Source organism: Panicum virgatum, chromosome 5N (genome assembly GCF_016808335.1).
Source record: "Panicum virgatum strain AP13 chromosome 5N, P.virgatum_v5, whole genome shotgun sequence".
In the NCBI taxonomy this organism is placed as follows: Eukaryota; Viridiplantae; Streptophyta; class Magnoliopsida; order Poales; family Poaceae; genus Panicum; species Panicum virgatum.
The window spans coordinates 56,601,051-56,654,310 of record NC_053149.1 but is presented as its reverse complement, the minus strand read 5'-3'; the positions used below and the strand labels follow the sequence as shown (position 1 = coordinate 56,654,310).

General features: G+C 47.1%; 5 protein-coding genes and 2 long non-coding RNA genes across 8 annotated transcripts; 3 read left to right on the top strand and 4 right to left on the bottom strand.

The window, feature by feature from the left end:
- Nucleotides 1-1,586: 1,586 nt before the first annotated feature.
- On the top strand, nucleotides 1,587-3,233 carry LOC120675925. The gene is made up of 3 exons (XR_005675539.1): nucleotides 1,587-2,053; nucleotides 2,160-2,274; nucleotides 3,052-3,233. It is a non-coding gene; the product is annotated as an uncharacterized LOC120675925 (long non-coding RNA).
- Nucleotides 3,234-8,112: 4,879 nt separating this feature from the next.
- LOC120675928 lies at nucleotides 8,113-9,578 on the top strand. Its single transcript, XR_005675541.1, has 3 exons — nucleotides 8,113-8,398; nucleotides 8,505-8,619; nucleotides 9,397-9,578. It is a non-coding gene; the product is annotated as an uncharacterized LOC120675928 (long non-coding RNA).
- Nucleotides 9,579-14,343: 4,765 nt separating this feature from the next.
- On the top strand, nucleotides 14,344-14,673 carry LOC120674970 (probable glutamate carboxypeptidase LAMP1). The gene has a single exon (XM_039956063.1). The coding sequence runs from the start codon at nucleotides 14,344-14,346 to the stop codon at nucleotides 14,671-14,673; it is 330 nt and encodes a 109-aa protein (XP_039811997.1).
- A 12,835-nt stretch (nucleotides 14,674-27,508) lies between these two features.
- Nucleotides 27,509-30,900, bottom strand: LOC120676902 (glyceraldehyde-3-phosphate dehydrogenase 3, cytosolic). Its single transcript, XM_039958233.1, has 12 exons — nucleotides 30,619-30,900; nucleotides 30,466-30,489; nucleotides 30,277-30,377; nucleotides 29,416-29,531; nucleotides 29,244-29,343; nucleotides 29,003-29,149; nucleotides 28,862-28,922; nucleotides 28,686-28,783; nucleotides 28,323-28,465; nucleotides 28,087-28,170; nucleotides 27,881-27,970; nucleotides 27,509-27,780 (listed from the first exon to the last, which is right to left on the bottom strand). The coding sequence occupies exons 1-12, from the start codon at nucleotides 30,620-30,622 to the stop codon at nucleotides 27,735-27,737; spliced, it is 1,014 nt and encodes a 337-aa protein (XP_039814167.1). The 5' UTR covers nucleotides 30,623-30,900; the 3' UTR covers nucleotides 27,509-27,734.
- A 3,401-nt stretch (nucleotides 30,901-34,301) lies between these two features.
- Nucleotides 34,302-38,340, bottom strand: LOC120673954 (chaperone protein ClpB1-like). The gene is made up of 7 exons (XM_039955001.1): nucleotides 36,789-38,340; nucleotides 36,492-36,673; nucleotides 36,112-36,393; nucleotides 35,677-36,017; nucleotides 35,309-35,588; nucleotides 35,009-35,206; nucleotides 34,302-34,891 (listed from the first exon to the last, which is right to left on the bottom strand). The coding sequence occupies exons 1-4, from the start codon at nucleotides 37,939-37,941 to the stop codon at nucleotides 35,793-35,795; spliced, it is 1,842 nt and encodes a 613-aa protein (XP_039810935.1). The 5' UTR covers nucleotides 37,942-38,340; the 3' UTR covers nucleotides 34,302-34,891; nucleotides 35,009-35,206; nucleotides 35,309-35,588; nucleotides 35,677-35,792.
- On the bottom strand, nucleotides 34,586-35,732 carry LOC120674969 (chaperone protein ClpB1-like). Its single transcript, XM_039956062.1, has 4 exons — nucleotides 35,677-35,732; nucleotides 35,309-35,588; nucleotides 35,009-35,206; nucleotides 34,586-34,891 (listed from the first exon to the last, which is right to left on the bottom strand). Exons 1-4 carry the CDS (start codon nucleotides 35,730-35,732, stop codon nucleotides 34,586-34,588), a joined length of 840 nt encoding a protein of 279 aa, XP_039811996.1.
- A 420-nt stretch (nucleotides 38,341-38,760) lies between the features above and the next one.
- Nucleotides 38,761-46,664, bottom strand: LOC120673953 (dolichyl-diphosphooligosaccharide--protein glycosyltransferase subunit STT3A-like). 2 transcript variants are annotated; one of them, XM_039954999.1, is made up of 23 exons: nucleotides 46,453-46,664; nucleotides 46,290-46,352; nucleotides 45,900-45,955; nucleotides 45,758-45,829; nucleotides 45,543-45,648; nucleotides 45,408-45,458; nucleotides 44,005-44,100; nucleotides 43,845-43,904; nucleotides 43,640-43,765; nucleotides 43,484-43,570; nucleotides 43,260-43,363; nucleotides 42,984-43,079; nucleotides 41,773-41,893; nucleotides 41,602-41,682; nucleotides 41,391-41,519; nucleotides 40,694-40,897; nucleotides 40,470-40,613; nucleotides 40,208-40,394; nucleotides 40,018-40,115; nucleotides 39,821-39,900; nucleotides 39,648-39,735; nucleotides 39,469-39,555; nucleotides 38,761-39,380 (listed from the first exon to the last, which is right to left on the bottom strand). In XM_039954999.1, the coding sequence occupies exons 1-23, from the start codon at nucleotides 46,582-46,584 to the stop codon at nucleotides 39,327-39,329; spliced, it is 2,322 nt and encodes a 773-aa protein (XP_039810933.1). In that variant the 5' UTR covers nucleotides 46,585-46,664; the 3' UTR covers nucleotides 38,761-39,326. The 2 variants fall into 2 exon arrangements, with proteins under 2 accessions (XP_039810933.1, XP_039810934.1); XM_039955000.1 differs by having other exon boundaries at nucleotides 43,652-43,765; nucleotides 46,453-46,663.
- Nucleotides 46,665-53,260: the final 6,596 nt, after the last annotated feature.

Below are 53,260 nucleotides of genomic sequence, written 5' to 3'. Positions count from 1 at the left end.
AACGGCGCAGAGCTCGCGAGCAAATTCCTTGTCACACTCCAAAATATTTAATTTTGGATTGTGAGTATCTTTTAGAATGTGTTCAGCCATCTTTAGGGTTTTTCGAGAATTTTTCAAATTTTTCTTGAAATTATTCTCATTTTCCTGTGAGCTAATTTCATTTTTTTTAAATGGCTCTAAAATATTTTTTCAAGAGTTTCAAATATTTTATTTGGACTCTTGTATCCCGTACTATCTTCAGCAATTGTTGGGAAATTTTCGGATCTTCAGAATATATTTTTCGGGGTTTAATTTAAAATAGTTATCTAGACTGTTCTAGATTTATTTTAAGCCTGAAAATATGTTCTGAAAAAAACAAATTCATTTTCTTTTCACCTCCGGCTGGATTCAACCTGTTTTTGTCTCAATCCACCCTAAATTCCAGAATTGTGCCGCGCGCAAGCTTGAGCTTGGCCACTGCCACAATCTCATCATCCATCGTGTTTCCATCACAAAAAGTACACCCGAAGCTTCTCATTGATGTATTGAAACCAATACCCTTGTTTTCACCTTTTGCCTTTTCCTTTCCGAAGCTTAATAACTCTTCGAAGCTAGCTAACCGACAATCACATCGATCATCTTCCTTCACCAAGTTGGTGTTATCAAGAAGTAGTCCCGTGAAGTTCTAAAGTTTGTTACCTTTTCTTTCTATTATTTTTCAGTTCTCGATTTCTCGTCGTAGTCGGGTCGATTCTTTTTATCACAATTTGCTCTTTCTACCCTATCATATCCGACACCCTAAAATGTCCCATCGAGTTTTCCATTCTCTAGTCTTTGTCCTTGATCAACCACACCCAAAATGGAGTCGTATCTCGATTTTCGCGTTGTTCGTCGAGGCTTCACTATCTGCACCGTTAGCTCGGACGACCAACACCGTTGCTCTAAAATCCTAGACTCAACCTAAATGCCATCAACAGCCCATCCTTTTTGCCTATATCTTTACCCTTCTTTCCGTCACTCGAATTCTATTTATCAGCCTGATGTAATCTCCGCTTTTCTGTATGTGCGCGCCATGATTCGTTGAACGAGTTCAGTATGACCATGCATGCTTGACCTCATCTTACCACACACGCAAGCCAGCTGTTCGCTCCATGCCTATTTCGGACTTCGTCTCGAGATCAGATGGCCCTCGTTGCAGTCCTCAGCATACGCGTCACACAAGCCCGACCATCTGCGTCCTAAAAAAAAGTGCAGCCTGCTCAACCCTTCTTTTCCTTCTTTCTCTCTCGGATCTGCTCTCCCCAGTACTGCTCATCCAGCCTGTCATACTCGCCAGCGCGCCGAGTGCCGCCTACAGACTGAACCTTCTTAGGCCCATGAATGAACCCGCTTCAGCCTAGCCCGAAGCCGTTCGGCCCAACCTGACTCCGGCTTCGGCCCAACCTGACTCAACGTCGCAGCCCGTGTCCAGTGCCAGCCTGCCAGGAACTTGCACCGTCGCCCCTAGAGTCCGTGGTGAGCATGCCCAGGCTAGGGCTACGCGCCTATAAAGGGCGAGCGCTCGTGTCCCGCGACCCCCGCATCGCCCCTCTCGCTAGGCACCAGGAACGCCGCCGCCTCCACCTGCATCGCCCTGCTGCCTCGCGGGCCTTCGTGCGCCCTACGCGCCACCACCAGGCGTCCCAGGCCCAGCGCCGCTGCTTGCCTGTTCGCGAAGCCGAGACTCTGGGCGATCTCCGTTGGTGCTGCAGGTGGATCAACGCCCAGCCCTACGTGCCGTCGCCCCTTTGCTCGCGCGCCTCTGGCAGCAGGAGCCGCGAGGCCCCTCCTGCACGTGCGCGTGCGCCCTCGCTACAGCAGCTCGCCGGAGCGAGCACCGCCGCCGGCCGTCAGTTGCCGATTCGTCGCAGCCGTAACACGGATTGCAAATCCAAGGCCACCACGTCGATCACTGCGTCGAGCTGAAGCCGTTTCGCCAGCCCTCGTCGCCCCTCCATCGCCGGACACCGCCGTCCGCCCGAGAGCCGCCGTCCGCGGAGCAGCACCTGCACTGGTTGCCGCCGGCCAATTTCAGGTCATCCCGAGGACTCCTGTCGACGGCGAGTTCCATAAACGAGACTGTCTCTTTCTCCTCTCTTTATTCCCATCTCACCATGGTCTCTCGTGCATTTGAAATCCAGCAAAGCAAAGCGCCAGGAGTCTCCAGGAGGCTTGTCCGCCATGGACGTTTGGTTCTCGAGCTTTTGCAAAAGCACCCTCAAGCAACTCGATCCGACCCTGCCCTCTCATCAAATCGTGAGTACTATTTTTGGTGTCTTGCATTTTTGTCCCTGCTAGTCCTTCTCGCTTATGGTTAATCATGTATAAGCCCCTGCAACCTTGTTTAGCCTATAGATCGACCGTTTCGGTTTTGTTTTGTTCGTCCTCGTTGCGCTAATCTTGTTTTAGTGTAAGAGATAGTTTAGTAGCTCAGTTGTATTGTAGTTCCTGTTTTAAAATTAAATATAAATTTAATTTTATTAATATCCTTTCAACTAGATTTCCTAATTAAAAGATAATTAGATCTATACTCTGGTTTTCACCACTAATGTTAACTTGATTAATATCAAATCAAATGTATTTGTAATTTAATCTGTTAGTTCAATAAGAATCATATAAAGTTGTGCGTTTAGATGCTTTCACATGTCTCCTTCAAATAAACTGTTTAATTAGTAAGTGGTACATAGATAATTGAATAAAATTGGACTAAGTTCTACCTCGCTTTGCAAATGAAAACATAATATGAGTTACTTAGAACCAAATATATTTTCTTTTAAATATTTTTGCATATGATTTTTCTAATTAAAATAAATAAAGTTAATAGTTCTTTTTGTACAATAATAATACAAATCTTTCGATAGCTGTTTCTTTTCAACCGTAGCTTCGTTTTCCGCGTTTCTTGTGTTGTTGTAACCGTAGCAACGAGCCCTATCCTTTTGTGTGTTCTTTTAAGCCTTTATTTTGTTTTGGTGTATTATTCTTAGTTGTACCTATTGTTTGCTTTGTATGTTGCCCGATGATTGCTTCGAGTAGAAAGATCGTTGTTTGAAGCTTAAAGAATCAAGAAGCTTGTATGAGCAAGAGCAGAAGAGCCGTAAGAGTAGCTTTTTATTGGAGAAAGGCAAGTGACCCTAACCATCTTTCTATCTATGCTTATTTACAAGAGTATTATGATGATTTAATTGGAACATGGAGAACCACCCAAGAAAACAGTACAACCACAATACTATATGGCTCTGGTCTTGTCTGATTAATTAGAGACTCTAGCTTGTGACAATTTTACGGAAAGGGCAAGAGGGGATGCATCGACGGGGTATAGCTCGGTCCTCTTGGGGCAATTGGTATTGTTTAATGGTCCTTTGGTAAGGTACCACCTCATTAGGACAGTGTTATGACCGCTTTGGCTTGAAACCTTAGCGGATTGTCATGGGTTAGGGAATCTTTGTAAAGGCCTCGTAGCGTCCCTATGCAATCACACCTCGGAAGTGTGGTATTGTGCCTGATCAGCACATATGCGTGGTTGGGTTCAAAGTTCTTCGGAACTTTTACGCGAATTGTGGTGAAAGTGTACAACCTCTGCAGAGTTAAAACTAACCGGTTAGCCGTGCTCACGGTCAGGAGCGGCTTGGACCCTCACATGATTAATAAACTTAAAGATGGATTTAAATCATTTTCTGGTTATTTCTTGTGGCCTTGCTGAGTACCAACCATAAGTGTACTCACCCTTGCTTACTGCTGCTCAGAAGGAAAGATGTATGAAGTCTGTTGAAGATGTTGCCGAGTTCTAGGCGTATGCAACCCCCAGTCGTTTGCCTGTGAAGTATGAAGCCTTCGTTTCCAGGATAAGCTGTAAACTCTGATAGTCTTTTATTTGTTTTAGTTCTCTTTTTCGTGATACTGTACTGATTATTCACTTATGATGTCTCTATATGTATGAAACTTGATCCTGGCATACATATAGCTATGGATTCGGTTTGTCCTTAAAACCGGGTGTGACAGAAGTGGTATCAGAGCTGTATCGACTGTAGGACGTAAGCCTAGATAGCAATGGTCGTTTTCTAAGGTTTTATTGATATAAATTCTATTCCTGCTTATTCCTTGAATCTATTCTGGCTTATTCCTTACCCCCTCCATTGAAAATCCTTCTACTTGACCATTTTGTTTTCTAAGTCTTTCTTGATAACTTACTTTTTCTTGCTTGATCCCTTCTCATCTACACCTTATTGTTGTGCAAATGTTAGATCCTCAATCCTTGTCTATTTATTTATTTTCCTGATCGCTTCTCAATTTTGATCATACCGCCCACTTGATGTATGATTTTCCAATTTCATCCAGCGCACCTTCTTTTGATATGCTGGTGAAATTGCTCCTTGAATTTCTTTTTAACTTACCTTTTTGGACCTATCTTCCCTTTGCTTTATTCACAATGTGCTCAGTGTCTCTCCTTTCTTTCCAAATAAATGCCGTTTTGGATTCATCCCTTGATTTTTTATTCCAAAGTATCTTTCTGACTCAAAAAAAATATTTAGATAGATCCATACCATGTATCCTAATGCCAGTCCAAGTAAGAATGGAGCTACTAGTTCATCATGAGGAGTCAATGTCGAAGCAGTTGGAAACTGTACCACCTGCTAACATTTCTGCTCATGTTGGACGAAGAATTTAGAGCACCACCAAAGAATCAAGCCTATGCAAGGTTGTGATACTCTCACTACCACTGCAATCACGACAGTGGAGTCAATGCTGGACAAGTTGAAGGAGGCACGTGTCATCAACAACGAAGCTGGAAGATATAACCATGATTAGGATGACCCCTTCTAAATCTATTAACAACGTGTAGCATCGCTCCTTGACTATGTGTTGTCTAATGAAATTTTGTGCTTGCGTGATAATGTTTGTCTTTATGTCCTTGTCTAATTCGCTTCTTTGTAATGAGTGTTGGTGTATTGTGAGTTTTCTACCTGCAATGACATCAGTTGCCTAGTTGGGTTTCTCTTTTGTACCTCCCACCTCCTTGTTATCCGCCGTCTTTCTACCCAATCCTCCAGGGGACGTCAGAAGGAGAAACTGAAGGCAACACCAACGTCAACAAGTAGAAGATACCATCACCACCACCTTCTAGGTGGAACCAAGTCAAAGAAAAGAAGACCCTACTTTGTTTCCTTTGCCGTCTTGGAACTTCCTATTCTTCAGTCTACCTTGCTCCGATGACGACCTCAATAACCAAGAAAGAAGTTGACATCAACAGTAGAAACCTACAAATATCTACAGTTGTCGACACATGAAACAAGCTCAAGCCAAGAATTCTCTATTTTCCTTTTGTTACCCTATGACATTCGTCTCTCTACCTTGAGTGCTTCAAAAAAAACATTATTTGCCATATCCTAACTTCCTTGATGTTTACTCTTATTCATTCTTCATTTACCAAATCCTTGATGCTATTTTTCTCTAATCCCTTTATCTTCGCCTATTATTCCATTCTTTTGATTGCTTTTGCATCTCCCATTTTCGTTCTCCACTTGTCCTCTCGTGACCGAGTACCTTACATCTATCGGTTCCAAAATCCACCTCCCCCTTTATTTCAAGTATGGTCACCTTGGAAATCCCTTTGTCTTCTATTCTAAAGTGTTTTTCATCTCTTCTCTGGTTACAAACGTTAGACTGCCCAAACTTGTGCCCCACATGAAGAATAAGAGTAATGGTCTACTACAAGAAGTTAACCTAGAGCAACTGAAGAGCATATCAGACTCAAAGATGTTACAACCAAGAAGTGGAGGTTGTGCCAGCATTACAGACAAGCTAAGAGATGCCTATATCAAGAATGCTAAAGCTTTAGGATATGACCCTTACGTAGGAGGTTTCCCTTTTCAGCTGTATAACGAAAGACCCGCTTTGTTTGAGTGTTTGTTTTAGTGTGCTTGTGATGCTTGTTGTTTTATCCTTGTTTGTTAGACACCTTATCTTCCTTGTTGGTGTATTGCGGGTGTATTGCGGGACTTGTGCCTGCAATGACATCATTCATCCCTTGGTATATCTTCGATGCCTTTCGCTTGACCCAATCAAAAATAGGTAGATTTAAATCCAAATTCTTCCTTTTTCTCGATACCCATCTTGTCATTTCACTTTACTCTTTATCAGAAGCTGTTTGCCTTATCTCTTCTTTCTATCACCAGACTTTGTGAAGCTCTCATCAACACCCTCTATTCGATCCAACTGAAAGCATGTGAAGAAGACCCAAATCCAAAACCTCCTTGTTTCTTAACACCCATCCTATTATCTTAATCTCTATTTGATGAAGTCCCTTTGCCCTATGTCTTCTTTTTGTCACCAGCCCTTGCGAATCTCGGGACGAGATTCTGTATAAGGGGGGGTAGTTCTGTCACACTCCAAAATATTTAATTTTGGATTGTGAGTATCTTTTAGAATGTGTTCAGCCATCTTTAGGGTTTTTCGAGAATTTTCCAAATTTTTCTTGAAATTATTCTCATTTTCCTGTGAGCTAATTTCATTTTTTTAAATGGCTCTAAAATATTTTTTCAAGAGTTTCAAATATTTTATTTGGACTCTTGTATCCCGTACTATCTTCAGCAATTGTTGGGAAATTTTCGGATCTTCAGAATATATTTTTCGGGGTTTAATTTAAAATAGTTATCTAGACTGTTCTAGATTTATTTTAAGCCTGAAAATATGTTCTGAAAAAAACAAATTCATTTTCTTTTCACCTCCGGCTGGATTCAACCTGTTTTTGTCTCAATCCACCCTAAATTCCAGAATTGTGCCGCGCGCAAGCTTGAGCTTGGCCACTGCCACGATCTCATCATCCATCGTGTTTCCATCACAAAAAGTACACCCGAAGCTTCTCATTGATGTATTGAAACCAATACCCTTGTTTTCACCTTTTGCCTTTTCCTTTCCGAAGCTTAATAACTCTTCGAAGCTAGCTAACCGACAATCACATCGATCATCTTCCTTCACCAAGTTGGTGTTATCAAGAAGTAGTCCCGTGAAGTTCTAAAGTTTGTTACCTTTTCTTTCTATTATTTTTCAGTTCTCGATTTCTCGTCGTAGTCGGGTCGATTCTTTTTATCACAATTTGCTCTTTCTACCCTATCATATCCGACACCCTAAAATGTCCCATCGAGTTTTCCATTCTCTAGTCTTTGTCCTTGATCAACCACACCCAAAATGGAGTCGTATCTCGATTTTCGCGTTGTTCGTCGAGGCTTCACTATCTGCACCGTTAGCTCGGACGACCAACACCATTGCTCTAAAATCCTAGACTCAACCTAAATGCCATCAACAGCCCATCCTTTTTGCCTATATCTTTACCCTTCTTTCCGTCACTCGAATTCTATTTATCAGCCTGATGTAATCTCCGCTTTTCTGTATGTGCGCGCCATGATTCGTTGAACGAGTTCAGTATGACCATGCATGCTTGACCTCATCTTACCACACACGCGAGCCAGCTGTTCGCTCCATGCCTATTTCGGACTTCGTCTCGAGATCAGATGGCCCTCGTTGCAGTCCTCAGCATACGCGTCACACAAGCCCGACCATCTGCGTCCTAAAAAAAAAGTGCAGCCTGCTCAACCCTTCTTTTCCTTCTTTCTCTCTCGGATCTGCTCTCCCCAGTACTGCTCATCCAGCCTGTCATACTCGCCAGCGCGCCGAGTGCCGCCTACAGACTGAACCTTCTTAGGCCCATGAATGAACCCGCTTCAGCCTAGCCCGAAGCCGTTCGGCCCAACCTGACTCAACGTCGCAGCCCGTGTCCAGTGCCAGCCCGCCAGGAACTTGCACCGTCGCCCCTAGAGTCCGTGGTGAGCATGCCCAGGCTAGGGCTACGCGCCTATAAAGGGCGAGCGCTCGTGTCCCGCGACCCCCTGCATCGCCCCTCTCGCTAGGCACCAGGAACGCCGCCGCCTCCACCTGCATCGCCCTGCTGCCTCGCGGGCCTTCGTGCGCCCTACGCGCCACCACCAGGCGTCCCAGGCCCAGCGCCGCTGCTTGCCTGTTCGCGAAGCCGAGACTCTGGGCGATCTCCGTTGGTGCTGCAGGTGGATCAACGCCCAGCCCTAAGTGCCGTCGCCCCTTTGCTCGCGCGCCTCTGGCAGCAGGAGCCGCGAGGCCCCTCCTGCACGTGCGCGTGCGCCCTCGCTACAGCAGCTCGCCGGAGCGAGCACCGCCGCCGGCCGTCAGTTGCCGATTCGTCGCAGCCGTAACACGGATTGCAAATCCAAGGCCACCACGTCGATCACTGCGTCGAGCTGAAGCCGTTTCGCCGGCCCTCGTCGCCCCTCCATCGCCGGACACCGCCGTCCGCCCGAGAGCCGCCGTCCGCGGAGCAGCACCTGCACTGGTTGCCGCCGGCCAATTTCAGGTCATCCCGAGGACTCCTGTCGACGGCGAGTTCCATAAACGAGACTGTCTCTTTCTCCTCTCTTTATTCCCATCTCACCATGGTCTCTCGTGCATTTGAAATCCAGCAAAGCAAAGCGCCAGGAGTCTCCAGGAGGCTTGTCCGCCATGGACGTTTGGTTCTCGAGCTTTTGCAAAAGCACCCTCAAGCAACTCGATCCGACCCTGCCCTCTCATCAAATCGTGAGTACTATTTTTGGTGTCTTGCATTTTTGTCCCTGCTAGTCCTTCTCGCTTATGGTTAATCATGTATAAGCCCCTGCAACCTTGTTTAGCCTATAGATCGACCGTTTCGGTTTTGTTTTGTTCGTCCTCGTTGCGCTAATCTTGTTTTAGTGTAAGAGATAGTTTAGTAGCTCCGTTGTATTGTAGTTCCTGTTTTAAAATTAAATATAAATTTAATTTTATTAATATCCTTTCAACTAGATTTCCTAATTAAAAGATAATTAGATCTATACTCTGGTTTTCACCACTAATGTTAACTTGATTAATATCAAATCAAATGTATTTGTAATTTAATCTGTTAGTTCAATAAGAATCATATAAAGTTGTGCGTTTAGATGCTTTCACATGTCTCCTTCAAATAAACTGTTTAATTAGTAAGTGGTACATAGATAATTGAATAAAATTGGACTAAGTTCTACCTCGCTTTGCAAATGAAAACATAATATGAGTTACTTAGAACCAAATATATTTTCTTTTAAATATTTTTGCATATGATTTTTCTAATTAAAATAAATAAAGTTAATAGTTCTTTTTGTACAATAATAATACAAATCTTTCGATAGCTGTTTCTTTTCAACCGTAGCTTCGTTTTCCGCGTTTCTTGTGTTGTTGTAACCGTAGCAACGAGCCCTATCCTTTTGTGTGTTCTTTTAAGCCTTTATTTTGTTTTGGTGTATTATTCTTAGTTGTACCTATTGTTTGCTTTGTATGTTGCCCGATGATTGCTTCGAGTAGAAAGATCGTTGTTTGAAGCTTAAAGAATCAAGAAGCTTGTATGAGCAAGAGCAGAAGAGCCGTAAGAGTAGCTTTTTATTGGAGAAAGGCAAGTGACCCTAACCATCTTTCTATCTATGCTTATTTACAAGAGTATTATGATGATTTAATTGGAACATGGAGAACCACCCAAGAAAACAGTACAACCACAATACTATATGGCTCTGGTCTTGTCTGATTAATTAGAGACTCTAGCTTGTGACAATTTTACGGAAAGGGCAAGAGGGGATGCATCGACGGGGTATAGCTCGGTCCTCTTGGGGCAATTGGTATTGTTTAATGGTCCTTTGGTAAGGTACCACCTCATTAGGACAGTGTTATGACCGCTTTGGCTTGAAACCTTAGCGGATTGTCATGGGTTAGGGAATCTTTGTAAAGGCCTCGTAGCGTCCCTATGCAATCACACCTCGGAAGTGTGGTATTGTGCCTGATCAGCACATATGCGTGGTTGGGTTCAAAGTTCTTCGGAACTTTTACGCGAATTGTGGTGAAAGTGTACAACCTCTGCAGAGTTAAAACTAACCGGTTAGCCGTGCTCACGGTCAGGAGCGGCTTGGACCCTCACATGATTAATAAACTTAAAGATGGATTTAAATCATTTTCTGGTTATTTCTTGTGGCCTTGCTGAGTACCAACCATAAGTGTACTCACCCTTGCTTACTGCTGCTCAGAAGGAAAGATGTATGAAGTCTGTTGAAGATGTTGCCGAGTTCTAGGCGTATGCAACCCCCAGTCGTTTGCCTGTGAAGTATGAAGCCTTCGTTTCCAGGATAAGCTGTAAACTCTGATAGTCTTTTATTTGTTTTAGTTCTCTTTTTCGTGATACTGTACTGATTATTCACTTATGATGTCTCTATATGTATGAAACTTGATCATGGCATATATATAGCTATGCATTCGGTTTGTCCTTAAAACCGGGTGTGACATTCCTCGGCGCCGTACTGCAGTTGGGCGGCGGCCGGGCGCAGGGCGCAGGCGGGCGAAGCGAGTCGTGTTCCAACTTCCAAGCGGTTCACACGGAATCAGTGTGCTCCAAATTCCGGCAAGACAACGATCTCCGGCCGATCTCCATGTCAACCTGTATTCTATATTTCTATCACACCTTGGAGCCGTTGAACTGCGCCAACGCTCACACCGCGGCCGCAGCCCGCCGGCACAGAGTAGACGACACTTGCTGCCTCTGTGGCGACTCTTGGCGGCGCTGCTTCCTTGGACGGTGCCATCGCCGCTGCGGCGCACGAGAGCTCAGGCCGGTCAGCCCATTGTGGAAGGGAACCGCTGGAGCCGCGTCGCGAGGTGAACGCGAGATCTTGGTGAAGGCGGAGAGGGCCTCGCTATTCGCTGCTATCCGCGCCGATCTCGGCCACACAAGCCAGATCGAACGTCTGAAATAGGTCCAGGGTGTGGACGCGGACCGTGGACGGTATTTCATTTACCGTCCACCCTCACCCTGGACGGTAAATGAAATACCGACTACCCCTAGAGCACAACTGGCGCGGGCACCACTGGCGGCGGCGTGACGCCGCTGAGGCCTCCACCGCCAGCTCTCCCATGAACGAGATGGCTCGCAACGTGTTCCACCATGCCAGGGAGAAGTTCCAATCGACTGCTGCCTTAATCGACATGGTGGTCGCCATCGCGGCGGCGAGGTTTGACGCCGAAACACGGGCGGCGACGACGAGGGCTGCAGCGCTTGCCGGTGGAGGCGTGGGGCAACGCCCAGATGGACGGGCTCGATGGCACGGCAGCATGCGCGCGGTACGCGACGACTGGCCGCCCGGCGCGCTCGCGATGACGCACCGACGCGCGAGGACTTCGAGGAGAGCTGTCGCGCGCGCCGATGACTGCCAAGACCAGTTGAGGCTGCAATCCTTAGCTTTTGTTCCTCCTCACGTGTCACGAGTCATGATCAAGAACAAACTCTGTCAGTTAAAATTAACATCCCAGAGCAAGTCTTATCTAGAGTTCGAGAACTGAATATCTCATTCGCGCGTCCTTCAATTCTTACCTTTGCACTCTCATTTCGTACTTCGTTTCAAATAAGAAAAAAGCTGTTGCAACGCAAGTACTGAAAAATTGCCTGTTCTCCCTCTCATTACGAAGTAGGCACGGCCGGCGGTCTCATCACCATTGCACTGCCTGCAAACTCCCGTGCGTCAATACTCAATAGCGAAGCTGTATGCTCGCTGAAACGAGGAACAAGCTAAGTATGAAATCCTTGTCTTGTGGACCAAATTTACAGAGAATAGTATGAGCCAAATGAAAGGATTCCAGTCCGACATCAAGAGGATCCTGGGAAGGCGAATCAGATAGACGCCTTGCAAGTTCATGATGGGCTGCCCAACCTTTTCTAGCACACCTATGGACAGTGTGTCGGTAAAGGTAGCACATGCACATGAAGACAAGTGGACAACTGAAACTAACTGAACACAGCTGCATGAACTCATCTCCAGGTTCCTGATGATTGTGAGTGCTGCAGATTACCGGATGCAGAGGAAGAATAAAATGGATCGAAGTATGGAGAATAAAATGTGGAAATACGAGCGGCATGTCATGTTACCTACTGTTCTGTCTTTTCCGGGCACGATTTTGCACGATCAGTAAAGTGAAGTATGAACAGTTCATAGAAGTATACAACTGAGTACGGACCTATCGATTGCTTCATTCATCACGGCCCTATGGCACACCGAGTCATTGTAATGCACGCCGTTGCTGGAGCCTGTGAAGAAGAAGAACAGAGACCCATGTATGATTGTTTGATCCACCACGAACCATATCCATCTACCTTACTAGATCAGGCGGCCCAAGAGAACAACAAAAACACTTCATGTAGGAAACAGCTGCCATGCTTTGGAAGAGAAGACGACAGTGCGCCCGCCTGCTTGAGCACATCCCGCGTAGCCTCTGACTCAGCTTTTATTACCGCGACGTCTTACTGCAGGAGCAGAGCACAAGAGTGGAGATCACGCGGTAGGGAAGGACCTGAGCGAAAGATGGGTGTTTGGATGTTTGCCCTTCTGACAGGAACTGAACCCTGAGAGTGATGGCGGCGGCGGCGGCGGCCATCGCCAGAAGAAGCGGAGCCGTCGAATCAGATGTTGTTTTGCAGAATTAAGGGAGACTTTTATAAATATGTGATCTGGACTTACAATAGACCCCGAGGATTTTTAAAAATATATGATTCGGGATATTGTAAATGTCTAATCTGAAATTTTACATTTGGACTCCTAATTTGGATCACGCTTTATTCACGATCCAAACTAGGGGGCTGTAAGGAACATGGCACCTTTTATGCCATTTCAAGTGATTTTGGTGATCGAATGACAACACAACACTTGGACTAATATGATTGTTAAGATGATCATTCTCAGGCTTTTAGGTTCAAGTGATGACAAAGAGAAAGAGAAGATAAGCGTAGATAGGCGGAGCCGCCCCTCGCGGGTCTCAGGGCAGCGCCCTGAAAGCTCTTCGGATCAGGAGCACCGGAAGAACCGACGCCAAGGGCATCGGTGCATCCGACGCTTGTCGGAAGAACCGGCGCTATGAAGTTTGGTGCAGAAGGGAATCGAAGCCAAGTCAGCCTATAGGCACCGGTTGAACCGACGGGTCAAAAAGGGCATCGGTGCATTGGGCGTCCTACGTTCCAGAGACGATGCAAGTCGCGCAAGAGACAAGTCTTCAGCACCGGTTGAACCGGTGAGGCATCGGTGCATACCATCGGTGTAATGACGTCAGCGCCCAGGAGAAGATCCTTAAGCACCGGATGAACCGGTGATGCATCGGTACAAAGCATCGGTTCAACCGGTGATCACTGCATCAGCTGTCAGAAGCTCAACGGCTACTTTGGGTTGTGAGTGACCGGATGAACCGACGCTACCCCTACCAGAGGCATCGGTTCAATCGGTGATACGCAGAATTCTGCTGACCGTTGGAGCAACGGCTACAAGACTTGGCGGCCTATATATACGCCTCACCCCGGCCATTTGAAGATTGCTGGAGTCCCAAGACACCTCATACACATCCAAGAACATCTCAAAGCCATACAAGAGCTCATAGATTATATCCTTAGCTTATAGCACTAGCTTTGTAAAGTGTGAGTGCTAGATTAGCTCTTAGTGAGTGTGATTGCACGGCCTTGAGCCTTTGTGCTGTGGTTCTCTAGTGAACCAAAACAAGAGCTTGGTGCACCGGCACCTTGGAGCGTGAAGCTCGCCGGCAACGTCATCGACCCTCCGACTTGGTGTGGAGCGGCGACGACACTTTGTGCGGGGGACGTGGAGACCCCCATCCTTTGTGGAGAAGCTCCTTAGTGGAACCCGGGGCCAAGGTGACCGTGATTGAGTTCACGGAAGAAACTTGGTGGCCGAGTAGCAATACTCTTAGTGAGTGCTACAACAACGTGGATGTAGGTGTGCCTTTGTGGCTAACCGAACCACGGGATAAACACCCGCGTCAAGAGTTTGCTATCTCCTATCCCTCTCTTTAAGCTTCCGTATTTCATACTAGCAATTTGTGTGCCTTTACTTTCATAGAATAGTTTCTTGGTAGGAAAGGCTATATGTTGCTAAACTCTTTTGGGATAGGGGTTTCACACTAGAACAACCTAGTTGCACATCTAGATAGCATGTTTTAGTTTAAGTTTTGTGCAAACTAGTTGGAGCCATAGGTCTAAGTTTTTATTAGTGCCTAATTCACCCCCTCCCCCTCTTAGGCTAGAGCACTCGATCACTTTCAGGGGCGTTTTGAAAAAAAAAGGGAGCCAGAGCAGCCGAATCATGCCTTCGCTGCTGATGGTGACCTCAACTAACCCCATCTCCATGCATCCTGGTGATCCTGAATCAAGATTCACTACTTAGACACAGCGACAGATCCATGCGAACGCCAATTTCAATGTTAGCTCCTCCATAGATGCGGTGCGGTGACATCTACTATGAGGACATGGTGTCGAAAGCGGGCTCCGCGGGAGCCGCCACCGTGATCATGTACACTGACGCCAAGGGGGCGAAGCAGAAGTGGTTCCCCGACGTGCGGGGGTTGCCGTCGACTGGCATACAGGTGTGGACTCTGTACTATGATAACGGCGACCCGACCACGCCGCTATGGCCGTCATGCGCAGTGGGGCATGACTGCGAGTGGCTGAGTGCGGTGGACCAGAGCGGGAGCGAGGCGCTGCTAGTGTCCGCCAGGGATGGTAAGACAATCCTCAAGGCGATGGGCGGCGATGAGGGTGTCGCCTAAGTGGCAGGGCGACGAGGGCGCAACCACTAAACTGTAGTACCATCCTTTGAATTGGATATCAAATTTGTTGAAACTTTTACTATGATGCGGTGAAGTTGATGACAACAGAGACAACGTGGCCTGCTTCGCGCAGGCATTAAGGTGGTGATTGACAGAAGATGAGATCCCTCGTTACTACTAGATATGGGTGTGTATATTTACGAGGGACCGAAAAGACAATCAGAAGGAGGGTGAATGGGAGCAAATTAAAAAAATTCACGAGCGAAACCGATTTGGTAGAGTCCCAAGAGTACACCCAAACCCTCTCTTCTAGAGTGTGCAAAGTGTAGCTATAGCTGAGCTAGACACCAAGCAAAAACTCTAGGAGCAAGCCGCGAAGAGATCGGATCAAGAGCGGAGAACAAGCAGCAAAGATAGCACGGTATATGAACACCGGTTAAACCGACGTGCGAAGAAAATCTTCACCGGTTCAACCGACGTCACAGAGCCGGCAGCAGATAAGAATCACTCACCGGTTAAACCGACGCTACGGTTTAACCAGTGTCGGTTCAACCGGCGATAGTACATTGAATGATCCGACAAAACCAAACTCAAGCGTCGGTGCAGTTGTCCAGAGAGGCTCCAAGACGGACCAACTGAACACCGGTTAAACCGACGAAATCAAATTCAAAACACCGGTGCTATTGTCCAGAGAGATCCCAAAACGAACTACTCGTTACACCGGTTGATCCGATGTAGATGAACTTCTATAAGCCGGTGCAACGAGCAAAACAGCACGCAGGCACAGCAGGTGAAGCTTCACCGGTTGAACCGATGCACGAGGAACTAATACACCGCTGCAACCAAGCAGAAAGGCCAAAGACCCTAACACGCGAAAAACCAACTCTCCGGTTGATCCGACGCAACATACCACAAGCGTCGGTTTAACCGGTGACAGGAAAAACTTTGCCCGTGCCAGGAAACGATTTTTCCAGACCGCGACCTTTGGAAATCTTGATGATTGGGGGATCAAATCAAGTCCAAAGGAGCTCAAATTTTGGGGAGATGAAGATGATGACTTCAAGAACACATCCCCAAAAGATTTCAACGAAAGTCCTCACGGATTAAGAGGGATCGGAAGAAATCGGAGCAAGAGCGGGGTTTTCTCTAGAACGCAAAAATCTCCAATTGAAGGGGCTCGTGATTCCGGGGATTTTAGCACTAGGCTAGATGGATTAGAAGCACCCTAAGGAGTCACAAAATCATCTAGAAACAGCCCTCAATCTCATGCACAAGGAACAAAACGTGAAGAACCAAAACTCATCTCATGGAGGCCACAAAGTATGAAATTGATGCAAATTCAAAAGCCCGGAGGGCACAAGGAGGTTAGGGCCTCCTTTCCCGATCAATTTCAATACAAAGTCTCAAAAATCCATGGCTAAAACTTCAATCCCTAGAGAGGAGAAGGGAGGAGGAAGGAAGAGAGGGAGGGGCGCCTGGGAGAGAGGGGTGCTGCGGTCTGGGCGCCAGGCAAAAAACAGGGGGGGGCTAGAGAAGAGAGGGGGTGAGGGGGTATTTATGGTGCCCACGCAGGGGTCCAAAATACCCTTAGACTTAAACTAGAGACTAAAACGCCCGTAGGGGCTAAGCCGGAAATATCTACATGATCTTATCCGACGGTCAGGGTTCTTTATTCGAATCGAAGTCTTCTCCGCGATGCCGCCACGTAGATGAAGATTCGGTCCGCGGTTTTGGAGGGTCCGCGAAACCCGGGTAGGTGGCCGGTTTTGAGAAAACCGCCAAAACTCCACGCGCGGGAAGATTCCCGCCTCTACGCCGTGGCCCTGGACGCCGTTCCCGCCTCGGCCTCCTGACGGCCGTAGACGCCGCCCGACGCCCATCACCTCCTCGCCCGCAGCGAGGCCCTAGACGCAGTCGACGCCCGTTCCTCCGCCAGTCCCGAGACCGACGCCTGTGCCTCCACGACTTGGCGTCTTCAACCGCCGTCCACCAGCTTGGTTTTGTGGCGCAAACCAAGAAACCCGCCTTCCGTCGGCACTTGCGCCCTCGATCCAGGAGTGGACGCCACAGCTGCCGCCCGGCCCGAGCTCCGGTCCCTGCTGCTCTTCACCGCCGTCCACCGCACGGTCCATCGGCCATAGCACCTCCACGGCAGCTCTCTGTCAACACTCGACGCCCGTTTACCTGCAACCAAAGACCAAGCACACGATCACACCGCACGGTTGACAATTCACTCATCACAACCAGGAGTGAGTACTCCACATTCCTCAATCTCTCCCTTGATGAGTGCATTGTCAACACACCACAATCGAACCAAAAAATGAACTAAGAGAGAAACAAATACCGAGAAGAACAAAGAATCAAGAATAAGTCACTTGACCAGGCAAAGATCTATTCCCTAAGACAAGGGCAACGGCTCGACGCAATCGATCAAACACAAGCATGACTCCTCAAGGATAGAGGCAGGGCTTGACACAGTCATGTAGAAGTGACAAGGAAACCAGGAGCCAAACAAAGTAGAAACTCCCCCTGAAATGCATTTCCCCCTCACCAGTGCAACTCTCACCTCATGTATGCACTCTCAAAGCCCTGTGCACAACAAGTTTTTGGTTCACTCAAAAATCAAACAATTCTCCCTTTGTTCGATCACTAAACTTCTCCCCCATGTTGGCACATACACACATCAAGGCTAAACAGACCTAAAACTCCCCCTGAAACTAAGACTCCCCTGAAAATATGATATGCAATGAATGCAATGCAGGAGGTGTAATTGAAAGCATTCAGGGATACAAGGATATGAGCAACATCTAGTCACAAGCATGTGTGCATCCATAAACAAGACCTGCATCTAACTCAATAGGGTATATCAAATCATGTCTAGAGCTTAGCAAGTTCAGTTTAACAGAAATAAAAACATCACCCATGATCTAGCACTAACAAGTAGGAAATGGAAATCAGTGCTAATCAAACTCATACAGGTGAGCCAAAACAACCAAAACATGTCACAAACACCCATTTTGCAATCAAATTATATCAACCAATTATTAATGTCAGGGGTTGAAAGCTTGTCATGCTTTACTTAGCAACGAGGCCAAGCCTATGCCAAAGGCAATCAGAAGCTTAAGACACTCGTTTTAGTCATGCACAGCCTTGCCCGAGTTCTCACAAGTGCAAAGTGAGCCGTCCCGAAAGCTCGATCAGTGCGACAAGCAATCCCACCTGGATCTTTCCATTCTATTTCAAGCACAATTCAAGCAATTTTATCAATTTTTAGATCATGTCAAATATGAATTGCTGAACCAGGATGAATTGCAACAAGTTAAGTATCAAGAAGCTACACTAGCATGAATAAGATAGCAAAGCATATCAACACGCCCTAACATGCTAATAGCCAAGACAGGGTGATCATGTTTTCGAATTTTCAAATCAAAATAGCTTAACTCAGAGGATATCATATACACAGTGGAGGAAACTATTCATGATCACGTTTATAAACTCACACTAGCAAGCCCTAGGAGGTCATAGCAATGTATACAAGAATGCTAGTGCAAGTGAGGCAATGCAAAAATGCTGAAATATACAATGCAAGTGCAAAATGCAGCTACCAAAACTAGAAAAATGAAGAGAAAAAGAATCAAGAACTACAAAGCTAACCAAAGAAAAATTAGCAACTAAAAGGGTAACAAACCCCAAGCTCCCCTCGCAAGCGAGCAAAAGTCTCAAGGTCAAGTGGTTTGGTAAGGATATCTGCTGTTTGCCTCTCGGATGGTACATGGATCATGTCTATGTGGCCTCTCTCATGGTTATCTCGCAAAAAGTGGAACCTGATGTCTATGTGTTTGGTTCTGGAGTGGAGCACTGGGTTCTTTGCAATGCAAATGGAAGACATGTTGTCTACAAAGATGGGAACCCTACCAAAACTCAACCCATAATCCTACAAGGTTTGTTTCATCCAAAGAATTTGAGAGCAGCAGGTAGCAGCGGCAACGTATTCGGCTTCTGTGGAAGAGAGCACTACACTAGCTTGCTTGCGAGAGGACCACGAAACCAGCGATGTACCGAGAAAGTGACAAGTGCCAGAATCGGCATCCGAGAATCCAACTAAAGCAAGAGATGAATCCGCAGAATACCAAAGACCGAACTCAGGAGTGAACTTGAAGTACCTGAAAATGTGTTTCACCACTTACTTGTGGGAGGTGCGCGGTGAAGCCTGATACCGCGCACAGAGGCCGACCCCGAACTGAATGTCCGGCCAGGTCGCCGTCAGGTACAGGAGGGAGCCTATCATGCTCATGTACTCCTTCTGGTCAACCGCCTCGCCATCCAAGTCCGCATCAAGCACCATCGATGTGCTGATCGGAGTCGGCTGAGGAGACAAGTCACTCATGTCGAACTTCCGCAGCAAGTCCTTGGTGTACTTGGTTTGATGGACGAACGTGCCCTGGGAAGTTTGCTTGATCTGCAGCCCGAGGAAGAACTGCAGCTCACCCATCATGCTCATCTCAAACTCCCTGGACATCTGCTCATAAAACTTGGAAACAAGAGTGTGAGAAGAGCCACCAAAGATGATATCATCCACGTAAATCTAAACCAACAAAAAGTCAGAGTCAGAGCGCATGAGGAACAATGTTTTATCAACACATCCCATTTTAAAATCTTGAGCAAGGAAGAAGTTTTTAAGCCTATCGTACCAAGCTCTAGGTGCCTGTTTCAAACCGTAAAGAGCTTTCTGAAGTTTGTAAACTCGGTTTGGAAACTTGAGATTTTCAAAACTAGGGGGTTGTTTCACATAAACTTCCTCTTCAATAAAACCATTTAAGAATGTAGATTTCACATCCATTTAGAAAACTTTAAAACCCTTGGAAGCAGCAAAAGCAAGAAAAATTCGAATCGCTTCTAAGGGTGCTACCGGGGCAAAAGTTTCCTCATAATCTATCCCTTCCTTTTGGCAAAACTCCTGGGGTACAAGTCGAGCCTTGTTCCGCACTACCAACCCATCTTCACCTTGCTTGTTCTTGAAAACCCACTTGGTTCCAATAGGGTTACAAGCAGGCGGAGGCTCAACCAAAACCCAAACCTGGTTCCTTTCAAAATTTTCGAGTTCCTCATGCATGGCATTGACCCAATTTGAGTCAGAAAGTGCATGTCCAACATCTTTGGGCTCGAAAGAGGCAACAAACGCTGAATGAGCAAAGACAGCGATACTTGTTACCTTGGACCGTGTGACTCGCTCGTTGAGGTCACCTAGCATCTGTTGAGGTGGATGACGATGCTGAATGTGTCGCGGTGCTTCACTTGTTGAAGTTGCCTCCTCCTCAACCAAAATTGGTGTCTCCTCAGATGCAGCTGGTGAAGGCTGAGTCACCTGCTCAATCGGCCCTCGGGAAGTAGATGTAGTCGGGTCGGGGCCGTCATCATCGTCCGAGCTTGTGGCGGAGGCAGCTGGGTCCACAACACGCGTGGTAGCCTCAGCATCACCCTCCGCAGCTTCTTCCTCCTCATCTTCAAAGATGGAGGTGCCGAGCTCATCATCTCCTGCAACTTTAAAGACATGCATTGCACGGTGCAGTCTCATCGAAAGTGACTTCACAAGTCTCTCTGATGATGTTAGTATCAATAATCAACACACGGTAGGCTCTGGAATGAGAAGCATAACCAATAAAAACACCGTCAGACGATCGAGACTCAAACTTATCAAGATTTCCTTCCTTCAGCACAAAACACCGGCAACCGAAAACTCTAAGATGGTCAACATGGGGCTGACATCCAAATCGCAACTCATAAGAAGTCTTGTGCATGAAAGCACGCAAGAAAATACGATTGGACACATAACAAGCGGTGTTAACTGCCTCAGCCTAGTACTTTCTAGGAGTCCTATGCTCATCGAACATCGTCCTAGCCATCTCAACCGGCGTCCGATTCTTCCGCTCTACAACCCCATTCTGCTGTGGAGTGTAGGGAGAAGAATACTGGTGTTCAAGACCTTGATCAGTGCAAAAGGTGTCAAAATGAGCATTTTTTAATTCTGTGACATTGTCACTGTGAATCGCTCTCATGGCATGGGGTAGCTCGTTTTTCAACCTCAAGATCAAGTCTCGAACAAACTCGAAAGCCTCATCCTTGGTTCTCATGAAAAAGACCCAAAAATAGCGAGAAAAGTCATCCACGATCACAAGAACATACCACTTCCCACCAACCGACATCACCCGAGAAGGACCAACTGTGTCCATATGTAGCAACTCTCCAGGGTGAGTGGTCATCACTTGATTAATCGGCGGATGAGAGGTGGCAACCATCTTCCCATGGCGACACGGGTGGCAAACAAGATCCTTTTCAAACTTCAATTTGGGCAATCCTCAGATCATGCCAAGTGAGCTAAGTCTCGACAACAAGTCAAAGCTCAAATGTCCAAGTCTCCTATGCCACTTCCACAAATCAGAAGAAGGACCAGCCAACAAACAACAAGGAGGACCAAGAGAAGTTCTAGAGAAGTCAACCAAGAAAACCTGATCGCGAGGTAAAAATCCGGCAACCCAAATCATCCCTGGAAACTAAAACACGAGAACAACCCTCCTTGAAGCAAACTTCAAACCCCTCATCAAGAAGTTGTGAAACAGAGAGCAAATTGAACCCAAGGTTCGAAAACAAAGCAACTTCTCTCAGGGTAAAGTGATCGGAAACACGAACAATGCCAATTCCACGTACCTTTCATCTTCCATTGTCCCCGAACACAATGTACTCCTTTGAGCGCATCGGGGTGAGGCTGGAGAACCACTTGTCATTCCCGGTCATATGGTGCGAACAACCGGAGTTCATGATCCACCTATTCTCCAAGCCTCCGGCCTGCACATCAGTAGCGAGACAAAGGGTGAGCAAATGTCCCAACACTGGGGTTAGCAAAGTGTGAAGCAAACCAGTGTCGAGCCATTTGCTCTACAGAAGGGTTAGCAAAATTAGGCAAAGCGTATCCCCTGTCCCGTCTACCGCGAGGCTGACGACCACCACCGCGAGGAAAGCGCGGTGTCTCGTAACCTCCTCCAAAGCCTCGGTCTCGTGGTCCATAGCCATACTGAGGACGACCAGGAGCACGACCGGCAAAGCGACCACCCGCTGGAGCACGGTAATCACCACCGTCTCCCTGTCCTCCACCTACACGGCGTGCCCTAGCATCTTGCCTACCACCATGCCGAGGAGGACCATGTACTCGAACAGAGTACATGTCCGAGTTATGTCTCTCCTGCTCACGCCTCACAGCCCGCTTCCTCCTGAAGCAAAACTCCTCCAAGTGACCATCTCTGTGACAGTACTCGCAGTGGTACCTCACATCTCTCTTGGGAGGTGGAGGCCCCGCCTTTGGACGGGAAGGAGCAGCCCTCTTCTTCTGGGCAACCTGGGCTGTGGAAGAAGGGAACGTATCGAGGGGATTCCTCAGCTCATCGGGCTTTGGAACCCAAACCTGCTTCTGTGGAGGGGCTTTTTGTGGTTCTTTCAGCACACCATCCACGGGGTCAACGAGCGAAGGCTGCGTGCTCGTACTAGCAGTGTTTAGATAACTTGGAACTCCAGCAGCCTTGCCGATCTTACCATACAGCATGTCAAAGTCTGACTTCGTGTAGGTGTAACCGACCCCAAACCCATCACCACGCTTAAACTGCTTGATCATCATGCCCAACTGAGGTTCACTACTAGAAACCCAACTAAGAATCGCCCTAAGATATGTGTTCTCATTCTCCAAGTTGGCTTTCTCTACCGTAAGATTATCCAAATCAGAAATCAGACCAGGGCAAACATGACAATCAATAGGTGGGCTAGACTCTCCGACCTTAGTCTTCCCCAAAGACTTAATCAAGGCGTTCTTCTCATCTAGCTCCGACCTAAGCGTGGGACAAAGCTTACAAGCACCAAGCAGAACAGGCCTAGACCTAAGCTCCTCTAGCTCACACACAACAGTAGCAAACTTAGACTGCAAAGAAGCTAGATCAGACTTAAAGATGGATCACTCATCACATTCAAGCACATCACTAACGATAAGAGCGTCCTTGGCTAGTTCAAGCTCATGCTTGGCCCTAGCTAGCTCGTGAGACACGTCAGCCAGCGAGATCTTGGCAACATCCAAGTTCGCTACATTCTCATCATGCTTGGCACGGAGAGCAACAAGATCATTCATGTGAGATATGCAGCCTGCGCACTCATCCTCACCAGATTTCTCTCTAGCACAAGCCAGCTCAGCCCTAAGCCACTTACGCTCTCTAGCTACTTCCTTAAGCAGCTTTTTCTGATTGTCGAGAGCGGCGTACAACTCCCTAACCTCAGTATCAAGCAGGTCGATAGTGGAGTTTTCCTCTGAATCACTCTCGGATCCAGGAGAAGAGTCGTCGTGCGTCGGTGTAGCATGTCCACCTGGAGACGCACGAGCACCATTGGCCTCACCCGCCATGGTGCAGAAACTCTTGCACCGACCGGCCGCCAAGCAAATGCCGATGAAACCGGTGGCTTCCTTGTCCCGCTTCTTCTTCTTCTTGTCGTCATCGTCGGAGGTCGATGAAGAAGAGCGGTCGATGTCGGAGCTCTTATCAAGGTCGCTGAGCTGCGCCAAGAAAGCCTTCTCCCGCTTCTTGGCCTTGTACTGGAAGCGCTTCTTGATCGACTCCTTGTCGAAGCGCCCTCCCTTGTCCCGGTCACGGTTGCGGTGCTTGTGGCGCCGACGCTCCTTGTTGGAGCCTCCCTCGTCGCGGTCGCGGTGGCGGTAGTAGTCGAAGTTGTTGTTTTGGCCACCGCCGGACTTCTTGGGGCAGTCGGCGATGAAGTGGTTCGGATCGCCGCAGTGGTAGCACCCGGGGTTCTTTCGCCTCTGCCTGTTGTGGCAGACACGCTGGAACTTGCTGATGAGGAGGCACAAGACGTCGTCGCCCAGCGTCTCCAACTGCTCATCTGTAATAAAAGGCAAAGAGGCAAGAGAAAAGCCAAGAGCAGAGTTAGCGTTAGAGCTCGATCCACCTGGGCCAGTCACAAGAGCGATGCTCTTGGAAGGAGGGGCACCATTGAGCTTGGCTCGTGTCTGGTTATCCACCTCAATGGCCTTGAGCTTGCTGAAGAGCTCATTCATGGTCAGAGTCTCATAGCCTGCAGACTCGATGATCATGTTCACCTTGAGATCCCACACAGAGCGGTCAAGTGCGTAGAGCAACTTGAGAGCCTTCTCATGCTCTGTGTAGTCAAGGGCATCAGCAGATCTATTAGCACTGACTTTGTTCAAAATCGATTGAAAATGACTGAACATATCGCCAATGCTCTCACCCGGCCCTTGTGTGAAGTTCTCATATTTACGCCGGTGAGTCTCGAAAAGTCTAGCCTTAACCTGAGGTGTGCCCTCGTGGTAGTTCTCAAGGCACGTCCAAATCTTGTGGGCTTCCTGAAAACCCTGGACGCGTGAGAACTCCGCACGAGAAACGCCAGCGAACAAGGCATTGACAGCCTTGGTGTTAGCCTCGTGCTCGGTCACTTGAAGAGTAGTGACCCAAATGGCAAGCACCTCGTAAGCCTGGTTCTTGGTTATATTCCAAACCTCGTCTCCCAAGCTCTGCAAGAAAGCCCGCATGCGAACCTTCCAGTAAGCATAGTCCTCGCTGGTAAACACAGAGATCTTACTAAGACTTGCCATGGTCGCCAAATGATTTTCGAACCGGTTAGGGTAATGAAAACCTTAACCAAGATCTGATACCAATTGAGGGACCGAAAAGGCGACCCGAGGGGGTGAATGGGAGCAAATTAAAAAAATTCACGAGCGAAACCGATTTGGTCAAGTCCCAAGAGTACACACAAACCCTCTCTTCTAGAGTGTGCAAAGTATAGCTATAGCTGAGCTAGACACCAAGCAAAAACTCTAGGAGCAAGCCGCGAAGAGATCGGATCAAGAGTGGAGAGCAAGCAGCAAAGATAGCACGGTATATGAACACCGGTTAAACCGACGTGCGAAGAAAATCTTCACCGGTTCAACCGACGTCACAGAGCCGGCAGCAGATAAGAATCACTCACCGGTTAAACCGACACTACAGTTTAACTAGCGTCAGTTCAACCGGCGATAGTACACAGGATGATCCGACAAAATCAAACTCAAGCGTCGGTGCAGTTGTCCAGAGAGGCTCCAAGACGGACCCACTGAACACCGGTTAAACCGACGAAATCAAATTCAAAACACTGGTGCTATTGTCCAGAGAGATCCCAAAATGAACTACTCATTACACCGGTTGATCCGACGTAGATGAACTTCTATACACCGGTGCAACGAGCAAAATAGCACGCAGGCACAGCAGGTGAAGCTTCACCGGTTGAACCGATGCACAAGGAACTAATACACCGCTGCAACCAAGCAGAAAGGCCAAAGACCCTAATACGCGAAAAACCAACTCACCGGTTGATCTGACGCAACATATCACAAGCGTCGGTTTAACCGGTGACAGGAAAAACTTTGCCCGTGCCCAGAAATGATTTTTCCAGCCCGCGACCTTTGGAAATCTTGATGATTGGGGGATCAAATCAAGTCCAAAGGAGCTCAAATTTTGGGGAGATGAAGATGATGACTTCAAGAACACATCCCCAAAATATTTCAACAAAAGTCCTCACAAATTAAGAGGGATCGGAAGAAATCGGAGCAAGAGCGGGGTTTTCTCTAGAACGCGAAAATCTCCAATTGAAGGGGCTCGTGATTCCGGGGATTTTAGCACTAGGCTAGATGGATTAGAAGCACCCCAAGGAGTCACAAAATCATCTAGAAACAGTCCTCAATCTCATGCACAAGGAACAAAAAGTGAAGAACCAAAACTCATCTCATGGAGGCCACAAAGTATGAAATTGATGCAAATTCAAAAGCCCGGAGAGCACAAGGAGGTTAGGGCCTCCTTTCCCGATAAATTTTAATACAAAGTCTCAAAAATCCATGGCTAATACCTCAATCCCTAGAGAGGAGAAGGGAGAAGGAAGGAAGAGAGGGAGGGGCGCCTGGGAGAGAGGGGTGCTGCGGTCTGGGCGCCAGGCAAAAAAAAAAGGGGGGCGAGAGAAGAGAGGGGGTGAGGGGGTATTTATGGTGCCCACGCAGGGGTCCAAAATACCCTTAGACTTAAACTAGAGACTAAAACGCCCGTAGGGGCTAAGCCGGAAATATCTACATGATCTTATCCGACGGTCAGGGTTCTTTATTCGAATCGAAGTCTTCTCCGCGATGCCGCCACGTAGATGAAGATTCGGTCCGCGGTTTTGGAGGGTCCGCGAAACCCGGGTAGGTGGCCGGTTTTGAGAAAACCGCCAAAACTCCACGCGCAGGAAGATTCCCGCCTCCACGCCGTGGCCCTGGACACCGTTCCCGCCTCGGCCTCCTGACGGCCCTAAACGCCGCCCGACGCCCGTCACCTCCTCGCCCGCAGCGAGGCCCTAGACGCCGTCGACGCCCGTTCCTCCGCCAGTCCCGAGACCGACGCCCGTTCCTCCGCCAGTCCCGAGACCGACGCCCGTGCCTCCACGACTTGGCGTCTTCAACCGCCGTCCGCCAGCTTGGTTTTGTGGCGCAAACCAAGAAACCCGCCTTCCGTCGGCACTTGCGCCCTCGATCCAGGAGTGGACGCCACAGCTGCCGCCCGGCCCGACCTCCGGTCCCGGCTGCCCTTCACCGCCGTCCATCGACCACAGCACCTCCACGGCAGCTCTCCGTCGACACTCGACACCCGTGTACCTGCAACCAAAGACCAAGCACACGATCACACCGCACGGTTGACAATTCACTCATCACAACCAGGAGTGAGTACTCCACATTCCTCAATTTAGAAACTGAGCATCCTTCACTTTGTTTTGTGTTTCAGGTGCTAAGCCGGGCATGGATGAGCCGAATGAAAGAGTAATCCACCCCAGCAACAAGAGATCATGTGGATGAAGATATCTCCTTCCAAGTTCACCACGGTTGCTCCGAGTTACCTTGGGCCACGTTGATTTTTCAGCAGCCAATGACAGTTCAATAATCTCTGAAGCAACAGACAACTTATTGAATGCACGAATAGGAATTCCGACACAGATCAATCAAAGATAGACTTACAAGATACTTCTACTTCGGATTTGGGTGCTGTTACACCTACAGCATTGGAATTAAAATCTAATCCAAACCATAGATTTGCTATAATTTTTTATATTAATAGTTCTATAGGAGCCGCAATTCAAGATGTACCTTGGAAAACAGATAGTCTAAATTACACATCATTATAAAAAAATACTAATCTAGATACTAGACGACGAAGAAAACTAGGAGGAATGGATTGGTTTGAAACATGATCGAGCGACCCATGGATTGGAGGGGTATATAAAGAGAGGTCGGTTCGACGGTCATGACTGCTGCCTTTTTTAGACAGGTAGGCCCACGCGGGGCTGCCGGGTGCCCAGATCTGCGGGGCCTTGTTTTTTGCTACTGCAGAAAATGTCGGACCACATGTTGTTGATAGGTGGGGCTCGGGGAGGAGAGGGCGATGGTTTCGAGAAGCTTTCCTGTGGGTCGAAATGTTTAGACCTTGGAAATTGGGAGAAAAAGTGTATGGTGGAGGGAGGTGCGCTTCTTTCTTGTGTATCGAAAGAGAAGAAACGAGCGGCCGGGCTGGTTTTCAGTGGTCGTGGGATGGCAAAAGATTCAGTTGACGTTGGGGAGCTTGATTGGTGCCTTGCTGTGGCGATCCCATGACGTGATTGGGAAGAAATTCCATTTTTCAGATTTTGAATTCTGAGTAGCAGTGGTGATGCCTTGCAACCAAACAGCTAAGAGAAAGAAGCAGAGGAAATTTGCAGTAATTCAGAGAGAAAATGCATGACGAAAAATGATATTACAATTGATTTAAAGTATAAGGGTACATAGACCAGACAAAATATGAGCTATTACATGCTCAACCAACCACTACGATACACCCAATATTGTTTCAGACATGATTCCATACAAAAAAATTTATTCTCGGAAGAGGGCTCTATACTCTTCTCTTGGGAAGAAACAGCAACTCCCCTATATCACGGCACGAGACCTTCAGCTCGCTCATCTAGTTGGTGTTGTGCATGTGGCGTACCAAGTCGATCACACGGGAGCTGAAAGAATATACAAAGGATAAATGAGTTAGGATTTAGATATTACAATGCACAACAGCGCAATTCATTGTGAGGTCAAACTCTAGTAGAGGCTACTAACCTATATCCCCACTCGTTGTCATACCAAGACACAAGCTTAACAAAGTTGCCGTTCAAAGCAATGCCAGCCTTAGCATCGAAGATGCTGGACCTGCGATTGAGAAAACCATCACAGAACAGTCTAAGGAGAAACTTATAAGAATATCGTGACATATATAAACTATCAAAAAGTTCTCCACCAATAGTATATCTCTATATGCATAATACCTGTTGTCACCCTGGAAGTCAGTGGAAACAAGGTCCTCCTCAACATAACCCAAAATGCCCTTGAGGTTACCCTCAGCCTCAGCCCTACAAAGAATTTTTTAAATATCAACTTACAAAGCACTAACCACATCAATTTACAAAGCCTCAGCCCTTGAGGTTAATTAGAATAATTCAAATATTAATGTATGAATTTGTAAAAAAAAACAAGCTACAACACTAACTATGCAAAAACTCACTTGATCGCCGCCTTGATCTCATCATAGGTAGCAGACTTCTCGAGTCTAACGGTCAGATCAACAACAGAAACATCAACAGTGGGTACACGGAAAGCCATTCCGGTCAGCTTTCCATTGAGGGCAGGAAGCACCTTGCCAACAGCCTGTATGAAATCAAGTTGCACCAAACTTCTATGACAAAAAAACCCAGAACAAGAAAGTAATTTGAAGAAAATTTAGATTGCAAGTTTCTATTGAGAAATTTTGTGACTATATACTAATTTATATTTACATAATTATTATGTGAAGCATGCCAATAGTGACATTCAAGTCTGTGCACGAGCAAAAAAAAAAGAAGAAGAAGAACAAAGTTCATTTTCTAACCTTAGCAGCTCCAGTGCTGCTGGGAATGATGTTGAAGCTAGCAGCCCTTCCACCCCTCCAGTCCTTAGCTGATGGCCCATCAACAGTTTTCTGGGTGGCTGAAAGGATTCACACTCATCATGTAAAGATAAAAACACTGAACAAAATTTTACACTAAACCTTATTGCAAAGCTTACCAGTGATGGCATGAACGGTGGTCATCAGACCCTCAACAATGCCAAACTTGTCATTGATGACCTGCAGCAAAAATAATGCCCAACGTAAGATAATAGGATGCCAATGAAAAATGCCAAACTAAACATCGTAATGAAGAGAACCTTAGCAAGAGGAGCAAGGCAGTTGGTGGTGCAGCTAGCGTTGGAGACAATGTTAATGTCAGACTTGTAATCCTTCTCGTTGACACCAACAACAAACATGGGGGCATCCTTACTAGGAGCAGAAATAACAACCTTCTTGGCACCACCCTGCAAACGCAAGCATAGAAACCATTAGGTGCTTTCAAAACTTAGGTTATAGAGTGCATCTTAGGATCACAAAAGACTAAGTAGAAGAATGTACCTTCAAGTGAGCCGCAGCCTTCTCCTGGTCAGTGAAAACACCAGTAGACTCAACAACATACTCAGCACTAGCTGCACCCCATGGGATCTCCTCAGGGTTCCTAAATACCAATCATTAGCCCACGACGGTTGAATTGGGTATGAAATTACTATGAAAAAGAATGGTAACAAACCTGCAGCCAAACACAGCAACCTCCTTCTCACCAAAGAGAAGGGTCTTTGAGTCCTTGACCTTGACCTCGTGATGCTTCCACTGTCCGTGGACACTGTCATATTTGAACATGTAGGTCTGCAAAAATAAAATTAAAAAAAACCATACTCAGGAACCATACAACAAAAAAAAACTATTTGGAGTATCTACATTATCAACTTATTGAATGCACGAATAGGAATTCCAACACAATCCAATCAAAGAGAGACTTATAAGATACTCCTACTCTAGATTTGGGTGCTATAGGTGGTATTACACCTACAACACTGGAACTAAAATATAATCCAAACCATAGATTTGCTATAAACTTTTATACTAATAGTTTTATAGGAGCTACAAATTCAAGTTCTACCTTGGAAAATAGATAGTCCAAATAACGCATCATCATAAAAAATACTAATCCAGATTCCAAACACACGGCAGGCAGAGAAAGGAACAAATAAGTGCATCCACAGATCAACGACCACATAACAACTTCAAATATCCTGAACAGTATAACAACCATCGTTGTCTGGTCAATGTGCTTGATGGAATAGGTAGTTAACCAGTTGATATAATAAATGACATCTACTTCAAATATAAACATTCCTTTCAAGAAAACATAATCCCCTATATTGCAATTGTTGCACATCCAATAAGGACCAAATTGCCAAATTGTTCATAATATATGATCCCGTATGATTTCGTTGTTCTGCATCCAAAAAGTACTAAATCGAATAAACTGTACGGATCTAGCACCATCGAATAGGCACATTTCAACATATACACCACTACACACCCGTAAGCAACAGATCAAGCAATGAGCGAGAAGATGAGGATATACCATGTAGTCGGTGGTGATGAATGGGTCGTTGACAGCAACGAGCTCGACATCATCGCTCTGAAGCGCAACCCTGGCCACAAGCCTACCAATCCTGCCGAACCCTGCGCCACCAACACAAAGCTCAATCAAACCCACACAATCCACACAACTAAGTAAGATCAGAACTCATATTAGAGGCCGCAAACTCACCGTTGATCCCGATCTTGAGCTTCGCTGCACATCAAACAAAACCAAACCAGTGAAAGCATAAGTGGAAGCCAGATTTACATTTACATTATATTTAAAAACACCAAATCCCAAAGGAAACAATCAATATCAATGCTAGCAGAATAACTACATTACCCATGGGGATGAGAGTTTGCGACGATGGAGGAACCAGGAGGAATGGATTGGTTTGAAACAAAATCGAGGGGGGGGGGGGGGGGTCACAAGTGCATGCGGCCAATAGATCAGAAAGGTATATAAAGAGAGGTAAAGGGTTTGGCGGCCATAGTTGCTGCTTTTTTTAGACAGGCGAGCCCACTTGGGGCTGCAGATGAAGATCGGTAGGGCCATGTTTTTGGCTACCGGGGAAAATGCCGGACCACAGGTCGCATACAGGTGGGGGCTCGGGGGAGGAGAGGGCGATGGTCCCTTGGAAATTGAGAGAAAAGGCATATGGTGCAGGGGGGCAGTGCTTCTTTCTTGCGTCGGAAGAAGAAGAAATGAGCGGTTGGGCTGGTTTTCGGCTGCTGTGGATGGCAAAAGATTCGGTTGAATTTGGGGTGCTTGATTGTGTGCCTTGCTGTGACGATCCCATGACGTGGTTGGAAAGAAATTCCATTTTTCTTGCAGAAAAATAACAACAAAGTCAACGCTATGTACACTCAGATTTATACTCCGTTTGCGATTCAAGATGTATTTAGTTTCATTGGGGCAAGATTTTGAGCGATTATTATTTCACTAGCTGCAAATCATAATCATATGTAAGATTATTTAGGTATGGATATAATAATATTAACTATCATAATTAATATAGTAATTAGGTGTCAAAATATTTTTCTAATGATTTCAGGACGGATGGACCAGGACCACTTTCTATACATGGGTATTAACTTGTGTTTATACCGATCTATTGTCATTTGCATGTCAAGTATTTGTTTTGACTAATTAATCCTTATTCTTTTTCACTAACATGTGACATGGCTAAAGGGCATGTAAGCGTCGTCAATCTCATTGTACTAGCCCATTTCTCAGAAATATTTATAGAGATGAATCTGTACGCCTACGCTCATAAGAGTAAGTTGTGATGTTATTCCTTGTTTTCTTTTACGAAAAGCAACCAGCAGGAGTTTTTGTTGTGCATCCATTACTATTACTAATTGGAGGTTCCTTTGGAGCCTTCATGTGAAGCCACATAGGATCCTAGGTGGACACTCTGAGAAAATAGAGAAATCCTATAAATTCTCACAAAAATCAGAAACATCCCGCCATCAATCCAACAACTCTAATTATAATAACCATCGGATTATCTTTCCTAATAAATTATCCACCTCTGTCATTATAAAAATAGACTAAAGTAACCCCCTAAATATGTATCTAAATTACTCACATCTGCCATTATAAAAAATCTAAAGTAATCCCCTAATCTTTGTGTAAATTACCCACCTATGCCATTATAAAAATAATACAAATACCCCCTAAATTTGCATATAAATTATCCAATTATGTCATTATTATTAAAAGTTAAATTACTCATAAATCTGAATCTAAATTATATAATTACAATAATATATTAAAGTGCACCAATATAAAATTATAAAATTATTATTCTATCATTATTAATATATTATTTATATTATTATTTACATAAAAAAACTACCAACGATATATGTCACCATATATTCATGTATGATGGAAGAGATAAGAACACCAATTCACAAACAAATAGTTCAACTAAACATATATTGTATACCTATGGAGGTGCACAAAATGAAATTATTGTAACTAAGGACGAGTTTTTCTTACACTCGCGTGTAGCTACTCCCATCATCAGTATACCACCATGTGTATGTACACATACTCATTTATCACTTTGAGTATGTTATTATACTAATTCTATGATACTTCAAATAGATATATGCGAAAAATTTCAAAAGCATCCCTGTTTTTTAAATATATTATGATTATACATTACTACTATATATTAAAAATAATTATATCCATATACTCAATGTATAGTCACATACCCAATGTATATACCATCATATATTGTCTAGTATGATCACATACGTCACATACATATTCTTCGTTGGATCAGATACATCATACATCATGAGATATACACGTGGGAGTAGTTACAAGCGAGTGTAGAAAGGATTTTTCCTTGTAACTAAATAATAAAAATATATATTTTAGAGTATGTATTAGAATATTTAATAGATGAAAAGGACGTGAGATGGATAATTATAATTGTTGATCTTATTTCTATATTTATTCTAATTAGCCCGTGCGGGAGCACGGGTTGACATACTAGTGTATATAATGGAGTCTTGAACCTAATAGCAGAAGAACAAACATGACAATTTCGTGATGGTGGAGGCAACGATGAGCTTTTGCAATTTGCTAGTTATTAGTTAATCCATGGAATTTATGTAGAAACCTAAGCTCCTCCCGGTGGCTGGAGGTTTAAGCGAGCGGTTTGTTCTGTAATCAGTATATTTTACCAAAACTTTCTTTTGAACATATTTGGAATAATAAATACTCTAAATATACCATCTCTATCTCTAACAAAATAAACAAATATACTATCTTCGTCCGGATCTACCTATCATTTTGGACAGCCAAAAAAACTAACCTGCAGTTTATTCTACCTTGCTTATGGAAGCGTCGACTTCTCCTCCATAAAGAGATTAACATATACTGATATCTATACCCGTCATTCCACTGCCTGCAAACTTGTGAATCTCAATTCATGTCCACCAATTCTAAAAGAAAAAAAAACACACCCACCGATGATTTTTTTTTATGAAACTTGCTTGCGGCCGGGCTGCTGGGCCATGACAGTGCGTAGGCTGGGCTGTACATGCCAGCCTCCAAGCCCGCCTGCTTCGATGGGCCGGTACAGAGTATACGGACAGTAAAGGTTCTTACTTCGTCGTGCTCGTGCCTTGAAGTACATATGCATATGGGCATGGAGTTCTTGTGTCGTAGGTGGAGTCGGGGAGAGCGTCGAGGTGCCGCCGTTCATGGTGATCCACTACATCAATGCGTACGAGGAGAGAGGCGAGGACGACGGCCCGGCCGGCTGCCGCGGTCATCGTCGACTGCTGCGATCACTAAGGCGATCCCGCCATCATCGAGACGCTTGTCCTCCACAGGCTGAGATCGTTCAGGTACCAGGACGTGCTGCCTGACGCCAGGTACTATACGATGTACATGCACATGGTTGCCGCATTTGGCAGCCGATGCGTCAACACCTCCTGTCTTCTCGAGAGTAACAGTTTCCTGACGACCACGCGCCGCCTGTCGAAAGAAAAATAGACTTCTCGTCTCTGCCGCTGCTGCCTCTATCCACCGCCCCGGTCACGTTAGGACGGTAGCTGTAGGTGCACGGAGCTGCAGGCCTCTGACGTAAAATCGTGAACCGAGCAACGGCTGTCCGTTTAGGAGTTGGAAAACCAGTTCGGCCCAGCTCTGACTGATCAGGTACTGTGCGGCAGCAGCCACCAAATCCGGCCACAAGAGGGGATGCACTTGCTCGTAACACCTAAGTAGTTAAGGAGCATAAACTGTGCCGCCCGCGTCACAGGAGGATTCACATCCTCCTGGGCTTGCTGAATCTCCCAAGTTCCCTACTGACTTTTAATAGTATAGACGCCATCTGAAACCACGGATCCAGCGAGAATCTGATCCAGCGAGGCGAGAATCTGATCCAGCGAGGCGGGATGCTAGAGAAAGATCTGCAGAAGTTGCAATTTGAACTGCATGCTTTCCCGATACCAATCGATAGGCACACTGAACCTGGGAGCAAAACAAAGGTAACCAACACAATCACGGAATCTTGCCTTAATGCCCAAAAATCGGTTTCATCTTCAATACCAGTTTACTTCCATATGCAGGGGTGTTGGCACTTGACAAACCCAAAGCTGCAGTTCACCTCACACAATTCTGCACAAAATTGTCTATCACTACGTCAAGGAGCTCTATGTGTCTATCTATTCTTCTTCAATGTCATCAGCATCGTCGTCATCCTGCATAATCCTCATCTTCTTCACCACTTGTGCTGCACAAAATTGTCTATCACTACGTCAAGAAACTCTGTGTCTATCTATTCTTCTTCCATGTCATCAGCATCATCGTCATCCTGCATAATCCTCATCTTCTTCACCACTTGTGCTGCCCCGCCGTTCATAGCTCCAGTAGGAACCTGGATCAGGATGTCAGACTTCTGCCCTGTCTGCACGTTCACTAGTCCTCCGTTCATGTTGACCTTGTAAGTCAGCTCATCCTTGTTGGGAGAAGCGTCTATGAACACCGTGGAGTTCTCATCTATCTCTTCCTTGATCAACATCTTGGACAGCTCGGTCACTACCCTCTTCCCAATCCATCTCCTGATCGGCCTGGCACCATAGACCTGTTAAACCACAAAGGGCACGACACACGAGTCAGAAACTCAGAATACAGGGCATGTGAACCTAGAAGACAAGGTAGTCTGTCGATAGATTGTTGCTCGAATGATGCTTTCACATACCGGATCGTAAGAGAGCAACAAGATCACGTCCAAGGCAGCATCAGTCACAGCTAAGGCAACGCCCCTTTCAGCAAGACGGGCCGCCACATCTTTCATCTGCAGCCGAGCAACCTTCCTCAATTGCTCATGCGATAAGGGGTTAAAGATCACTATATCATCCAGACGATTCAGAAGCTCGGGTCGGAAATGCTTCCTCACCTGCAGATGAATAAATCAGCTCATTTGAGCACTAGACTGCATAATACAAGATAACAACAGCTCAATCAAAGCATCCATACAAGTTGCCATGGCACCACGTACCTCCAGCATAACCAGATCGTGAGCGGCCTTCATCGAGTTGTTGCCCACCATCCCGGTTAGGAGGTGCTCAGCACCAAGGTTTGAGGTCATGATGATTACAGTGTTCCTGAAGTCTACGGTCCTGCCTTGACCATCAGTCAGCCTTCCATCATCTAGAACCTGGAGCAGAGTGTTGAATACTGCTACATGTGCTTTCTCAACTTCATCAAAGAGAATGACACTGTAGGGTCGCCTTCTAACTTGTTCTGTCAGTTGACCTCCTTCCTCATGGCCAACATATCTACAAATCAAGACACGGTTCAATCATCAGAATCCTAACCAGCAATTGGCACCCAAGATCAGAATAGGAATACACATATGATGCTTACCCAGGTGGTGCTCCAATTAGCCGGGCAACTGAATGCTGCTCCATGTATTCAGACATGTCAATGCGAACAAGCAAGTTCTCATCATCAAATAGCTGTTCAGCAAGAGCCTTGGCAAGTTAAGTCTTGCCCACACCGGTCGGACCGAGGAAGAGGAACGAGCCTGTAGGCTGCTGTGACCGCCCAAGACCAGCCCTAGACCTCAGAACAGCCTCTGCGACTGCGTTAACGGCTTCTTGCTGTCCAACGACTCTCTGATGAAGCCTATCAGCTAGTCCAACTAACCTCTCCTTCTCATTCTGCCCAAGCCTAGTCACTGGAATGCCTGTCCAGCGGCTCACCACCTACAACAACGAAAGCATTTCAATACAGGCTTACAGTGATGCACATACTGGAACTGGAAGGAAATGCTACAAGTTTCACCTCTAACAAGCGTACCTCAGCAATCTGTTCCGGGCCGACAGTCTCAGTTAGCATCAGGTTTTCTCCAGTCTCACCTTCCAGCTTGGCAATGGCAGCATCTACCTCCTGGAGAGAACCGTATTTGATGTCTGCCACACGGGCCAAGTCCATCCGACGTTCAGCCTCCTGGAGGCTGAACAACATGTCTTCGCGACGCTGCTTCAGCTTCCTGATCTCATCTATCCTCTCTTTCTCCTTGTGGTACTTCATCTGCAGCGGCTGCAACTTGTCCCTCAAATCGTCCAATTCTTTCCTCACCTGAAACGAGGTTTGCACATCGTCAGACATTCAGAACTGAACAGAGAAAAACATGTGTGCTACAGCAAAAGAGAAATCAAGATCGCCAAGTCATCCACCTCAACTACCCGAGCTTTGCTGGCATTGTCCTTCTCCTTCTCGAGCGCGTGGAGCTCGACCTCGAGTTGAATCCTTTTCCTCTCAAGGTTGTCAATCACCTCCGGTTGGCTGTCGAGCTGCACCCTCACATTTGCACAGGCCCCATCAACCAAATCGATAGCTTTGTCAGGCAGATGGCGACCTATACATGCAAAACAAGAAAATAATCAAACCCAGTTCGGTAACAAAACCACAAAATTGCAACATATCGACATTTTATTCGAGAAATACCAGGAGAATCAAAACTGATTACTTACCCATGATGTACCTCGACGAGAGCTGGGCGGCAACCACGAGCGCACGGTCCTGGATCCTGACACCATGGTGACCCTCGTACTTCTCCTTGAGGCCTCTCAGGATACTGACAGTGTCGACAACGCTGGGCTCGGCAACCACCTGCTGGAACCGCCTCTCGAATGCTGCGTCCTTCTCGACGTACTTCCTGTACTCCTCGAGTGTCGTCGCGCCAATGCACCTGAGCTGCCCCCTCGCGAGCATTGGCTTGAACAGGTTAGCCGCGTCCATGGACCCTTCCGTCCTCCCGGCACCGAGCACGAGGTGTATCTCGTCGATGAACAGGATCACCTTCCCCTCGGCCTCCTCCACCTCCTTGAGCACGGCCTTGAGCCGCTCCTCGAACTCGCCGCGGTACTTGGCGCCGGCCACGAGGGCGCCCATGTCGAGCGCGACGAGGCGCACGTCGAGGAGGTTGCCGGGGACATCGCCGCGCACGATCCGCTGAGCAAGCCCCTCCACGACGGCGGTCTTGCCCACGCCGGGCTCGCCGATGAGGACGGGGTTGTTCTTCGTGCGCCGCGACAGGATCCGCACCACGCGCCGGATCTCCTCGTCGCGGCCAATGACCAGGTCGAGCTTGCCCGCCACCTCGACCAGGTCGCGGCCGTACGTCTTGAGCGCCTGGAAGCTGGAATCCCCTGAGGCGGACTCCACCCGGCGGTTGTCGCCGCGGAGCTTCTCGACCACCGCCTTCACCCGCGACGCGGCAACGCCGGCCTCCTTGAGCGCGTCGGAGACCTGTGGGTCCTCGAGGAGACCGACGAGCAGCTGGTCGACGGCGAGATGGGAGTCCCCGCGCCCCTTCTGTGCAGACTGCGCGCGGCGGATGACCTTGACCAGCGCCGGGGACGCCGGGACGGTATCCGGCAGCGGCGACTGCGTGGGCAGCCTCTTGAGTGCGGCGGCCACGACGCGCTCGAAGGAGTCGGCGGCGGCGGCGTCGTTTCCCCCGGACGCGTGCGCGATGGCTTGGCGGAGGACGCCCGACCGGTCCGCGGCCAGCGCCGCGGCCAGGTGTAGCGGCGTGATCTGGGCGTGGCCGGCCTCCGGCGCCACCTCGTGCGCCGAGGTCAGCGCCTCGTTGGTCTTGTGCGTGAATTTGTCGGGATTCATCGCTACCTTCTTCTACAGTAGATTCTACAGGCTAGAACAAGCCGTGGTGACGGGGGATTCGGGAGGTGTTCGTCGAATTCCTCGCCGTGATTCGAGTTGGCGTTTGTGTTTTTCTGTTGCGTAGTACTATCTGGGATTTGGAGAGAGAAGGGATGGATTGTAGGAGGCAGGAAGGGGGAGTTCGCAGAGGGCCCAGAATGGTGTGGAAGCGGGAGGAAGACTTCGAGTTGGAGACTAGAAAGCGCTAGAACTTTCTAGAAGCTCAACGGTTTGCTGGGGAAACGGCCACGCATAGCCGCATAGGAGTCTCCAGATATACGTGGACGGTCAGGATGGAACGAAGGATGCCTTGGATGATGACACGTGTCTCCGCGCGTTGAAATAACCGAGTCCCCGTGATTTTTTAGTGCTGCACGCGTTTGATTTTTTTCCCGAATTGCAGGGAGATTCTATAACTATGCTGCGCCAAACTACATATTGTGACAGTCTTTTGGCTTAAGCTTCATTCTACAAGTGGTAATCACAAATGATTTATTCAAAAAAAAAGTATTCACAAATGAAGATGTAAAGTACCAGATCTGTGCACTCGAATGTGATTTGGCAAAATAATCCAGTGAACATAACGGTGTACTTGCAACTTACTCAGAAACTAAAGAGTATAGTATCTATGCAAATATAATTCTTAGATCCAAACCGGTACGAGAAATAAACTGATGATCCTACCAAGAACAAGAACTGAGACAGTATATAATGTGTTTGCATTGCATGGATATTTGTAAACTGTTAATAGTAAAGCAACATGCTGTTGCATTGCATGGATATTTGTAAACTGTTAATAGTAAAGCAACTTACTACAGCATGTCACTAATGTCAACTTGATATAAACTGGAATCCAATAAATCCTAATGGGCAGGCACCCAGTCAGAGCCCTACAAACGTCATCATTTCAACGATAATAAAAGCCTCACTCCAGAACACAAACAAAATTTTCAGACCTCCACTGTCTGGAGAAACGTATTGGGAGTAGGGGTGGTAAAGGGCCTTAATAATTTGGCTAGATAAACTAAGGGTCGGGCCCTAAAAGGATAGGACCATAATCTTATTCAATTTTGAGCTAAAAAAATAAAGAGCCAAATAGAATTGTGAAGGGAGCATTATGGCCATGGCCCATTACCACCCCTAATTGGGAGGGTGGAATGGCAAGAAACTATGAGAGTATCCCAATACTGTGCTCCATGACAATAATCAAGAACCAATGCTGATTTTTCTAGTCTAATTCCTTTTTTTCGTGAGTTCGTGGTTTTCTCGGGTTTGGACACCTTGAGCAAGCTGCGACTGTATCTTGACGACTCCAGCTGTCCAGCACCCCGCCTTTCTGATCTCTATTACCATGGACGCTTCTTTCCACTGGTTTTGTGCCTAGAACTTGTTTTTGAACTCTGCAGTAAAGAAACGAAGTGGAAAGATGTTTAAAATGCAGAAGTTTCAATATGGTTGTATCTAAGCAAATTTTGCTTTCTGGCTTACAGATTTTAGTTTCAGTTTCCCTCTGACTCTGTTCTTTTGAGGTTTCAGTTTGTAAATCCGAACCATCCAATGGTGGGTAGTGAAAACCTGCGTCCAGCAGCATGTGAACACATTGAATGCACTATTCAAGCAGTAAGGAAATTTTCACATCCAAATTGGAGAAAAGAAAAGCACTCCACCTCCTCGAAATGGGTCAGCTTAAAGTGCTTCTTCCCTATTTCATATCTTCTCACTCTATCAAAGCCCTTGCCATCAGTTTCAACAAATCTATGTGCAAAGGAAAACAAAGATAAACATTTATCAAAAATTGTGTCAATTTAGCACAGTATAATAACTTCTATGTGTCACAGACCTGTAATAACAAAGCTTGTACATGAGGGAATTCAGCATCGTTGGGGTGCCATGAGCATCAACACGATAGTTGCCATCCCTCTGAAATATGACGCAATTACACAAGAAAATTCAAAAAATATGAAGCTTCTACTTGATGAGCACAGGACAATTGAAAGATATTTGCAAGGAATTGCAAAAGGCAAGTCCGCATCTTACAAGGTAATCTGCTTCCTTTATGTGAGGGAATACACCACCACCTATTCGGACCATCCAGAGGAACTTATTGATATCATCACTTGAGTAGCCAATAAGCCCTGAAAAGAATTGCCAGGTGTTAGGGACTAGAGAGTATGCCAGCACTTGTTTAAGGCAATTGTTTGTTTCTAGAAGCCAAAAATGTATCAACCTCCAAAGACAACAAACACATATTTGACATCTAAGGAATTTAGGATCTCCCATGCTGCTTTTTCTGGAGATGCCATTGCTGTCCCAACTGTTGCTATGTGTGTGTTATTCCATGTATTGTTGTCTACAATAACAGTTCTGTTGGCCATTGCAGTTGTCTGGTAACCATAGTCCCACCAAGATGCAACCTGCATAATCAGCTCCATCTTCCTGTCAGATCAAACACAGGTAGTGTAGTAATAATAAGAAGCAATAAGGTGTACCTTATCATCTACATCTGTGTTATGGCGCAGCCATCCATAAGCTTCACGGAAATCATCAAAAACATGCAACCCATCATGTGAACGAGATGTCAGCACAATTGAGGGTGCCGAGTATGCTTCTGCAGCAGCCCACACACAATGGACCTGCAAACCAATGCATCATTACTAGCAATCTTCATCTAATCTAGGGAGAATGTCGTTTTGGGAAGGAACAGTTTCCTTACCACATAAAACCCAGAAAGTATGATGAGCAACATTATACCCACGGCAGATGGTCCACAAGGCAGCACTAAAAGTTTTTCTTCTGTTCTAGGATTAACAGGAGGACTTCCCTCTGAGCCTTTGTTTTTCTTCCGATTTTTCTTGGATGGCTTTTCCTTTGAAACAGGTTCTGAGTTGGCAGGAGTATCAAAACTACCATCATGTGCCTTGAATTTGACAGAATCTCATGTGTAAGTGAATAATTCAACATAATGGATAGAAAAGGGAGTAAAGTGCATCAGCAGTCCCAAACTTGTTTGTGCATGCCACCTAGGTCCCCGAACAGTTAATTTGTAGTTTCATATCCCTAAACTTGCTAGGTGTGTCACTTGAGGTCCAAATTTAGCTAATTACTGTTTACTGCCCACGTGGCATCCTAGCTAAACCCACATGGCAACGACCCATCTCTCCTTGCCTCTCATTTACTTTTCTCTCATCTGAATCGAGCAACGACTGTGCGGGGAGGATCAACACTTTCTTGACGCCAAATAAAAAAATTAACACTAATCAGGCTGGTTTGGACCTTGAATGACACGCTAGGCAAGTTTGGGGACCCAAAATGGCAATTAATAGTTTAGGGACCTAGATGACACCCCTGGACAAGTTCAAGGACCGTTGGTGCACTTTACTCGAAAACAAAAACATGGAAAAAAAACATACTGTAGAAGAGCCATCATCTGATATTGGACGCTGAAATTTCATCGATCTTGTAAGGACACCAAAAGCTTCAGATAGAGCAATCCCAGACAAAATGCATGCAGCGGGAGCAAGGACGAGCATAAGTCGGACCTGCCATTGCAGTAATATCAGGATTTTAATACATAAACCAGCAGAGTACTGCTGACTGCAAAAGTTCATACTAAAAGCTTACCATTACTCCAGAGAAATACACTGAAGTTACCAAGTACAAGACCAAAAATGAGCTTGCATCAGATAATGGTAAGAAGCATGACTGCAAAATTGAGTTGACACCAATCAGTCAGAAGTCAAAACCATGGTAATACTAAACTACTAGTTCAACTAAAAGAAATGGAATACTTACTATGATCCCAGCAGGAATTAAGAAGGCTAGCACATTGATATCCATAAAATAAGAAGGCCAGGTTGGTGGTTGGTGTTCGCTCACACTAGCAATAATAGGGATGTACTTGCTTGCATAGGTTCTGTCAGAAGAAAAAATAAATAATAAAGGGCAAACGGTCGAGGTGTCAACTTATACAGAAAAGGAGAACCATGCATTGATTGTATAATGAAAGTTGATGACAAGTTCAACAGCAGCGAAGGAAAATACACACACGCACACACACAGAGGTCCACAAGGAGATCAAAGAGGAAATTAAACAGAGGCCAATTTTCAAAAAAAAATAAACAGAGGCAAACATAATTTTCAGGATAATATGGTGCTGAATGTTGGCCTACAAAAAGGTGACATGTCCAGCAACTGAGTGTAGCAGAGATGCGGATGTTGCGGTGGTTTTGCGGGCACACAAGGAGGGATAGAGTCCGGAACGAAGTTATTCGGGAAATGGTAGGGGTGGCACCAATTGAGGAGAAACTTACCCAACATCGGTTGAGATGGTTTGGACATGTCCAACGGAGGCCTCCGGAGGCGTCGGTGCGTAGTGGGGTGCTAAAGCGTGTCGATAAGGTAAAGAGGGGTAGAGGTAGACCTAAACTGACTTAGGACGAGTCGGTTAAGAGAGACCTTAAAGATTGGGATATCTCTGAGGAGGTAGCTTTGGATCGTGCCTGAACCGTGACCTTTGTGTCTTTTGGGTTTCATCTCTAGCCTACCCCAACTCGCTTGGGACAAAAGGCTATGTTGTTGTTGTTGTTGTAATCAACATAGTGCACTCCCGTTTCCAGGTGTTTAAGCTGAAGCTTACTGAAATTTGTCAACAAATATACTCTTATAGTATCAGATTTAACTATATTTCTCGTAATTTGCAAATAAATTAAGCTAAGCCACGTGTTGATTTGGCTACTTCATTATGACAGGAGATTATGTTCAGAGATCATCAGGCAGAAAACTCAAGTTGTCTCAAACATGTACAACTGTAAATACATTGCGCTTTATGTACCAAAGGGGAAATCTTAAACTTAAAGGTAGCATTAGTTAACCTCCTTAGTAACTTAAATAATCAAGTTTTAGAAAGTTATGTGCTCGTAAAGACCAATCCTGAGATCTTACATAGCAACAGAACAAAGAGAGCTCAACAATTCAACTACAAATCACATTGTGATGAGACTTACGGGTCAAGTAGACTCAAACTGCGACCACTCCAACCTTTTGTTGGGCTAGATGCCACCAATGCAATGAGAATTGCTGCAACAGCAAAACAAACGGCCCTGCAGGATTCTTGCTGTTAGCTGTGCAAGTGGATAGTTAGCAATTCAGCGACCTACATCATGAACAGCTGCTTCATTTTTTACTTCTGAGGAACAGCTCATTCTTTGCTCAAAATTATGAACCATTAAAATGTACAAATTTATTATGAATTTCAACTAGTTCCAATGTCAGAAACTTACAAACCAACTGTTACAACAAATGTCATGGCCACTTTGAACAGCCGAGGAGTTAAAAGCCCTTTTATGTAATAAACCAGAGCAACCACATGGAGGATTATAAACACCTGCATTCAAAATAAACAGAAAGGAGAGGGGGATGGGCATTAGCTTGCAGCCAAGATTTTAGTGAGATGGGAAAATTAGGAAAGAAAGGAGCATGTCCAGTACAAACGTAGTGGACATACCAGAAATGATGCAAAGTGCTCTGATGTCATTACTGCATTAAAACCAACAACAGGTACCAATGCTGCTAGAAGTGTGCCAAGCACAACCTGCATGGTGTTTATAGTTATGAAAAATCTTCTACTCATTTGTATATAAAGATTGGTATGACACTAGACCTGCAGACTTACGAGGGGAGCATAAGCAATATAAAGTCGTGAAGAGTAACGACCAGTTACAATACACAAAAGAACATGCATTGGGATAAGATTGATGATGAAAGTGTAGCCTCCCCAAGAACAGACCTGAAAGGGGAAAAAATACAGTAGCATAATTTGGATACATGATCTATAATAGTTACTATAATTAGAAAAAATTGCTTACCATGTAGAAGTATGAGAGAGCATTAAGTGTCGCATAAAAGAGTGATCCGGTGTTTAGTGTCTGCAAGATCATATCAAATCATGTTTAAAGTAACAAAGAGATACTTTCAGAAAGAAAAAGAGAACAAAAGAACAGAAGTGAGAACTTTAAGACAGCTCACCTTTACATATAGATAAAACGTGAATATTAAAGCAAATATAGCTACAGCTTCATTATCGTAGCTGCCAGCAACAGATCTTGAGATGTATGATGGGACCTGCATATTGGTGAGGAGTGATAATTAGGTTATTTATTAAGTGATATTTAAAGGCCAATGGTATACTGTTAAACATCTGGTGCAAATCTATTGGGAAGGCTTGTCTTTTTATATTCATATGAAAAAGGTTGATCCTAAACATTGTAATTAAATGAGGGAAACAAAAATTCCACACAAAGAAAAGGACACCAAATCATGACATGATTCTCAACAACAGGTTTTCAGCCATCATCAGTGAATGAAGTTCAGAAGTGAGCTTTCCTTCATGGTCCCATTTCACCATTTTGGTTCTTCTGATTTAAACAGTGAGCTTTCATGTCTTTCACATGCCAGGAATAGATCTACTTGTCAGTGATAGGCAAGGCTACTTTGATGAATGGGAAAAATCAAAGACCAAAGCAGCTCCTTTGAAAGTTTCGGACATACTAGCTCAGAAGTGGTTCGATAGAGCTCTTTTTTCTTCAGTGAAGTTCCAAATATAGCCACAAAACATTTATCTCGTATAATATTGAGAATAAGCAAACAAGGACTCGAAATTAAAATGGGTTGTTCAGATCAGAATGGTTGGGAAAAACATAAGCACTTCCATTGTCACACTCAAAGATTCAAACAACATCCACAACAACAACAACAACAACATAGTCTTTTTTCCCAAGCAAGTTGGGGTAGGCTAGAGATGAAACCCGAAAGAAATAAGTTCAAAGTTCAGGCACATTGATAGCTAGTCTCCAAGCGCTCCTATCCAAAGCTATCTTTTTAGAGATATTCCAATCCTTAAGGTCTCTCTTAACCGACTCATCCCACGTCAGTTTAGGTCTACCTCTACCCCTCTTTACATTATCGACCCGCTCAAGAACCCCATTACGCACCGGCGCCTCAGAAGGCCTTCGTTGGACATGTCCAAACCATCTCAGCCGATGCTGGATAAGTTTCTCCTCAATTGGTGCCACCCCGACCCTATCCCGAATAACTTCGTTCCGAACTCTATCCCTCCTTGTGTGCCCGCAAAACCACCGCAACATCTGCATCTCTGCTACACTCAGTTGCTGGACATGTCGCCTTTTTGTAGGCCAACATTCAGCACCGTATAACATCGCCGGACGAATTGCTGTCCTATAGAATTTGCCTTTTAGCTTTTGTGGCACCCTCTCAAACAACATCCACAAAGCTAAAATATCTTTATCTAATTGCCTCTTTCTTGATGCACCCACAAAAGAATGGAAGAGCAGAATAAATATAAAAATCAAGTAAACATATAAAGGATCTTGTATTTATCAGACCAAATACATCGCCAATTTAACTGTTACCATAGCTAGGATAGCTGCTGCCATCAAACCAGCCCCTGAGCCCTTTGCTTCCTGGAGAGAAAATAGTGTGATTACTAAAGTACTTCTTCAGTAATCCAGTGTAAGAGCATGGGAATTAAATACTAAGAAAACAACCTTGGTTAAAAGGTAAGTTGCCCAGGAAGCATTGGCTGAGAAGATTGGAGCGGTGAACACACAGACGGTCTCCACCGACAATGGGATGTTAAGGGAGTTTAGCAACCTATAACAACCAAACAATTGATTCATGCTAACTGGAGTCTAAATGTATCCAACAATGCATTCCTCTAATAGTATTCAGTAGCAGTGCAAGTGTTCAATATTTTACATACCACCACATTGTGCCAGCAGTTAGTGTCAAACCAGGATAGACAGTGCCGCCAATAACACGCCCCAGAGGATACCTAAATGCAAATAACAGTGAGCATACAAATACTAAAAAAATATAGATTCAAGTGTTATTGGAAATTGTACCATGTTCGGTCATCAAACCAGTTCCAGAATTCATAGATTCCATTCTTTGACAAAAACTGAAACAAGGGGAGAAATACAATGAATAAAACTATAAGTGGCACAGCCGCACAGGTGCTTTTGAAACACTGAGACACACTTGTGCACAAATCCAAACAGCAAATGTACATCAGGATAAAAATATCAGCCATCTATTATTCCCTACGTTTTGATCATTCAGTAGATCCACATGTCACCTTAGACCGAAGCGGTATTTCTATCAACTATCCTACAACCGAAATTTTCCCAAAACTCCTTAGTCCTAACACCAAAACTCGTTCTAGAGAACAATAACATTGCGCCCTGAGCCAGCTCCATAAGTGAAAAGACACGGTAGCGCCAGCGGAAAGCAACCTGAGTGACGCGGTAGTTGAAGTAGGGATCGAACTCGTGGATAACGCTCTCGTACTTGATCACCTGGGGCACATCAACGCACGGGTGAGACGGCATGGGGTCTGGCAAAACCCTGATTAAATTCCCAATAGGATCTAAACTGTGCGGTTCGGGTCGATCTTACTGAGAAGAGGCGGATCGAAAATGCGATGACGCCGATGAGGAGGAGGGTGAAGGCGCACAGCACTCCGCCGAAGGCGTTCCTAAGGCGACCGCCGCCCCCGCTCGCCGCCGTAGAGGATAGAGGCTCCGGCATTGCTGCCGAGAAGCAGAGTTTTTTTTTTTTTTGAAATCGAGAAGCAGAGTTTTGGGGGCGGAGGAAGAAAGGCAAAGCAGGGTAGAGGAGGTTTATTGAACTTTTCCGTGTTTGGACCCTGATTAATAGGAGTATTTGTCAGAGAAGTCCCCTGAATCCTTTTCCCAGAAACTTTTCCTGTTCTTCCCTCAACGAGTATTATCCATTCTTCTAAACAAAAAAGTTAGTTGATAATCAAAATGACATGTCATTGACTGAATAAATCAAAGAACTTGTGTGCATACCATTGCACGTGTTAAAAGGTCACTTTCTTACTTTGATGTTTAGAAGAAAAAAAAACAAAAAGTCTAAATTACTCCCTCAAGTATGGTCAAAATTTAGATAACCTCTTTAAATGTCTCTTAGTTTAATTTAGCCCCTAAACTATATCATTTGTTTTTATAATTTTCTATCAGAAGGGTTAATGTATTATTAGATATCATACAGGGGTGGTAAAAAGGTCTTGAAATTTGACTTAGATCATTCAAGGATCGGGTTCTAATACTATACAATTTTAAGCTAAAAATGTATAAGAGCCAAGTTGAATTGTGGAGACCATTATGGTCATAACTCATTACCCCCCCCCCCTTCGTACCCTCTCAAAATAATGGTGAAAGATTTTCAACGTATTTTTCTAAAAATATGTTATGACGTCCCAATCATCCTACAAAAATTTAACTCAAGATTTCACTTATGCATGGATAAATAAAAAAGATAAATCTTATTAAATTAGACTAATTGATATAGTTTAGAGAGATTGAACCAAAAAATAGTTTAGGTAGTTATCTAAACTTTGACGATAATTGAGAGAGTAAATTGGTTTTTTTTCAATAAAAAAAGAGGGGACACTTAATACAGTCGAAATGGACAGCATGACATGAGTGATACTCAACGACACTCGTATGAATGAGAAATCAGGGGAATGAAGCTGTCAAAGGGAGGCGGAACCCGATCACATATTACTCGTCGCGTGAGGAGGGTCTTGTTTAGATCCAAAACGTAAAATATAAATTTTTTGTAAATTGCTTGTATAATATATTAAATATAGTCAAAAAATAAATCGCATTATACAAATAGACTGTAAATTGCGTGACGAATCTAATGAGCCTAATTATGACGTGATTAGATACTAAATTGTTTCAGCAATGTTACAGTAAACATGCTCTAATGATGAATTAATTAGGCTCATTAGATTCGTCTCATAATTTACAGACGAGATCTGTAATTAGTTTTGTGATTAGTCTACATTTAATACTTCAAATATTAAAGATTCCTTCCAAAAACGCAAAAATGCAAAATACAAAATGATCTAAATGTTGGTGTGTATAGTTTAGGCCCATCCAAAGACCCATGTAATGACTACTATATTACCAACCCTATATAGAGTTTGGAGAAATACAAGAAAGTATCTAGCCTTCTCTTCCCTCTCCCTCCGTTCCCTCCCTCCCTCTAGCCACCAGGCCCGCCGCCGGGCCCACCCGCCGCCAGCGCCATGGCACGCCGGCCGCCGCCACCGCCGCCGCCGTCGCCACCTCTCTCCTCCTTCCCTCCCCTCTCCTCTGCTCCCGGCGCCACCTCCTCCTCTGTTCCGTGCGCATGGCCGCCGGCGCCTTGGCCCGCCGCCCCCTGAGCGCCCGCCGCCGCCCTCGCTGGCGTGGTGCCGATTCTCGACCCGCCCCACCCGCCGCCGGCCCTGGAGGTGACGGATCTGCCCGTCCTGGGCGCAGATCCGGGCGCGGGCCTGGCAGGCGCCGCTGCCGCCGCCGATTCCGCCGCCCAGGGCGCGAATCCGGCGGTCCTGGGTCCCGGGGGCGCGGGCATGGGGGCACCAGCCACCGCCACCGCTGCCGCCGCCGCCATGGGCGCGGGCGCAGCCACGGGGGGCACCGCCGCCGCCGCCGCAGTGGGCGCGGGAGCGGGGTGCGCAGCCGCCGACGCCGCCACAGCCATGGGCGCGGCCGTTGCTCTTCCTCCTCCCTGGCGCGGACTGGGTATGCACCCCATGGACGCGTCGTTCGCCGCCGCCGCCTTCCGCGGGATGCCGTCCCTCGTCACCGGAGCTGCTCCGGCCGCCGCTGCTCTCGCCGCGGCCCTCCTCGCCGCCAAGCCCGAGGCCGCGGCGGCTCAGGAGCAGGTCCGCGCGGCTGCCCTCGCTTGGGAGCGCGAGTGCTCTGCGACTGATGCTCTCGCTCGCCGGGTCGCTGAGGCGGAGCACTACATCCTCCTCACCGGCCAGCAGCCCATCGTCCCCTTCGTCGAGCACACCGCCTCTTCCTCCCACCAGACTCCGCCCGCGGGTTCTGGACCCCGGCCCGACCCGACCGATCCCATGGTCGCCCAGCTCCATCTTCAGGCCACCGGCATCCAGAACATCAAGATCCTGGTCTCCGTCCTCCTCGACCCTACGTCCTCCTCCTACAGGCGCTGGCGGGACCATGTCCTCCTCGACCTCTGCCGTTACGCCCTCAACGACCACGTCCTCCTTGACACGCCAGTCGAGGCGCATGACGTGGTGTGGCTGCGCCTCGACAGCATTGCCCTGTCCTGGATCTTTGGGACCATCTCCCTAGATCTGCAGGACATCGTCAGGACTCACGGCGGCACCGCGCACCAAGCCTGGCTGGCGCTCGAGGGGCAATTCCTCGGCAACAACGAATTCTGCACTCTCCAGCTCGACGTCACCTTCCGCACCTTCGAGCAGGGGGACCTCTCCTTTGGGGAGTTCTGCAGGAGGATGAAGGGCATGGCCGATGCTCTTCACGACCTCGGGTGCCCGACAGGGTCTTGTGCTCAATGTCCTGCGAGGTCTCAACGACACCTACGACCACCTGCGGACATGGATCACCCGCCAGAGGCCCTTCCCCTCCTTCCTGCCGGTCCGGGACGACCTTGTTCTCGAGGAGATCACCAGGGGTCCCGCGACCGGCTCGTCCTCGTCCTCTTCCACCGCGCTCGTGGCTGCTCCACCGGCCTCCTTCGCCTCGCCAGCCACCTCCCTCCTTGGTGCTCCTCCCACCGGACAGACCGGGGGTCGGGGGGGTCATGCTGGACGTCGTCGGCGGGGGGACATGGTGGTGGTGGTACTGGTGGACCTGCTTCAGGTGCTGCTGCTGATACCGGTGGTAGTTCTGGTAGGGGCCCCGCTCCCGCTCCTACCCCTGCCCCTGGAGGTACGCCGAGGCCATCCTTCAGCAACCCATGGTCAGGGTGCATCTCGATGTGGCCGTTCCAGGGTCAGGGAGAGGCCCTCGCCCACAGCAGCCGGCGGCCATATTCACCGGTGCTGCTCCCCTGTTCGCGCCGTCCTGGACTCCACCTGTTCAGCCCCGCCAGCCACCCATCTGGCCTGAGGGGCGGGACCAGGCCGCACTGGCGCAGTCCTTCAGCACCATGGGGCTGACTCTGCCGGTCAGCACTGAGTGGATTGCCGACTCGGGTGCCTCCTTCCACACCACTCCAGACGCCGGTATTCTCTCTTCTGTCCGACCCCCACATCCCTCTTGTCATTCTTCCATCATAGTGGGTGATGGGTCCTGTCTTCCCGTCACCGCCGTGGGTTCTGTTCCTGATTCTTTCCGCCTTCATAATGTTCTTGTTACTCCTCAGATGATTCATAACCTTCTTTCCATTCGCCAGTTTACTTCTAACAATTCTTGTTCCATCGAATTTGATTTCTCTGGTCTTACTGTGAAGAATTCGGCTTCCCGGCGTCCGCTCCTCCGATGTGACAGCTCGGGGCCCCTTTACACCCTTCGTCTTCCTGCTTCCGCTACTTCGCCTTCGACTTTCTCTTCGTCTGCTGCTTTTGCCACAACGCCGTCTTCCACCACCTGGCACCGCCGGCTTGGTCACCCCGGTCGCGATGTTTTGGCTCGGCCTAGTCATAGTACTGATGTTTCTTGTACTAGGGCTCCTGCTGAGTACCTTTGTCATGTGTGTCGCTTGGTCGTCATGTTAGACTTTCTTTTTCTTCTTCTTCGCATGCGACACATGCCTTTGATCTAGTTCATTGTGACCTGTGGACTTCTCCTGTACTTAGCATTTCTGGTTATAAATACTATCTGGTGGTGGTTGATGATTTCTCTCATTACTCTTGGACTTTTCCTTTATGCGCCAAGTCTGAGACCTTTTCCACCCTCCTCTACTTCTTTGCTTGGGTTTCCACTCAGTTCGGCCTCACCATTAAGGCCGTCTAATGTGACAACAGGCATGAGTTCGACAACACCACCTCTCTCGGGGTGTTCAGCTGCGCATGTCTTGTCCGTATACCTCTCCTCAGAACGGCAAGGCTGAGCGGATGATTCGCATGACGAACAACGTCATGCGCACCCTTCTGATCCAGGCCTCTCTATCTCCCCGCTTCTGAGCTGAGAGTCTCCACACCGCCACCTACTTACTCAACCACCTTCCTTCCACAGCTTCTCCTGCTCTCACTCCTCACCACGCTCTTTTCGGTACCCCTCTCAGCTACGACCACCTTCGTGTCTTCGGGTGTGCCTGTTATCCTAACATCTCCGCCACTGCTGCTCACAAGTTGACACCCCGCTCGACTCGTTGTGTGTTTCTTGGTTACTCCACTGACCACAAGGGGTACCGATGCTTTGACCTCTACTCTCGCTAGGTCCTTATCTCCCGACACGTTGTGTTCGACGAGTCGGATATCCCCTACTCTACCTCCTCTACACCTTCACCTGACCCCGAGTTGGAGTCCTTGTGTTTCGTCTGACCCGGTGGTTCAGCCACCTTTGTCTATCTGTCCTTTCCCTGCAGGTTTTCCTGGTACACCGGCACCACCTCCGGTGGGCTCTGCCGCGCCTCGCGAGGCCCCGGTGCCTTCTGTCGTGCCATGCGCGGCTCCGGTGTCTCCTGTCGCGCGCGGCCCCAGTGTCTCCTGTCGCGCCACGCGCGGCCCCAGTGTCTTCTGCTGCGCCACGCGCGGTCCCGGTGCCTCCTCCTGCACCTGCCCGCTACGCTCAGCCGGTGCAGGTGTACCGACGTCGCTCGGTGCCGGCACCGGCGCCGACTCCGGCTCCGGAGGCTCCAGAGTCTCTGCCGCCACCTCCACCGGAGCCGTCGCCACCGCCACCTCCACCATCTCGCTCGTATGTCGAGACGAAGGTGTACCACCCGCCCGTCATCCATCGGGATCCTAGTCATACTCATCCCATGGTGACTCGGCGGATGGCTTCCCAGCCCGTGACTCTCTCCGCCACCGAGGGAGAGCCACGGATCTTTCGGTACCCTCCTCTGTCCGCGACGCTCTGGCGGACCCTCACTGGCGTTGTGCGATGGAAGAGGAGTACGCGGCTCTTCTTGCTAACCAGACGTGGGACCTCGTGCCGCGTCCGTCTGGTTGCAATGTGGTCACTGCCAAGTGGATCTGGACGCATAAGCATTGGGCTGATGGCACACTGGATCGCTACAAGGCTCGCTGGGTTCTCCGGGGTTTCACCCAGCGACCTGGTGTGAACTATGATGAGACTTTCAGTCCAGTGGTGAAGCCTGCTACGGTGTACACGGTCCTCTCGCTCGCTCTCTTTCGCTCTTGGCCTGTGCACCAGCTGGATGTGAAGAATGTGTTTCTTCATGTCACTCTGTCAGACACAGTCTACTATTCTCAGTCGGCGGGATTTGTGGACTCTAGTCGTCCGGATCTGGTTTGCCGGCTTAACAAGTCTCTCTATGGTCTGAAGCAGGCTCCTCGGGCTTGGTATTCTCGGTTCGCCACGTTCTTGCTGACATTGGGGTTCACCGAGGCCAAGTCTGATACTTCTCTGTTCATCTACTGTAGTGGGGATAAGACTGTCTACCTGCTGCTCTATGTCCATGACATTGTTCTCACAGCCTCCAGTTAGCAGTTGTTTCAGCGCATGATTTCCTCTCTGCAGCAGGAGTTTGCTATGAAGGATCTTTGTCACCTCCATCACTTCTTGAGTGTTACTGTTGAGCCTCGCCAGTCTGGTCTTCTCCTTCACCAGCGGCAGTATGCACTCGATATTCTGGTGCGGGATGGGATGACTGATTGCAAGCCTAGCTCCACTCCTGTCGACACTCAAGCGAAGCTGTTTGCTGCTCTGGGTGATCCCGTGGCTGATCCTACTGCCTACCGGAGTCTTGCTAAAGCCTTGCAGTACCTCACTTTCACCAGGCTGGATCTCACTTATGCCGTTCAGCAGATCTGTCTCCATATGCATGATCTCCGGGAGTCACATCTTGCTGCGCTGAAGCGTCTCCTCCGCTATGTCCGTGGTACTGTTGACCTCGGCTTGGTTCTTCACCGCTCCCCCTCTGCTGAGCTGGTTGTCTACACCGACGCTGACTGGTCTGGCTGTCCGGACACTCGCTGCTCCACTTCTGGCTATACCGTCTTCCTGGGTGGCAACCTTGTCTCCGTCTCCTGGTCGTACAAGCGGCAGCCGGTGGTCTCCCGCTCCAGTGCCGAGGCGGAGTACCGTGCTGTTGCTAACGGCATGGCGGAGGCGTCCTGACTTCGACAGCTCTCGGCGGAGCTCCATAGCCCGCTCGCCAAGAGCACGCTCGTCTACTGCGACAACGTCAACACCGTGTACCTCTCCACCAACCCCGTCCAGCATCAGCGGACGAAGCATGTGGAGATCGACTTGCACTTCATTCGCGA

Bases quoted from the DNA above. Each gene is read 5' to 3' on its own strand.
- LOC120674970 (XM_039956063.1), top strand. From the start codon at position 14,344: ATGCGGTGCGGTGACATCTACTATGAGGACATGGTGTCGAAAGCGGGC.
- LOC120673954 (XM_039955001.1), bottom strand. From the start codon at position 37,941: ATGAATCCCGACAAATTCACGCACAAGACCAACGAGGCGCTGACCTCG. The intron at 36,394-36,491 runs GTGGATGACTTG...ACCTCGTTTCAG, and splicing joins GCAAAGCTCGGGTAGTTGAG to GTGAGGAAAGAATTGGACGA. The intron at 36,018-36,111 runs GTACGCTTGTTA...TCGTTGTTGTAG, and splicing joins GCCCGGAACAGATTGCTGAG to GTGGTGAGCCGCTGGACAGG.
- LOC120673953 (XM_039954999.1), bottom strand. From the start codon at position 46,584: ATGCCGGAGCCTCTATCCTCTACGGCGGCGAGCGGGGGCGGCGGTCGC. The intron at 43,080-43,259 runs GTAAGTTTCTGA...AGAATCCTGCAG, and splicing joins TTTGTTGTAACAGTTGGTTT to GGCCGTTTGTTTTGCTGTTG. The intron at 40,898-41,390 runs GTATGTTTTTTT...GTCAAATTCAAG, and splicing joins CAGATGATGGCTCTTCTACA to GCACATGATGGTAGTTTTGA.
- LOC120674969 (XM_039956062.1), bottom strand. From the start codon at position 35,732: ATGTCTGAATACATGGAGCAGCATTCAGTTGCCCGGCTAATTGGAGCA. The intron at 35,207-35,308 runs GTACGTGGTGCC...ATTCATCTGCAG, and splicing joins ACGATCTGGTTATGCTGGAG to GTGAGGAAGCATTTCCGACC. The intron at 34,892-35,008 runs GTATGTGAAAGC...GTGGTTTAACAG, and splicing joins TGTTGCTCTCTTACGATCCG to GTCTATGGTGCCAGGCCGAT.
- LOC120676902 (XM_039958233.1), bottom strand. The intron at 28,466-28,685 runs GTTAGAAAATGA...GATTTCATACAG, and splicing joins GCAGCACTGGAGCTGCTAAG to GCTGTTGGCAAGGTGCTTCC. The intron at 27,781-27,880 runs GTTAGTAGCCTC...ATATTCTTTCAG, and splicing joins GACAACGAGTGGGGATATAG to CTCCCGTGTGATCGACTTGG.